At 45.2% G+C, this 71,403-nt stretch overlaps 3 protein-coding genes, 1 long non-coding RNA gene and 2 pseudogenes across 4 annotated transcripts; 1 reads left to right on the top strand and 5 right to left on the bottom strand.

The window, feature by feature from the left end:
- Positions 1-2,159: 2,159 nt before the first annotated feature.
- Positions 2,160-3,848, bottom strand: LOC6046385. The gene is made up of 2 exons (XR_005276983.1): positions 3,618-3,848; positions 2,160-2,247 (listed from the first exon to the last, which is right to left on the bottom strand). It is a non-coding gene; the product is annotated as an uncharacterized LOC6046385 (long non-coding RNA).
- Positions 3,849-4,768: 920 nt separating this feature from the next.
- Positions 4,769-9,343, bottom strand: LOC119766536. The gene is made up of 2 exons (XM_038251191.1): positions 8,588-9,343; positions 4,769-8,546 (listed from the first exon to the last, which is right to left on the bottom strand). The coding sequence occupies exon 2, from the start codon at positions 6,666-6,668 to the stop codon at positions 5,967-5,969; it is 702 nt and encodes a 233-aa protein (XP_038107119.1). The 5' UTR covers positions 6,669-8,546; positions 8,588-9,343; the 3' UTR covers positions 4,769-5,966.
- A 35,747-nt stretch (positions 9,344-45,090) lies between these two features.
- Positions 45,091-47,576, bottom strand: LOC119770106 (annotated as a pseudogene).
- A 3,492-nt stretch (positions 47,577-51,068) lies between these two features.
- LOC6040763 lies at positions 51,069-52,311 on the top strand (annotated as a pseudogene).
- Positions 52,312-57,719: 5,408 nt separating this feature from the next.
- On the bottom strand, positions 57,720-58,920 carry LOC119766539. The gene is made up of 2 exons (XM_038251234.1): positions 58,617-58,920; positions 57,720-58,577 (listed from the first exon to the last, which is right to left on the bottom strand). Exons 1-2 carry the CDS (start codon positions 58,829-58,831, stop codon positions 58,304-58,306), a joined length of 489 nt encoding a protein of 162 aa, XP_038107162.1. The 5' UTR covers positions 58,832-58,920; the 3' UTR covers positions 57,720-58,303.
- Positions 58,921-68,012: 9,092 nt separating this feature from the next.
- Positions 68,013-71,025, bottom strand: LOC119770105. The gene is made up of 4 exons (XM_038264346.1): positions 69,991-71,025; positions 69,545-69,892; positions 68,310-69,404; positions 68,013-68,168 (listed from the first exon to the last, which is right to left on the bottom strand). The coding sequence occupies exons 1-4, from the start codon at positions 71,023-71,025 to the stop codon at positions 68,013-68,015; spliced, it is 2,634 nt and encodes an 877-aa protein (XP_038120274.1).
- Positions 71,026-71,403: the final 378 nt, after the last annotated feature.

The raw sequence follows: 71,403 nt of genomic DNA, 5'->3' as shown, positions 1-71,403 counted from the left end.
GGGCTCTTCACTAATACTACTGTGTGGGCTCTGTGAGTGTAGCAGTATTTGTGTTGTCTGTTTGTTTACACCAAATTTTCAAGAAACATCTCTTTTGGGTGTGCAAATCTGTTACGAAAAAGATGAGAACTGTTGCTTCCGATTGACCGGGAAGATTTGCCGGGTAGTACTGGACCGGGGACTGGCCAAGTCCCGCTGTTGATCCTTCCGAACAACTCGCTGCAATCTCCGGCAGGGAGTAACCGACCAAGTGCAGAAACATCCGTGATTCCGGTGATTGTGGCGGAGCTGGTCTTTCCGAACATCCTTCGATAACCTTCTCCGAGGACTGGCCCACTCCCGCTGTCGACTCACACAGGAAATCGAAGGAAACGCGTGCATGTGTAGAATCCGACCTTTCGTGGACTCTCAAGAAGTTCATCGCGAAGTGGTCCGAACAAATCTGAACTTTGAACTTGCAAAACCGTCTTCATCGCCACTTCGCGGGGCATTTATCCATAGTCTCTGGCGGATAGGGTCCTTCGGGAACTTGCGTTTGGAAATCCGTCCCGTGTCCCGTGCCGTTATTTTTTCATGGAAATCATTTCAACATTATGAAATAGTGCCTTTTTTACCACGCGGTTTGTTTATTTTTAAATTTTGACAGCAAATGCGTTCTTCATCTTCTTTGCGTCTTCATGTTCGCGTCGAACATTTAGGTTTCATAAACATGGCCGTCGTGACAGAGGGCTGGGATGATCAGATTCGAGGTCTGTAGTGAAAGGTGAAAGGTGCAGAGCTGTGTTCATAATTTCTTTTCTTTTAGTTTTCCTATCATTTGAACATACTTGTTAGTTGATGAACAATTGAAGACTGCTCTCCTCCCACAGTGATTTGGCCAAAGTCAAACGAAACCGGCCGTTTTGCGACTCAACAAAGTAGTTTTCCATTTTAACTTGTTATTAAATTACATTTATGTCCGATTTACTCCTAAAGCACCGATAAAGCACACGTGTGTTGTAAACTGCTAAGGTTGAATTGACAGTCAAAAACACCGAAATTCTGTAAACTGCTGTATACTGTTGCTCAAAGTCTGTAATGTTTCTAGCGTACTTTTCTCTGTAACAGATGGCATGGTTTCCTCAAACAGAGGACATAACACAAAGTACAGTATGTTAGGCTTGAATTAAAATTTTCGCCAAATAAATTTTCAATTAAAAAAAAATATGTTTTAGCAATACAAAATTCCAATTTAATCAGGTAGATATATCTGCAGTTTAACTGCATAGAATAAAAAAAAATGACAGACTTGGCCAAAATTCGTCCACTGACTTTTCTGCGAGGCCTATTCAGCAAATCACTTTGGCGTCTGACTGCCATCGTTGACCGTTGACATTTCTGGGAGGCCCATGCAGCATAAAAACAGGATGACATTTTCTCAAGTGAATAACAATAAGAACAGAAGAGAGAACAAGAAGCAGACCACACCCTCCCAAAATCTATTTTAGCAAATCTTCACTTATATTCAAAGTAAAATCGCCAACTCCATGCCACCTCGCTAATATCACCACTAATCTTCCTTTACACACCCGAATGAATACCTATCACGACCAGTTTCGCACTCGTTGCGTTTGAAACGGAATTTGTATACGATTCTAATTAGATTCCGTTTCAGAATTTGGATTGATTTGACTGGGTACCAGCCTCTGTCATTTTTGCCGATTTACATGTATGTAACCCCTTAACGCGGCTAGGGTTTTTCAACTTGTCCGTGGTGTACACTAACCGTTTGTAGTGCTGTCCTTCCTCAGTCCGTAATATTAACTTTAAGTGATTTTAATCTGTGGTACGTCACTGTTTATCACTGTTTGATTTGTAAATTTTAATTAGGTTTTGGAATTGCACACGCGAACTTTAAAACCGGGTATTTTTTTTAATTGGAACTGTGGAAACACAGGTTACATGTCATAGAACAGACGCATAATCCTTTCATTAATCTTTGACGTTTCTTTTGTGAGAACGGAAAAAACACGTTTTGTTTGAACTATTCTTAGTACTTTTTATTAGTTCAACTTATTGTTGGAGTTAACAGAAGTTATTTACTCATCCCAGAGAGGCGTTGAATCTCCCAGTGTTGCAAGCTGTTGAGATGTCTCTGATCTTTTAATGATGCTGGTGGATTTTTCGCTGGCTTTTTGATCATTACTTGTGTTGCTACTAGCAAATGCATTTCTTGGTTGATGAATGCTTTCATTGCGACGTGAGGCCCTGTTTGGAAAGATATAATAAGATAATAGATAATACACATTACTACAGATGATTTTTAAAAGCGTAAAAAAAAGAATGACGCTTTTAAAAATGACCATGAAAACAGCACGATTTTTGCTTGGCTGTATTAAAAGCACGCAGAAAAATGTTTTGTAGAATCAGAATGTACGAGGTTTGAATCAACAAAATTTTTGTTGATTCAAATATGCCTGATTTTTCTGCGTGAGTAAATAAATCTGTCCATGTTCCTGCCCAGTCAAATCAATCCGAATTCTGAAACGGAATCTAATTAGAATCGTACACAAATTCCGTTTCAAACGCAACAACCGGTTCGAACACGGAACCGGTTGTTGCGTTTGAAACGGAATTTATATACGATTCTAAATAGATTCCGTTTCAAAATTCGGATTGAGTTAACTGGTGAAACACCCGTGAAGAGTATCGGCGCCGGCATTTACAAAGCGGATTCAGTGACAGTTTATGAATCAACTTAATGTTAACATGTTGAGGTTAATGTTAACATTCCATAGGTTGTCTTCTTAAGGTGTCTCATAAGGTCCAGTTTTTGACCGAGCCACGTAGCCCAGTGGTAACGCTTCCGCCTCGTAAGCGGTAGATCGGGGTTCAAATCCCGGCTCGGACCAACACAACTAGTGATCTTTTCCCTTCTGGATTCGATTGCTTAGTAAAGGGAAGGTAGTGTATCGTCACAAACTGGACCTTATCACGACACCTTAGGAAGGCGACCTATGGAATGTTAACATTAACCTAAACATGTTAACATTAGTTGAATGAAAAACTGCCACTGAATCCGCTTTGTAAATGCCGGCCCCGATACTCTTCACGGGTGTTCCCCTCAGGAACTGGGAAAGATTTACTATTTACTTACGTTGCTCGGTCTTTGGCTATATTAGAGTGGTATGAAAAATTGCCATTTTCGTATGATAACTTAAATTCTAGACTATTTTTTTATTAAGTCCTATAAACATATAAAACACAATAGCTTATAGGACCTTTAAAAAAAAAACTCTAGAAATGCTGTTTTGAAGGTCTTGGGACAAAATATCCTAAATATACCTATAGGAATTCGCTACAAAAAAAGTCGCCGATCGGGATCAAAAATTTTCTGGGGGTTGAAACGGAATCTAATTAGAATCGTATACAAATTCCGTTTCAAACGCAACAACCGGTTCGAACACGGAACCGGTTGTTGCGTTTGAAACGGAATTTGTATACGATTCTAATTAGATTCCGTTTCAGAATTCGGATTGATTTGACTGGGTACCAGCCTCTGTCATTTTTGCCGATTTACATGTATGTAACCCCTTAACGCGGCTAGGGTTTTCAACTTGTCCGTGGTGGCCACTAACCGTTTGTAGTGCTGTCCTTCCTCAGTCCGTACTATTAACTTTAAGTGATTTTAATCTGTGGTACGTCACTGTTTATCACTGTTTGATTTGTAAATTTTAATTAGGTTTTGAAATTGCACACGCGAACTTTAAAACCGGATATTTTTTAATTGGAACTGTGGAAACACAGGTTACATGTCATAGAACAGACGCATAATCCTTTCATTAATCTTTGACGTTTCTTTTGTGAGAACGGAAAAACACGTTTTGTTTGAACTATTCTTAGTACTTTTATTAGTTCAACTTATTGTTGGAGTTAACAGAAGTTATTTACTCATCCCAGAGAGGCGTTGAATCTCCCAGTGTTGCAAGCTGTTGAGATGTCTCTGATCTTTTAATGATGCTGGTGGATTTTTCGCTGGCTTTTTGATCATTACTTGTTTTGCTACTAGCAAATGCATTTCTTGGTTGATGAATGCTTTCATTGCGACGTGAGGCCCTGTTTGGAAAGATATAATAAGATAATAGATAATACACATTACTACAGATGATTTTTAAAAGCGTAAAAAAAAGAATGACGCTTTTAAAAATGACCATGAAAACAGCACGATTTTTGTTTGGCTGTATTAAAAGCACGCAGAAAAATGTTTTGTAGAATCAGAATGTACGAGGTTTGAATCAACAAAATTTTTGTTGATTCAAATATGCCTGATTTTTCTGCGTGAGTAAATAAATCTGTTCGAACACGGAACCGGTTGTTGCGTTTGAAACGGAATTTGTATACGATTCTAAATAGATTCCGTTTCAAAATTCGGATAGAGTTAACTGGGTGAGGGGAACACCCGTGAAGAGTATCGGCGCCGGCATTTACAAAGCGGATTCAGTGACAGTTTATGAATCAACTTATTGTTAACATGTTGAGGTTAATGTTAACATTCCATAGGTTGTCTTCCTAAGGTGTCTTATAAGGTCCAGTTTGTGACGATACACCACCTTCCCTTTACTAAGCAATCGAATCCAGAAGGGAAAAGATCACCAGTTGTGTTGGTCCGAGCCGGGATTTGAACCCCGATCTACAGCTTACGAGGCGGAAGCGTTACCACTGGGCTACGTGGCTCGGTCTTTGGCTATATTAGAGTGGTCTGAAAAATTGCCATTTTCGTATGATAACATAAATTCTAGACTATTTTTTTATTGAGTCCTATAAACATGTAAAACACAATAGCTTATAGGACCTTTAAAAAAAAACTCTAGAAATGCTGTTTTGAAGGTCTTGGGACAAAATATCCTATATATACCTACAGGAATTCCCTACAAAAAAGGGGGGTTCTTTGGCCAAAATAATAAGTACCGTATTTTTTTTTGTTTGGCCATTAGGGTGACCTACACATTGCTAGGGTGGTCCCATAAGTGTCAATTTTCGTAAATTTTCGCAAAACCACATTTTTTTCAAAAAAAAATAATAACTCCGCTCCATTTCAGCCGATTTTAAGTGTCTTAGATGCAAATGAAAGAGGGATAGTTGGCCTTTCAAGAACCAGATGAAAACTTAAAAAGGCGTTTTGACCGTGTCTTGACTATTCGTGGTCGACTGTATCGTACGTTGCCTTGAAATCGATGAAGATGAGATGTGTGGGCATGTTGTACTCACGGCATTTCTCGAGGATCTGCCGGAGCGAGAAAATTTGGTCCGTGGTGGCCCGAGCGCCAGTAAAACCCGCTTGATAGGGGCCCACGAACCTCCGCGCGTACGCCAACTGCTCTCTTCAATATTTTATGAGCTCACCGGGTAACCGATCTTCACCGGCGGCCCTGTTGTTCTTCAGCTGACTGATCTCCTTCTTCACCGTCTCCAGATCAGGTGCCGGGAACTGTTGGTCAGCGGTCCAAGTTGGGCTTCAAAGCCGTCTCCATGCGCTACATCGCCGTAAAGGTGGTCTTTGAAGAACTGCTGCCACCCGTACCCCTCGGGGACCCGACCAGTGTTGGCTTGCGGCGCATAGCCTTTTCAGGACTGGTTAACCTTCTCGTAGAACTTTCGCGTCTCGTTCTGTCGGAACAGCTTCTCCATTTCGGCGCGATCACGATCTTCCAGCTGGCGCTTCTTGAGCTTGATGACCGTTCTCTACTGTTTCAGCGCTTGTTTGTATCTGGCCACGTTCTCCTCAGTTGCGGCTCTCAGCTTCACAGCATAAGCTGCTACTTCGTCAAGTAGCCGCTGGCACTCCTCGTCGAACCAGCGCTGCTTTCCAACTCGGACCGTATTACCTAGCGCGGCTTCAGCGGCACTGCCGATGGCCGAGCATATTCTGCTCCATCCATCGTTGAGCGAGGCAGCGCCGAGTTCCTCCTCCATTGGCAGGCTCGCTTCTAGCTGCTGCACGTAGTGCTGAGCCACAGCCGTGTCCTGCAGCCGCTCGGTGTTGAACGGCGGTGGGAGCCTCCGACGTCGGTGGTACGTCGTCGACAGTTTTGAGTGCATGCTTGCACCCACCAGGTAGTGGTCTGAGTGGATGTCCGTACCACCGCGGTAGGGATGTTCCGTATGTCCGAGAAGAATGGGCTGTCGATGAAGACGTGGTCGATTTGTGTTTTTGTTTGTTGGTTAGGCGATGTCCAGGTGACTTTGTGGATGTCTTTCCGGGGGAAGAATGTGCTCCGTACCACCATACCGCGGGAGGCTGCGAAGTTGATGCACCGCTGGCCGTTGTCGTTCGTGACGATGTGCAGGCTGTTCGGACCGATCACCGGCTTGTTCATCTCCTCCCTTCCTTTGCAGGCGTTCATATCTCCGATGACGATCTTGACGTCCCTCTGCGGGCAGCTGTCAAACTTCTGCTCCAGCTTCGCGTAGAACGCTTCCTTCTCGGCATCGGATGATTCCTCATATGGGCAATGTACGTTGAATATGTGACAGCTGAAGAAACGGCCCTTAATCCTCAACCTAGACATCCGGTCGTCGATCGGCTCCCAATCTATCACACGACCCAACACTATGAAGCCGGTTCCCAGCTTGTTTTCGGCTCCACCGCTCTTATACATGGTGAGCTCCAAAGCATCATCCTCCCACATCTTCGCTCCCTTCCAGCACAGTGCTACAACATCGAATTTGCGGGGTTTGAGCTCGTTCAACAGAGCGTACCCATCGAAACGTAGCGATCTGCAGTTAAATGTTCCGAGTATACAATCGGTGTCCTTTTCGTGCCTAGGTCTATGCCGTTTGTTCCGGATCCTTATTCCTTCTTGATTGTTCGTAATGATGTGATTTTCGTTATGCAGCTGGATTGGAGCTGCGAATACCTAGTCTCGCGGTGGGGCTGCCACTCTGAAGCTACCGAGACCCAGCTCCGGTTTTCTTTCGACACCGAAACGGGGGCTTTTCTCACCAGGCCTAACGGCATAGCTACACTCTCCGAAGAGGATGGAGCTCCCCTTCCCTGTCAGCATACTACCAGAGTTCCCACCGGGGTTTGTTTACCCGATCTACGGAAACTAAACCGACTCAAAACAGCTGCTCTTCAAGAATTCAGCAATCACCGCTCGCCTTTCTTCAAATCCAAATTCAACCTTGCCAGCAAAAGATACCGGGGGTACAACCGCACCCTCTACAGGCGATACGTCATAAGGACGCAGTGTGATCTCCGGAGAAATCCTAAGAACTTTTGGTCATTCGTGAACTCAAAAAGAAAAGCGGACGGTCTGCCACCCACATTATACCTGGACGATGTTGCTGCTGCGACTTCAGAGGAGAAATGTGCCCTGTTTGCTGCCCACTTCAAGGACGCGTTCAATTCCAGGTTCGCTTCGGAGGCGGAAATTATCGAAGCCACAAGGAACACTCCCATCAATGCTATCGAGTGTTCCCTCATGGAAGTTGCGAATTGCCAAGTATCTGCTGCTATTAACAAGCTCAAACTCTCCTATTCGCCCGGTCCCGACGGAATTCCCTCTTCGGTTATCAAACGATGTTCTGGTGCACTCCTTTCCCCCTTGACCTGCCTGTTCAACCTATCTTTGCGGCAAAGCACCTTCCCGGATAAGTGGAAAGCCTCTTTTATGTTCCCTGTGCACAAGAAAGGTGACAAAAGCAGCGTCAAAAATTACCGTGGAATCACCTCTCTCTCGGCTTGTTCGAAGGTCTTCGAAATTCTGGTCAATAATGTTCTGTTTGACTCTTGCAAAAACTACATTTCCACGGATCAGCATGGCTTCTACCCTAAACGCTCTGTTGTCACGAATCTTGCTCAATTCGTGTCACATTGTCTTCAAGAAATGGATGCTGGAGCTCAAGTCGACGCAGTGTACACAGACTTGAAGGCGGCGTTCGATCGGGTTGACCACGGAGTTTTGCTAAAACGACTGGAAAGACTCGGAGTCTCCGCCAGTCTCGTTCGTTGGCTGAAGTCTTACCTCACCAACCGGATTCTGCGAGTCAAGATAGGGAACTCTGAGTCAGACATGTTCATAAGTCTCTCTGGCGTTCCTCAAGGCAGTAATTTAGGTCCGTTACTGTTCATACTTTTCGCCAACGAACTGTCGATGCTGCTAAGCGAAGGGTGCCGGTTGTTTTACGCTGATGATGTCAAAATCTTAACCGTTGTTAGAAGCGTTTTGAACTGCTCAGCTCTGCAAAGACAGTTAAACCACTTTAACGAATGGTGCGTGCGTAACTTCCTGACGATCAGCATAGAAAAGTGTAGCACAATCTCTTTCCACCGTAAACTCAAACCCGTGGTCTTCGACTATGCCATCGCCGGAAACACTCTTGCTCGGGTAACCCAAGTACGTGACCTGGGCGTTACCCTTGATAGCAAATTGTGTTTCACTATCCACCTCCATGACATCGTGTCCAGAGCCAATCGACAGCTTGGATGCATCTTTAGGTTCGCTGATGACTTCCGAGATGTCGCGTGCTTACGTTCATTATACTGCGCGCTGGTAAGATCCATCCTAGAGTTCTGCTCCGTAGTGTGGTGTCCGTACCAGAGCACTTGGACTGCTAAAATCGAATCAGTTCAGCGAAAATTCACCCGGCTTGCCCTTCGCCGTGCAAGGAATCCTGCCGGTTGGAACACGTACGAAAAACGTTGTCGTGTCTTGCAGCTAGAGACTCTAGAGCGGAGGCGGCACGTCTCACAAGCAACGTTTGTTGCCAAAGTACTGGCCAGTGAAGTTGACACTCCTTGGATTCGCGCTCAAATTCAAATCTACACACCTACTCGGCCACTTCGTCAACGCCAATATCTACAACTTGCTCACCGCAACACCAATTATGAACAGCACGAACCAGTTCGTTTCATGTGTAGCCGATTCAACGTATTTTCCCACCTGTACGATCCCAGCATCTCCACCCCGCAGTTTCAACAACGAGCCCGACTCTGGTACTCTCACCAGCTTTAATCTGTTTTTGTGTTTCATGTTGTTAGCATTTGTCTTTAGTTAAGTTAAGTTTTATCATTAAGACCACAAGTTGTCGGATGATTCAAATAAACAAATAAACAAATAAACAAATCTCTCCAATGGTTACTAGTATCCCCGGCTAGCGCCGCGGGGGAGGCCAGGGTATCGGAGTTACTGGACAAGAAGCTAATGGACCGCTTGGTGGGTCTATTTTATTCCTGCGGTACTCGAAGTACCTATGGAGCAATTCCATCTCAAATCAGGAATTTTTCTGGTACTTTTGTACCCGACCCTCTCCGATTTCAATGAAACTTTGTAGACATGTTATCCTAGGCCTATAAAAGCCATTTTTGTGTATACGGAGCCAATTGAACTCGAAAATAACATTTGAGAAGGGCGTAAGTTATTTAGATATTTTTGTACTCTGTAATTTAAAAATGACTGTAACTCGAAGGCGTTGCATCGTACCAAAATGTGGTCAAAGACAAACTTGTAGGAAATTGGACGCGCTTTCTGAAAAAAATGCACTGAAAGAAAAATACACGCCACTTCTATGGGATTTTTCAATTTTTATGTTTAAAAGTTAATTTTTAAGGTGAAGTCACGATTTTTTTTCGTTCAAAATTTTTGAGGAAATAGCCTAAAATGTGACAAAAAGACTCACGAAAAATGCAGGATGGTATGTCTCTCCTAAAAAACTACAAAAATCATTTACTAAAACTGTTTTTTTGAAAAGTGGTCTAAACGTCAAAATTTTCAAAAACCGATAGTGGGAATCGATTCTCCAGACAATTTTACATAAAAGTCTCCATATTGACCATTGTCCTAAGTCCAATCCTTGCGAAGTTACAGCGATTTTAAAAATAAAAATGTTGAAAAAACAGCTTTTTTGGTGTTTTTTTGCATTTTCTATGTGACAGACTTGATTTTCCAGTCTCTAAAATATTTTTACCGGAAAGCTCGTCCAATTTCCCATAAGTTTGCTTATTTAATTAAGCTTATATCTGTAAGCCCATGCATCCGAATCTATGACATTTCCCCGAAACCCATATTACCGAAGGGACATTTCCCCGAATGCCACTTCCCCGAAAAGACACTTCCCCTAATAGTCATTTCCCCGAATTCCATTTACCCGAATTTCCCATTTCCCCTAATCGTCCACATCCCCGAATGCCATTTTCCCGAATCGGCCATAATCCCGAATGCCACTTACCCGATTAGCCATATCCCTGAATAGTCATTTCCCTGAATGCCATTTCCCCGAACGCGGTCAAGCGGAAATGCCCGGTGCCCCGGAGCGCGCGCGCTCCTGGGCACCGGGCATTTCCGCTTGACCGCGTTCGGGGAAATAGCATTTTAAAAGAAAAAAAATTGATGACAATTTTTATCACATCAAACAACATATTTAAAGGTTCATATTAGCCTTGAATGATCAACTTTCTTTTTGGCTTCAATCACACAGTAAAAAATTGTGTAAATTTGGAAGGTGTAATTTTGGAAGGTTGAATATTACCTCTTTTATGATGTAATTTTACCTCAATTTAGACTGAAAATGTGGCATTACACCAGAATAGTGGTAAAATTATACATTTTTAGATGTAAAATTACATTTTTTCTGACATAAAAGATGTACCCCTTCCCAGATGTAATATTACCACAGACAAACAGACGGGACACTCGAGTTCGGAACCATTGTCCTTCAATAACCGAGCCAAAACGGTTATTTCAAATGCAATTTAGCTTCGGCATCCACTCAACCGGCGCTGATGGCGCTGCTGTCGTGACAGCTCGCCCGTCTTTCCTCAGTGTGTGTAATGTGTTTTTGTTGTTGTAAAGTTGAGCATGAGCACTTGGCATCAAATAAAAACAAAACAAAATATGATAGAATTCAGGATTTCTAACGGTGATCCACAATCCAGGCTTTGCGGGACAAGATTGGGGCAGTTTCGACCAGGGTCAGATAAGCGGCTGACTAGCGAGGACATACCCTTTGCCTCACTATTAACCCGGTAGCCCGGTAGGCCTACTCAACTGCCTGTCGATATCGAGGCTGCTGCTGAGGCGCCCGCTACTGCAGAGGAAGCCGGACCCTGTGGTAAAGTCATCTCTTTCGGAGCAACCTGCTTATCCTTCGTGAACTGATGCTCAGATTGCTGCTGCTGGTCGTACTTTTGGCTTTTTGGCGATGTTGCGTCGATCTATTTTGCGGCAGCGTTTTTTGGAATCTTTGCAACTTTTTTCATCTCATTTTGCTGTTTAACGCAACTTAACTGCGCCGTGGACACGTTTCCCGCGGATGTTTCGAAACGAAACGCGGATGTTTTTGAGAGCAACGGGAGGACCAGTGGTTTGGTCTCTGTCGTTGTGGTTGTGGTGCGTCGTTGCTGATGCTGCCGCATGGTTTGGCCGTCATCTTCGGCCGTCGGTGTTAATTTTTATTTTTATTTCATCGAGTACCTACTGACGATAAGCAACAACAACATTATTTAAATCAGCTGTTGATGTTTACAATCGTTGAGGCTTGATTGTCTCACGCATACACTGACATGACACATGACAGCAAGGGGTTTGTATTGGTATGTTTGGGCTGCGCTTCGGCATAAGCTCACCAGGTAGCGCTGGCGTCGCCGTGATTTGGTGGTTTGATGAAGGACGATGAATTTCAAAAATTATTTGTATGGAGAGCAATTCTCTACGAAATCGGTCTTTTTTCTTCAATTTTAATTTTTGTATTTTTTAATCCGACTGAAACTTTTTTGGTGCCTTCGGTATGCCCAAATTAGCCATTTTGCATCATTAGTTTGTCCATATAATTTTCCATACAAATTTGGCAGCTGTCCATACAAAAATGATATGTGAAAATTCAAAAATCTGTATCTTTTGAAGGAATTTTTTGATCGATTTGGTGTCTTCGGCAAAGTTGTAGGTATGGATACGGACTACACTGGAAAAAAATAATACACGGTAAAAAAAATTTGGTGATTTTTTTATTTAACTTTTTGTCACTAAAACTTGATTTACAAAAAAACACTATTTTTAATTTTTTTTATTTTTTGATATGTTTTAGAAGACATAAATGCCAACTTTTCAGAAATTTCCAGGTTGTGCAAAAAATCATTGACCGAGTTATGAATTTTTTAATCAATACTGATTTTTTCAAAAAATCGAAATTTTGGTCGTAAAAATTTTTCAACTTCATTTTTCGATGTAAAATTAAATTTGCAATCAAAAAGTACTTTAGTGAAATTTTGATAAAGTGCACCGTTTTCAAGTTATAGCCATATTTAAGTGACTTTTTGAAAATAGTCGCAGTTTTCATTTTTAAAATAAGTGCACATGTTTGCCCAGTTTTGAAAAAATATTTTGAAAAGCTGAGAAAATTCTCTATATTTTGCTTATTCGGACTTTGTTGATACGACCTTTAGTTGCTGAGATATTGCAATGCAAAGGTTTAAAAACAGGAAAATTGATGTTTTCTAAGTTTCACCCAAACAACCCACCATTTTCTATCGTCAATATCTCAGCAACTAATGGTCCGATTTTCAATGTTAATATATGAAACAATTGTGAAATTTTCCGATCTTTTCGAAAAAATATTTTCAAAATTTTCAAATCAAGACTAACATTTTAAAAGGGCGTAATATTGAATGTTTGGCCTTTTGAAATGTTAGTCTTGATTTGAAAATTCCGAAAATATTTTTTTCAAAAGATCGAAAAATTTCACAAATGTTTCATATATTAACATTGAAAATCGGACCATTAGTTGCTAAGATATTGACGATAGAAAATGGTGGGTTGTTTGGGTGAGACTTAGAAAACATCAATTTTCCTGTTTTTAAACCTTTGCATTGCAATATCTCAGCAACTAAAGGTCGTATCAACAAAGTCCGAATAAGCAAAATGTAGAGAATTTTCTCAGCTTTTCAAAAATATTTTTTTCAAAACTGGGCAAACATGTGCACTAATTTTAAAAAATGAAAAACTGCGACTATTTTCAAAAAAGTCACTTAAATATGGCTATAACTTGAAAACGGTGCACTTTATCAAAATTTCTCTAAAGTACTTTTTGATTGCAAATTTAATTTTACATCGAAAAATGAAGTTGAAAAATTTTTACGACCAAAATTTCGAATTTTTGAAAAAATCAGTATTGATTAAAAAATTCATAACTCAGTCAATGATTTTTTGCACAACCTGGAAATTTCTGAAAAGTTGGCATTTTATGTCTTCTAAAACATATCAAAAAATAAAAAAAATTAAAAATAGTGTTTTTTTGTAAATCAAGTTTTAGTGACAAAAAGTTAAATAAAAAAATCACCAAATTTTTTTTACCTTGTATTATTTTTTTCCAGTGTAGTCCGTATCCATACCTACAACTTTGCTGAAAACACCAAATCGATCAAAAAATTCCTTCAAAAGATACAGATTTTTGAATTTTCATACATCATTTTTGTATGGCGGCTGCCAAATTTGTATGGAAAATTATATGGACAAACTAATGATGCAAAATGGCTTCCTTGGGCATACCGAAGGCACCAAAAAATTTTCAGTCGGATTAAAAAATACAAAAAAAATCGAATGACCGAAATCCTAGAGAACTGCTCTGGAGAGTCACGTCTGTTTGTCTGTGATATTACCATGATTTTTTTTTTCTGTGCAGAACAGACGTAGCATTTTAGGGGGGATTCAATACAAATTCAAATACAATGAACATTGTTACAGACTTTTTTTATAAATATATTCTCAAAACAAATACTTTTTTCTTATAGACATGATAATAATAATGCAATAGAAGTTTTGTTATTTTTTATGATTCAAAAAACATACCGTGCGATTTTCGTAGTACAGAACCCCGTACACACTGATCATTTTATTCACATTGCTGGTTTGGGATTTGGCGAAAAGTATAATCAACAAAAACTTTAAATAAAATTTGTACCAGCCTTATGTACCTATTTGTTCGATTTTGGGTTTTGAACAAAATTCGAAAAAAGACAAATTTCCTTGCAAATTTCTCAAAACAACATCTAATTATGCGGTTGAATACAAATGTTAATTGAACAAAAAAAATCTACTGCAGTCCAGACTTGATTATCCGAAGGCTTCGGAAAAATTTCACTTCGGATAATCGAATCACTAAAAAAAAAATTTTTTTTGATGCCTAATTTTTTTATTGTCGAGCGTATGTCCCCTAAACTACGTTAAAGTGATTTAGAACTTTTAAATCCAAGGCCAATATGGCGGTGTTGAAATATTGAAAAAAAGCATTTTATTATTTAATAGGCAATCAAATTTTCAAATTTGAATAAAATGGGGTTGCAGTACTCAAATTTGATGTTTAAAACAAGAAAAAGAAAAAAAAACTAAAAAAAAATTTGTTCTTGATTCGATTATTCGAAGTCCCATACAAACCATCGGATAATCGAACTTCGGATAATCGAAACTTCGGATAATCGAGGCTTCAGATAATCGAGTCTGGACTGTAATTGGGTCCTAAAATTAAGCTTAAATTTGTGATATTATTGTTCACAACGATAAGGCTTATTTTTCTAAGTACAATGACCCTTTGAACGACCGCAAAGGATTTAAAATGGATTTTTAATTCAATTTTTAAAAATTCACTTCACGGCCCTTCTTGGCAGAAAAGCTTCTACTTGACAGCTCGTTCCAAGGGGACCATAGTTGATCCATCGGAAAAATGTTGTCTTGTCAATTACTTTTTTTTTGCATAAAAATGAAAAAAACGTTATCAGAAATGGTTTTTAATCATGTTCATAAAAATTGACAAAGGGCTTTACTACCCAATTTACAACATTTAATCAACAGCATACCCGAAAAAGCTGTTTGTTCGGTAACATTGGGAAATGGCATTCGGGAAAATGGCCGATTAGGGGAAATGGCATTCGGGGATATAGCCGATTCGGGGAAATGATATTCGGGGAAATGGCATTCGGGGATGTGGCTGATTAGGGGAAGTTGTATTCGGGGATGTGGCCAATTAGGGGAAATGATTTTCGGGGAAATGGCATTCGGGGAAATGTCATTCGGGGAAATGAGCTAGACCCCCGGCCATCGATTAAGCCCTGAGACTACGCCAAAGTGGGTTCTCGCAGCATGAAGTGGTGTCCATGTGTAAAAATGGAAGCTTCAGCAATATACTGAACACTTCGATTTTATTTCCACATCGAATCAAACCATACTCTTTGCCAAACAAGCATCAAACCTATGACACTCATTATGACAAAGCCCAGGGGGAACGCAGTAATCAAAATATTCTAAAAATAAAAAAAAATAAAAAAAATCTAAAATTAAGAATTTCTTAGATTTTAAAATTATGTTTTTCAAATTGATAGATTTTTTACCTGTTTTAATTTGTTGATGATTAATTTTGTCTCCTTTTAAATTTTGGTTTTTTCGTTTTTATTTAAAAAATATTTCTAATTTTTTTTTTTTATAAAATTTAGGATTTTTTTTTATTATTTAAAATAAAAAAATAGATTTTTTTTAAATAAAAACGTAGAAACCAAAACAAAATTAAAAATAAATCTTCAACAGATAAAGATAGAAAATCCATCAATTTGAAAAACATAATTATGAAATCTAAAAATCTCAATTTTTTGAATATTTTTGAATATTGTTTTTTTTTTTAGTTTTTTAGTCTTTATTTTTTTAAATTTCTTTTTAAGTTTTTTAAAGGTTTTCCCTTTTTTTATTTGAGAACCTTTTAGTTTTTTTAAACTTTTTCTTTTTTTGTATTTTTTTTTCCATTTTTTCCGTGCCTAATTCCGTTTGATGCGGTAGCTAACAGGCTGAATACCGGTTATCAAAGTGAAATCCCGAAGAACTGAGAGCAAATTTGCTATCGCGACAAGTACCGCGGTGGGGTTGACGTCGGGTGCAAATTTGATTTGCTTCGATGTTTGCCTGGAGATGCACTTAGTGCTAGCGCTCGCGCTCATTTTTGCTCATTGAGCAAAATGATCGGTATTTTTTACATGTACGGGACCATCCACAAACCACGTGGACACTTTTTGAGAATCTGTTACAATTGTCTACACAAAAAAAACTTTATTACATCTGGGAAGGGGTACATCTATTATGTTAGAAAATGCGTAAATTTACTTATGAAAATGTGTAATTTTACCACTTTTCTGGTGCAATGCCACTTTTTCAGTCTAAATCGAGGTAAAATTATAACATTCAAGAGGTAACATTCAACCTTACAAAATTACACCTTCCAAATGTACCCTTTTTTAACTGTGTGGAAATAATTCCATTAAAAAAAAAATATAGTTAATAATAGAGTAACACGTTAAAGTGAACTATTTAATAAAGCTGAAAAGTATCTTTTAAGGAACACAAAAATGTTTTCTTGATAATACGTTTCGTCATGTTTTAATTCCCGGGCACCTTATCTTGTTTAGTCAATTATCTGTAAATAATTTTGCATAATAAATGTCAAATCTGTGTCTTAGATAATTTTCACATCAATTATCTTATTTATATGCTGGAGCCGATCCAAATAAATAAATTTAAAATGAGCGTGCTCACAAGTAAAAACATGTATTAATAAAAAAACGATTGCCATCCTATTTACAGCTTATTTAAGACTTAAAAATTCCGTTCCATGACAGTTTACTCTAAATTTGAAAGATAAAAAAGCTAAAAAGAGTGTCTGGGATTCTAAGCAAATTAAGACACCTTAATTGCGAATCAGCAATTTTTCATCAATCGGGAATTTAATCAAAACTAGTTTTCTTAATTATCAAACTCTGAAAAAAATTATAGGCTTACAACATTAGAGTTACATTGTTAATTTGATTTTGGTTAACCGTGGTAAATTTTCTTGAAATATTTCGAATTAAAAAAACACTAAAGCATTTACCATCACCACATTGATCACACAAAAAACTATGGTAAAAAAGTATCCCCCGCAATCCACCGCGATCAATTTTTGACAGTTCGACGCCAACGAATTATGTCATGAAAATTGCTCGTAATAAAAAAATATAAAAATTGAAATTATGAGCCATGGTTTCAACATTCTAATGAAGAGTGTTTTAAAATGCATTATACACCTGTTCATATGTTTTGCCATCATTCGTTCCCAAAATATCTAAGTATTGACGAAAATTTTATTTGAAAAAAAAAATGAAAAAAAAACAATTTATATTTTTTTTGTTTTTTTTTTCATAATTATAAAACAAGTTTAATTTAAAAAAAACCTAAAATGTTTGGAATTTGGATTTTTGAATTTATAAATTTTTGAATTTCAGATTCTTGAATTTTTTATTTTGAGAATTTTTGAATTCTTGAATTTTTGAATCATACATCATATCATACATAGAGCAGACATACAAAAATCACAGAAACACGCATTCTAAATTTTGCTCCGGCTTGCCGGGTATCAGAAAATGAGTACCCGACAGGTACCGACACATATTTTCCTTCAACAGATGAACTTGAGATCAAATTTGATACCTGATTTGCTACGCGCGGTGGGAGACTCGAGAGCAAATTTGGTGGGAATCAAATCGGGTAGCAAATGGTTTAACTTTCGACATTTTCGAAAATTGAAATTCTTTGAAATTTTCAATAGGATTAAAAAGTTTAATAAACTTTTAGCATTTCTAGGCATGAATCAATACATAATTATTGATATTGAAGGAAAACAAGAGCAAAAAATTATAAAAAAAAACATATTTGCCCCCCCGCGGTGGGCTTGTTTCGGTGGCAAATTTGCTACCCTAGCGGTGGGGATGACGGAGTTTTTTCAATGTGGCAAATTTGATCTTGGTATTCATGAGCCGGGTGCAAATTTGATTTGCACCCCAGCGCTGGAGATGCCCATAGGTACTTTAACAACGGATAATATATCCGTACAGGGCTGTACGGACAATTTTTTGATACACTGTAGATCATTAATTTCTTTTCCATGTTGTGCTTATTTATTTTTGATTTACTTACCCTTTTGAAAAGGTGTCAGCAGAGCGTTTATCAAAACCTCCTTTTGATGACCATGAATTTGTTGCTTTCTCCCAGCTAGAATCTTCATTTTGCGATGTGTCTCTTCGGCCATAACTACTTTCCGACGAATATGGCGAAATTGTACCGCGATTCGATGGAGATGGAGCACTGTTTTGGTAACCAGATCTGTTTCGTGACACGTTTACAGATGCGGGATGTACGAACGAACTCGAATGTGATGGTGTTGAAGACCCATATCTAGGCGTTTGATTGGACAGAGGTGTTTGTTGATAAGGTGTCATGTACGGTGTTTGTCCACTTGGGGTGTAGGGCTGGCGAAAAAAGGAAAAAAAAACATAATTCACTACTAACACAGTTACTAACAGCTTTTAATAAGACAATAGACGAATCAACGCAAACTGTTCAAATAGCCAATGTACAGTGTTCGGAATGGCAAAATTAAGTGGAACAAATTGATAACTCCTCTATATGACGTCCTAGCCAAATGGTGCCTTCGGAAGAGTTGTTGTACTTGATAAGGGCTATCTTGTAAAGTTATTGACATACAAGGTGACCTTCCAGGCAGTGTTGAAAATCCGACGACTATGATTAAATTAGCGATTAATCGCTGCTTGTAACACCTGACGAATAAGACTGCTGAGAATAGTCTTGATTCTCAAATTGCCACGACTAGCTGTCATTCGTCAAGTGTACAATCGTTGATTGTAACAACCCATGACTGCTGGCGGTAAAGGGGCAAGATTGTATTTTGATCGCAGCAAGTTGGCGACTAAACCCAATCATTGATTTTTTAATCTTCCCTGTCACGCTCAAAGATCATGTTACAGTCAGGAAATACGAGATCAAAGCTATTCAGAGGGCCTTTCTTCAGGCAATCATATTCGCTAGAATAGATTTTCTTTCAACCTTGCTTCCAGGGTCTTTTTCTTTGGAGGGTGATCCAACCGCACATCGTTGATGTCGAAACCTCTAAACTGGGCCCTCGTCCTGTCACGTCCGTCAGTAGTCTTGTCGTACATTACAACTAGAACAAGATCTGCCAATGAATTAGTACACTTCGACCAAATAAACACTGACGCTGTATGGATCTGACTCTAGAATAAATGCACATTTGTGTATTATTCATAAGTCCAAAATGTTCAATTATTCATATAAGTCCAAATATTCATTTGCGGATAACTACCTAACTGGAATTAAATACAAGATTTAAAGTAACCTATCCGAAAGCTACTCTTATCTCAAATCCCCGACATTTTAATTAAAAGCCAAAAAATCTAGAACGTTTCTGTTCGGAGCGGACTGTAGATTTGCACTTAACTGCCGGCGGACTTGGGGAACCAGTTTTGGAGGGTCACTAACACTAGAAGTTTCTCTTAATAATCTAATTTACTAAACTAATTTAAAGAATTCTAGCTGTTTCTTCCGACGATCGCGACGCGCTCGACTTGACGTCCGACCGGTTCGGCTGCTTGCGATGAACTTGTTCCGACGCGCAGGTTTCTCGTTGTCCTCTTTCGTTGCGCGCCAAAATCCTTCACGAACGTCTTCGTGCGCCGTTCGTTCTCCCTCTCTTTCTCTCTCTCTCTCGCTAAGGCCGTCGTCAACGGCGCGCTGTTGCCGCGCAAGTCGTTTTGCGCGCTCTTTTCTTCTCTTCGGGCGTCGTCGTCGACGCGCTGTTGCTAGCCGCGCACGTCGTTGCGCGCGTTTTTCTTGTTGTTGGCAACGACGCAGACTGGGTTGCCAACTTCTTTCCGATTGTCATCGCAGCAAGCGCTGTGCTGCCAAAACATCAAAATTTTCTTCGAGCTGATGCTGTCAGGTTCGAACATCCTCCACCTACGAAGAACTGCCGTTGATATCCAGGCGATCCAGAGGTCACTCTTTCGCCTCCCATGTGTGGCCGTACTTTGACCAGGTATGTGTTCTCTAAATTCTTCGCCGGGCGCTCTTAGGATCCGCAAGTCGATGCGGTCCCCTTTCACCCTGTTGTCCAAAACCGGGCTAATCTTCGTTACGTTCTTACAGGATGCGCCGGTCAGCGCAGTTGACAGTCGCAGGGGCTGCCAAAAGGCCTTGCCGACTCGTGGAATGTACTCCAGGGATTGTTGGTGCTACCCGATTGTCGGAAACCGACATCTTGTTGTGCTTCTCCATGGACTTTCTCCTATTCCGTCTGGTGTCACTCGCTGTAGTGGATCGGCGTACACCGACCGCTCGTGTGAGTGGGATCTTCCAGTGCCACTCTTCTTCTTCCATGCCGGTGCTGCAGTTGCTGGATATTTCGAACGCTCATCGCTCAGATGTGTGTCAACTGCAGCAGCCTTGTGCGGCGCCGAGGCCGCCCTTGTGCGCGTCATCTGCTCCACGAGCCACGATGCGTTTGTTGTTCTTCTCATGTACACTGATTGCATCAGAGCGCTGCGTCTTCGGACCTTGAACCTTGTGTCGTTGGCCAGGAATCGCTCGGCTTGAAAAGCCAGCGTCGTCTTCGAATATTGTACAATCGTGTGGAACGGAAGGTACGTCTTCTTAAAATCCATTGGATCACTCACCTCACTTGAATCCTTGTAGGTTCGATCTTCTCGTGCACAGGCTTCGGTGTGCTGCTCCAGATTGGGTCGATCTTCCAACCCCGTGCCTTGAATCAGGACCGCTTCTTCGTGTGCTGCGCCACTTCCAATCGTGCCGTCCAAGACCTGGCTGAAGCTCGTCTCGCGCAGAGCCACCAAGTTGACTCTGACGGCGAGTTGGACTCCAGCAGGAATCATCGATGTGTCGGAACGTGGCTGCATCTGCTCGACGCCAGCCATCTCGTTCGCGTTGTGTCCATCCAGAGTGTTCTTCGTCAAGTGTGTGTCGAACTTACTTGTGATCAATAAACCACGGCAGCTGCAGGGTTCGTCTCAAAAGTCCGCGACGGCTGACAGCGCGTCCGGCGCTAGATGTCCAGAGGAGCTGGCCTCTGGCGTCCCTTGACTCGCTTTGGCTTGTTGTGGAGCACCAGGTTACTTCACCTTCGTTTGTGTTGTCGGTTGCTTGGGGTTTCTCCGGCACTCGGCGTGCAGCAGGGTGTGGTGCCGCTTCTTGCATGTCGCGCACGCTCCGGTGGACACACACTGCGCCGAGGTATGTCCCGTCCGGAGGCAGTTGAAGCAGAGGCGCTTCTCTTTTGCCTTGAACAGCCGCTCGGGGACTGTCTTCTCCAGGAATTGCGGACATTCCCAGCTCTTATGCTGGCCAAGTCCGCACATGTTGCACGTTTGTGCCGGATCGCTCCCGGTGGTCTGCTGACCCAAGTCGTCCGTTGCGGTCTTTCCGGGTGTCTTGTTGTCTTGTGACGTGTCATCCACGTCAGCGATCTTGTTCGTCTCGATGACGGTCTTGGTGTTGTTCTCGGAACGTTCACCATGCTGGATGGTAAACTCGGTCGTACCCGATCTTCCGTGTCCAGCTGCTCTTCCAGCTGCTTCCAGGAGCGCTTCGGGGTTTCGTCGATGGCCGTTTCATTGGCACATCCGATGATCTTAGCGTTTGTTGGGTTCGTCGTCTCGCTAAGGCCGTCGTCAACGGCGCGCTGTTGCCGCGCAAGTCGTTTTGCGCGCTCTTTTCTTCTCTTCGGGCGTCGTCGTCGACGCGCTGTTGCTAGCCGCGCGCACGTCGTTGCGCGCATTTTTCTCGTTGTTGGCAACGACGCAGACTGGGTTGCCAACTTCTTTCCGATTGTCATCGCAGCAAGCGCTGTGCTGCCAAAACATCAAAATTTTCTTCGAGCTGATGCTGTCAGGCTCGAACAGTTTCATTTAAAACCTGTCTGGCTTCTTTAAAAAAAAAAAAAAAAAAAAAAAAAAAACAAAAAAAAACAAATAAAATAGATTACCGGTTCACATTTTACAAGTCGTGAACTGGAAAAGGGACGACCATTTGATTGTCAAAATTCATGTAGATCCTCGATTCGCAACAATGGTCGATACAATCATAATCCGACAACCGTTAGTTCAACAGATCAACGAATTTGGTCCGATATCATTTCACTATTGATTGATCGAGACTCTATGGAAATTTTGGTTTTGCTACTTGAATGAAAATCACCGATTCTGATAGAATTACTAAATTCACTATTACTAATTTTGTCCCTAAATAACTGAACCTAAATACACCCCTTTGGCACTATGCACATATTGTGATGAAACATCTAAACAATTTAATGTTGACAGAAACCTAGTACTACGTTTTGTTCAGAAACTCATGCCAAACATTTTGCTACAAAAAGCTCATGAAAAGATGATTTCTATAAAAAGTTATATAACAAATACTATTACAAAAATAAAAAAAAGGTGCAAAAAAAGTTTGTACGAAATGAAGCTGACTTTATAGCTGTCGGCCACCATTGCTAGTACCAACCACTAGTGTCTTTCTTTTTATCTACAAGGACTTCGCCGCCCTGGCCTCCTAAGTGTATGAAAGTATGGCACGGAGCGACGGCGTCAAATACCCAAATTTAAACAAAGAATTTTAGAGCGCCCGCCGCGTGATTCGAACCGGCGACCTCTGGATTGTGAGTCCAGTGCGCGGTCCGATTGATCCACACGGGCGGGACATTAGTAAGTGTAAGTGCAAGTTTGTACACCTTTCGAAAAATTAACATAAGGGTCATTCCCTTGTGGAACACCAATCAGTGAGGTACTCCTGGATATTAGCTCCTGAAAAGTTCCAAATGCTGCAAAAACTCAACTTATTATTTTCCCTCACAAACCAAGGGCTGATTTTCTTAAACCAAAAAGTCATCACATTATAAAGATGAATGAGGTAAATTTAAAGTGGGAGGATCAAGTGAAATATCTTGGACTTGCTTTTGACAAAAACCTTACTTACAAGGATCACATTGAAAGTATCCAGGTTAAATGTAACAAATATATTAAATGTTTGTATCCACTTATAAACAGGAATTCTAGACTTTGTCTCAAGAATAAACTGTTAATTTATAAACAAATTTTCAGACCTGCCATGCTTTATGCTGTGCCGATCTGGACAAGCTATTGCTTAACCAGGAAGAAACAACTTCAGAGGATTCAGAACAAAATTCTGAAAATGATTCTGAAACTTCCTCCCTGGTTCAGCACCAGTGAACTTCATCAATTAGCCGAAGTTGACACTTTGGATGTTATGTCCAATAAGATAATTGATGCATTTCGACAAAAATCATTGCAGTCTTCAGCTGCATTGATCCGCTCTTTATATAGTTTATAAGTTAGTTTTAAGGTATCCCTTTTCCCTTTTGTACATGTAGGACCTCCTACATTTGAAATCACTGAATAGCGAAAGCTACAATATTTCATGAATAAATGAAAGTTGCTAGTATTTAAAATTGAGGTGAAAAGTCATCGTTTGTGATTGGACACTCAATAATATTTTAACTGAATGAATGTACATGGAAAAGAAATTTGAATAAATATAAATTTAAAAAAAAAAAGCTCCTGAAAAGTGCTTAAAAAGTACAAAAATGCTGAAAGAAGAGCTCAAAACTGTTAAGTTGAACGTGATCGAAGTCTTCAAGATGACAAGACACAACAAGGACATCAAGTATCGTGATCAACTGTACCTGGTTCATCTCGAGAGAGGATCGACAACGCCGTCTGAGCTGAAAGCAGTTCGGGCAATTTTCAACATCATCGTGACTTGGGAACGTTATCGTCCAGTGCACCGTGACGTGACACAATGTTCGAACTGCTTGCAGTTTGGACATGGTGGAAGGAACTGTTTCATCAAGAGTCGTTGTGCACCCTGTGGATGTGAGCACAAAACTCAAGCTTGCGAAACAATCAACGAGAACATCGAAGCGAAATGTTTCAATTGCGGCGGCGACCATTCGACCAAGAATCGAAGCTGCCCAAAACGAGCTGAGTTTGTAAAAATTCGGCAGCAAGCGACGACGAGGCACCAACCAAATCGTCGCAAAACACCACCAGCATACACGGACGTGGATTTTCCTGCTTTGACGTCACCAGGAGCAGTATCTACTCGAGTGGTTCCAAATCTGCAGCCATTGCCGTTGAATCAGCGGCAAAGAGTTGCAGAGAATGCAATACCTCCAGGCTTCAGTCAGCAACCGAGGAAAACCAACCAACATCAACGGGTGAAGGCAGTAGTGACCTGTTTTCACCACAAGAACTTTTGAACATTTTCATCGAGATGACAACAACACTGCGAGGTTGCAAAACTCGTCAGGAACAAGTAAGAACTCTTGGAGCATTCATCTTAAAATACAGTTCATAGTTTACTCGTTCTAGTGATTTTGAATATTTCATTGAATTTATTTTTTTAGTTTTAAGTTAGAATTAGTTGTTAAAGTGATTTTTTTCTTTTTACCCAAATGTATTCGATTTAATGCAATAATGTAAAACAATTTGAAGTAAATAAAATAAATGTGATCAGTTAATAATAAAACGAAAAATACAACAAAGATGAAGAGCATTAGGCCATATCACTTAGCATGTAAAAGAAATGTAATTATTATAAGAATATTCAATAAAGACATGTTTAATTTCAAAATTTTCAAATCAAGACTATCATTTTAAAAGGGCGTAATATTGAATGTTTGGCCCATTTGAAATGTTAGTCTTGATTTAAAATTCTTGAAAATATTTTTTTCGAAAAGATCGGAAAATTTCACGAATGTTTTATGTTTTAACATCGTAAATCGGACCTATAGTTGCTGAGATATCGACATTAGAAAATGGTTGGTTGTTTGGGTGAGACTTAGAAAACATCAATTTTCCTGTTTTTTAACCTTTGCGTGGCAATATCTCAGCAACTAAGGGTCGTATCAACAAAGTCCGAAAAAGCAAAATATTGAGAATTTTCTCAGCTTTTCAAAAATATTTTTTTCAACGGTGGGCAAACATGGGCACTATTTTAAAAAAATGAAAAACTGCGACTATTTTCAAAAAAGTTACCTAAAAAAGGTTATAACTTGAAAACGGTGCACTTTATCAAAAATTCACTAATGTACTTTTTGATTGCAAATTCGATTTTACATCGAAAAATGAATTTGAAAATTTTTGCGACCAATATTTCGATTTTTGAAAAAATCTATATTGATTCAAAAATCATAACTCGGTCAAAGATTTTTTGCCCATTCTGGAAATTTCTGAAAAGTTGGCATTTTATATCCTATAAAATATATCAAAAAATAAAAATAGTGTTTTTTTGCAAATCAAGTTTTAGTGACAAAAAGTTAAATTAAAAATCACAAATTTTTTTTACCGTGTATCATTTTTTTTTCAGTGTAGTCCATATCCATACCTACAACTTTGCCGAAGACACCAAATCGATCCAAAAATTCCTTCAAAACATACAGATTTTTGAATTTTCACATACCATTTTTGTATGGACAGCTGCCAAATTTGTATGGAAAATTATATGGACAAACTAATGATGCAAAATGGCTTCTTTGGGCATACCGAAGGCACCAAAAAAGTTTCAGCCGGATTAAAAAATACAAAAAAAAATCGAATGACCAAAATCTCAGAGAATTGCTCAGCTCTTGGCCACATGTATCAGAAGTATATGGTTTTGTTTTTGAAATTAAATGTACCAGAATTGAAAAAAATCATCAATTATTCAGATGAAACTGGCTCACAATATAAAAATCGGTTTAATATGATCAATCTTTCAAACCGTTAGGCAGATTTTGGGGTTATTGCTGAATGGCATATGCTTTAGCGAACTCTGCGAACCGTACTACTGACCAGTTCAGACACAATCAGACGCTGATTAGCTAAGATTAAGTGTTTACAGTCCACTTTTAGTCCGTCCAATTACTGACCGCGAAATATAACCTGACGAATAACGAATAAATGTTTTCTGTACAACCCGTGAGTTCTGATTGATTTAGAAAGATACGATTTTGCATGGCACCGGGAATCTGACGCTAGTATGTGCGCAAACACATGGCAAAAGTTCTAGAACCCATGAGAATTATTTCATCTACTACAAACCAGCTCTACATTTGTTCTCGCTTCAAATAAAAGAAGAAATAAAAGAAATAATTTGATAAAGTGGGTAGGAATGAGGAAAATATGAAAACAATAGAAAAATGATAATTTTTTAAACATATACTGTATAAACGTTGTAGCATTTGCAAATGAGCAATTCTCTACCAAAACCGGAAATGGATTTTATTTGTATTTTTTGATTTGGCTCAAACTTTGTGGGGGCCGTCCCTATGACCAAACATGCTATTTTGTGTCATTGGTTCACCCATACAAGTCTCCATACAATTTTGGCTGCTGTCCATACAAAAATGGTATGTAAATATTCAAACAGCTGTAACTTTTGAGTGAATTTTCTGATCAATTTGATGTCTTCGGCAAAGTTGTAGGTATTGTTGAGGACTTTTGAGAAAAAATAGGTACACGGAAAATTTTTTTGCAGATTTTTTATCAACTTTTTTTTCACTAAAACTCAATTTCCCAAAATACGTATTTTTTGATTTTCGAGATTTTTTGATATGTTTTAGGGGATAAAAATCCGCAACTTTTGAGCCATAGAGAAACATGGTCAAAAAATCTGCCGTCGAGTTATGAATTTTTGAAAAAATAGTGATTTTTGGAAAAAATCGAAGTTTCATTCAAAAATAAGTTTGACATTACTTTTTATTGCAAAATTGAATTTGCAATCGAAAAGTACTTTTTTGATTTTTGATTTTTTGATAAAGGGCTCCGTTTTCAAGATAATCTTAATAAAAAAAATTAAATCAACGGTGAGAGATCAACAAGTAGAAATGCCATTTTTTGCAAAAAATACTCGTTTTTACGTTCATTTTTCACTATGAAGGTGCGTATTTCAATTTTATTGTACAGTCTGATAAAAAATCTTAAAAGTAATGGGGTTAATCGTTGAATCAACGTCATCGATGTCGTTTAATGTTGATTTAAACGTAATCGTAATCGCAGCCATCGTTGATTAAATCGTCAACGTCAACGGAGTCGTTGATTTAAACGGTGTTGATCAACGCGTTGATTATCGATAATCGACGCGTTGATCAAAGGCGTTCTTTATAGTTATCTAGAGTTTTATGAGGAAAGAACGATTTTTCTTAAATGTATTTATTCGGAAACATTTTCAAATAGATGTGATATGGTTGTTCGGGGATCCGGGTGTACCAAGAGGACCGAAGTGACTGGATTTTAAACGTAATTTAAGCCCTAGCTGATTGCGATCGTGTTTGGCCTGCGTCGTTGTTTCGCGCGGAAGAAAAAGAAGAAAAAAAAAAAGATTTTGAAAGAAGCTGGCCGGTCTCACCGTTGCTCTTTTCGAGGCAAGGCCTGCTTCGATCGTGTTTGGCCTGCGTCGTTGTTTCGCGAAGGAGAAAAAGAAGAAAAAAAGTGATTTTGGAAGAAGCTGGCCAGTCTCGCCGTTGCTCTTTGCGAGGCAATGGCATGTGCTTTAGCGAACTTTTAGCCATGTGCTCTGCGAAAAAATAAATGTTTTCTGTACAACCCGCGAGTTCTGATTGATTTAGAAAGATACGATTTTGCATGGCACCGGGAATCTGACGCTAGCATGTGCGCAAACACATGGCAAAGTTCTAGAACCCATGAGAATTATTTCATCTACTACACCCAAAGGAAAAATATATCTCAAAATCTGCAACAGTGGATTTGCTGCAGAAAATGTCATATTTTATAACATTTTTTGCAGCAAGCCCTTAGATCATTTTTGCCCGCGTGTAAACATTTCAGCGATCTGCAGTTTTCACCAACACATATAAAGCTGGCCCGTCCCCGAGCAACACTCCAAAGAGAAGCATATGTTGGTGCTCTTTCACTCACTTTTCATCAAGCGTCCATGGCGCGGTGGTAGCGTGTCGGATAAATAACCAAGAAGTTAGTGGTTCAATCCTTGTTCTGTTACGGGTTTTTTTTGTGAAATACAACCAAAAAGCCGTCGGTAATGTCGATAATTGTCGGTAACGGGCAAAAATGTCATACCCCTATATCGCAAAAAATGCATGAGGACAGTTTTCATGCAGATTCTGATATACTTTCATGCAGCCATGCATCACAATCATGCGACCGCCGTTTGGGTGTACAGCCAGCTCTACATTTGTTCTCGCTTCAAATAAAAGAAGAAATAAAAGAAATAATTTGATAAAGTGGGTAGGAATGAGGAATTAGGAAAAATATGAAAACAATAGAAAAATGATAATTTTTTAAACATATACTGTATAAAACGTTGTAGCATTTGCAAATAAATATTAAAAGTTCAAATTTTACTTAAGATGGTTCATCATTCCCCAGCTTCAATGACCTCGGAATTGGGCCGCTAGGTTCTCTGCCATTCTGAAAAGGGTCATTGGAAGCAGCGCGAGGGCTGTCACCACCTAATACCCGAGAATAAGATAAGCTCTGCCGTTTTACGGCGATATGATGTATACGCCATTTTGGACATTTTCAATTTTATTGTACAGTCTGATAAAGAATCTTAAAAGCTACCTCCTGACGAAAGAATTTTTCAAAAAACTGCTCTGGGGCTAATTTTATTAAGCAAACAAACTATGATGTATACGCCAATTTTACTCATCATGATGTATGTATACATTGAGAATTGATAGAAGTCAAATTCAATACTGTTTGAATGTTGATTTGAGGTTTGGGACCAAATCAAGACTGGGCAATATTTTATTACATTATTTCGATTTAATTCTTAAGGGGACGTCCATTAGGCATCATCCATAAAGTACGTCACGATCTGAGGAAGAGGGTTTTGAGCAAGCGTGACGTTGCGTGTTAAAAGCATAAGGAAATCGTGACAAAGGGAGTAAATTTTGGCTGTTTTTAATGTGACGTACTTAATGGATGACACCTTATCCACATCCACGTAGACACTTTTTTGAAAATTCTAGACCCTCCCACCTCCCTTGCGGACAATTGTACATCCAAAAAATGTGTTTATAGAGCGTAGACAATCGCTAAGGGAGCGTTCTTTTATTACGTAACGCAAAAAATCGGATTTTAGACCCCCCCCCCTTCGTAAAAAAATTTCCATACAAGTTTAAAAAAAAATGTATGGAGCGTAACACGGCCTCCGACCCCCTTCCCCCAACTGCGTTACGTAATAAAAGAACGCTCCCTAATACCCCCTTAAGTATCCACGTGGACAATGCATTACGGGATCCGCTCAGCTTTCAAAATAGCTGGCACAAAAAATAAAGCCAGCTTTGATCGAGCAATGTATACATACATCATTGGGCAGTAAAAGTAGTGATTTTTTATTGCTATTTTTTCGGCCAAATGATGTTTGTGGTTTAAAATCGTAGAGAATAGGAAAAAACAAGAAATTTTGTAGGGGCCACATTTTTATTGTACTTTTTAACTGTTTCTACAGAGCAGACCTTAAATTGATCATTTTAAATTGAAAAAATGAACAAAAACAGAAAATCGTGTCTACAGCAAAATCACCTCAATGGCGTATACATCATATCGCCGTAAAACGGCAGAGCTGTATCAGCATAACCCATGTCTGATACAAATAATACTTTCCCATAATTTCGCTGCCAGCCAGCGGGTAAGCGATTGGACCACACACACACACACACACACACACACACACACACACACACACACACACACACACACACACACACACACACACACACACACACACACACACACACACACACACACACACACACACACACACACACACACACACACACACACACACACACACACACACACACGAGGAGGGTCAACGAACTCTTTGATTTCATCAAGGACAAAAACAACGTCCACACCAGAATCAAGCAGATGGTGAATGGAGTCAAGGCAGCCATGAATGCCGCAGAGCGCGAAAACAACTCACTGGTGGTGACGCGGAATTCACTGAAGCTCAGAGCTGAAAGAGCCGAAGAAACGCTGAATGCAAAACTGGAGGAGGAAGCGCTACGGGAGAAAGAACCGAAAACGCCGCCCGGCCCAAGCTCTAAAAGGGACAGGGAAACGCCTGGAGAGGAGGAGGACGCAAAGAAGCAGAAGCAGGGGAATGGAGACAGTCCGGACCCGGCGAAGGAACCAGAACCAACCCCAGGGAAGGAGAAGGAATGGGAGAAGGTCAAGAAAAAGAAGCGGAAGAAAAAGGAAGCAGAACGAGGACACCCAAAACCCAAGTTTCGCAGGAGCGTAACAAAGGCGAGGCTTTGGTGGTCGAGGTGAAGGAAGGTGTTTCGTACGCAGACCTCCTCCGGAAAGTACGAACCGATCCGGAACTCAAGGAGCTTGGCGAGAACGTGGTTAAAACCAGGCGCACCCAAACCGGAGCGATGCTTTTTGAGCTGAAGAAGGATCCCGAGGTCAAGAGCTCAGCTTTTAAGTCCCTCGTCGAGAAAGCCGTAGGCTACGAGTCGAAGGTAAGAGCGCTATCGCCGGAGACAACGATCGAGTGCAGAAACCTGGACGAGATCACGACGGAGGAAGAGCTAGAAGATGCGCTGATCGTTCTTCTGGATGACCGTACGACACCGATGGCAATCCGGTTGAGGAAAGCCTACGGCGGCACGCAAATTGCGTCGATCCAACTATCGACGCCTTCGGCGTCTAAGCTGCTGGAAACCGGCAAGGTCAAAGTAGGGTGGTCGGTGTGCCCACTGAGGCCTGTTCCTCGAGTGACCCAGCAGATGACGAGGTGTTTCCGCTGTATGGGTTTCGGCCACCAGGCGAGAAATTGCGACGGTCCCGATCGAACCAACAGTTGCAGAAGGTGTGGTAGAGAAGGCCACATGGCAAGAGACTGCAAAAATCAGCCGAAGTGCGTGCTCTGTAAAGAAGGCGACGGCAATAGCCATGCGACGGGTGGCTTTAATTGCCCGGTGTACAAGAAGCTGGCCTCGGGCAAAAGTAATGGAGGTGTCCCAGGTGAACCTCAATCACTGCGACACTGCACAGCAACTGCTGTGGCAGTCGACCGCGGAGACGGGGTGTGACGTGGCAATTATTGCAGAACCGTACCGAGTTCCACACGACAACGGAAACTGGGCCGCGGATACAGCAAGAATGGCGGCGATACACGTGATGGGGCGGTACCCCATACAGGAAGTGGTCTCGAGGGCGTTTGAAGGATTCGTGATCGCCAAAGTAAACGGGACCTTCTTCTGTAGCTGCTATGCTCCCCCAAGATGGACCTTGGAGCAGTTTCAGCAGATGCTGGATAGTCTGACCGATGAACTGATCGGACGAAGCCCGATCGTTATCGGAGGTGACTTCAACGCGTGGGCGGTCGAGTGGGGTAGCAGATGCACCAATGCTAGGGGCATAGCCTAATGGAAGCTCTGGCAAAGCTAGACGTTAGGCTGGCGAATCGCGGAACCAGCAGTACCTTCCGCAAAGACGGTCGTGAGTCCATTATCGACGTTACGTTCTGTAGCCCGCGACTGGCGGCCGACATGAACTGGAGGGTGAGTGAGGACTATACCCATAGCGATCACCAAGCGATCCGGTACAGCATCGGGAGACGAGCCCTGTACCAGATAGGAGCAGCCGGTCCTACGGAAGGAAATGGAAGCTGCAGTACTTCGACGAGGGTCTCTTCGTGGAAGCGCTCCATTGGTGTGATGGTCCCCAAGACTTGAGTGCCGACGTGCTAACAGCACAACTGGTGACAGCATGCGACACAACCATGCCGCGGAGACTGGAGCCAAGGAACTGTCGTCGTCCAGCCTACTGGTGGAATGAAGAACTCGGTACCCTTCGGGCAAGTTGCCTCAGCGCCAGAAGACGAGTCCAGAGAGCAAGATCCGAAGCAACTAGAGAGGAGTGCAGAGAGGAGTACCGGTCTGCAAAGGCCGCGCTCAAGAAAGCGATCAAATGCAGCAAGACAAACTGCTTAAAGGAGTTATGCCAAGACGCTGATGCAAACCCTTGGGGGAACGCATATCGTGTGGCGATGGCGAAGATCAGAGGCCCATCGATGGTGGCTGAAACGTGTCCCGACAAGCTGAAGGTCATTGTGGAAGGGCTCTTCCCAAGACATGACCCAACGACATGGCCTCCTACACCGTACAACGACGAAGGGGGTAGCAACGCCGAAGGTCATCTGATCACCAACGAAGAACTTGTGGCAGTAGCGAAGAGATTGAAGGTGAAGAAAGCTCCCGGCCCGGATGGAATCCCGAATTTCGCCCTGAAATCGGCGGTTCTAGCATTCCCGGACAGGTTTCGAACAGTCCTGCAGAAATGCCTGGACGAAGGACACTTCCCCGACCCGTGGAAGATTCAAAAGCTCGTGTTGCTGCCGAAGCCAGGCAAACCACCGGGGGACCCATCATCGTATAGGCCTATATGTTTGCTGGACACCCTCGGAAAGCTTCTGGAACGGATCATCCTTAACCGGCTGACCAAGTACACGGAGAGCGAGCATGGCTTAGCAGCGAGGCAGTTCGGCTTCCGTAAAGGGAGATCCACCGTGGACGCCATCCGGAAAGTGGTCGAGAAAGCCGACGAAGCGCGGAGGAAAAAACGCAGGGGGAACCGTTGCTGCGCAATAGTCACGATTGACGTCAAGAACGCGTTCAACATTGCGAGCTGGGCGGCCATAGCAGCAGCGCTGCAAAAAATGAAGGTGCCTGACTATTTGTGCAGGATCTTGAACAGCTACTTCGAGAACCGCGTGCTGGTCTACGACACTGCCGATGGACAAGAAACCGTTGTTGTTACCGCGGGAGTTCCGCAGGGATCCATTCTGGGTTCAGCACTGTGGAACGGAATGTATGACGGAGTGTTGACACTGGGACTACCCAACGGCGTAGAGATTGTTGGCTTTGCAGACGACATAGTGCTGACGGTAACCGGCGAAAATGTCGAGGAGGTCGAAGTGCTGGCTATGGAGGCAATCGCAATGATCGAGAACTGGATGCTCGAGGTGAAGCTGCGGATCGCTCACCACAAGACGGAGATGGTGCTGGTTAGTAACCACAAGAAGGTGCAGCAGGCCCAGATACACGTTGGAGAACACGTCGTGCACTCGAAGAGAGCGCTCAAGTACCTCGGGGTGATGGTGGATGACCGGCTGAACTTCAACAGCCACGTCGATTACGCCTGCGAGAAGGCGGCTAAGGCGATCATGGCACTGTCGAGGATGATGCCGAACAACGCTGGACCCAGGAGCAGTAGGCGCCGCCTCTTGGCAAGTGTCGCGACGTCCATACTTAGGTACGGCGGACCGGTATGGTGGACGGCGCTGGGGACGAAGCGAAATCGAGCGCTGCTCGACAGAACGCAGAGACTGATGGCCATGCGGGTTGCAAGCGCGTACAGGACCATTTCGTCGGAAGCAGTTGGCGTCATAGCCGGAATGATCCCCATCGGCATCACACTGGAGGAGGACACCGTGCGCTACACCGGAGAGGCACGAGAGGTATCCGGGAAGCTGCGAGAGCCGAATCGCTGGCAAGGTGGCAACGTGAGTGGGACACCACGGAGAAAGGCAGATGGACGCATCGGCTTATCCCGTCCGTATCCACGTGGGTGAGCAGAAGGCATGGAGAGGTCACCTTCCACCTCACACAGTTCCTGTCGGGCCATGGCTGCTTCAGGAAGTACCTGCACAGGTTTGGACATGCAGAGTCTCCTCTCTGTCCGGACTGCGTCGATTGCGAGGAAACACCGGAGCACGTGGTGTTCGCCTGCCCTCGCTTCGAGGCAGCGCGAAGCGAAATGCTGGCCATTATCGGAGCGGACACCAGCCCGGATAATGTGGTGCGAAGAATGTGCAGCGACATCGCCAAGTGGAATGCGGTCGTCGGAGCGGTGACGCAGATCACTTCGGCTCTCCAGCGGAAATGGAGAGACGATCAGAGGAGGAACGACTAGGAGCCTAGTCGAAAACCCACGAGTGTGGCTGTGAAGGAGAGCACGTTATGATGGTCGGCTCTACCAAATCGGTACACGTCTCGATGGTCACAGGAGTCGAGAACCCACGAGTGTGGCTGTGAAGGAGAGCACGTTATGACGGTTGGCTCTACCAAATCGGTACACGTCTCGATGGTCCAAGGAGAGGGCTGCATATGACTAGCCGATCAAAAGCAACGCGATTCTTGGGCGCGGTTAAACCCTCGCATGGACTCATATGTATGTAGAACAGGAAATGGTTCTAGCACCCGGCATGGATCCTGTAAGTAGACTAGTGCAGAAAATGCAACGCCTCCCCCCGAAGTTATACCGAAAGGTGGTCCCGGGGGGACAAGGGCAAAAAAAAAAAAAAAAAACACACACACACACACACACACACACACACACACACACACACACACGCGCGCGCGCCCGTGAACCGTAGGGACAGGTGAGGGTCCCTGCGGAGCTTAGCTGCCAGCTACCGGGCGGGTTGCAGTAGGCGGATAGCTGTCGGCGATTGCATACATTCTTTGCATCGCCCCCGGACCAGCAGCGGGAGGATGTCTAGGACGTGGCGGAATTGATCAAGGGCTCTGTTTAATTTCTTCGAAAAAAAAACCACATGGGCGCACCCCACACGTTATTTGCCCTTACTGCGTCACGGCAGGGCACTGGCGCAGCGGATCGTATTTCCCTAGCGACTCGCGGGATTCAAAATGGAGACAAGTGAAACAAACCAACAAAAGGGTCCCGATGCGCCCCAAGCATCGGAAAACACGGAGGTAGAAGAGGACACAAACGTCGAAATGGCAGGAGGCGAGTCAAACGGCGGCGACACAGCAGGCGGAGGGGCGAGCGCGTTCCGTGGAAGCGGGAAGGTGATGAGATCCCCAGTGTTGAACCAGGCGGCTGCTTCGAGTCAGCAGATAGGAGTCATTGGAGGGGAAACTCCCAAGTCATCCGTATTGAACTTCGCCGGCGGTACCCCTCAGGATGGAGTCCTGCTCGGAAGGACCGCGTTGCAGGAGGTCAGGAGGAGGGTCAACGAACTCTTTGATTTCATCAAGGACAAAAACAACGTCCACACCAGAATCAAACAGATGGTGAATGGAGTCAAGGCAGCCATGATTGCTGCAGAGCGCGAAAACAGTTCGCTGGTGGTGACGAGAACTTCACTGAAGCTCAGAGCTGAAAGAGCCGAAGAAACGCTGGAGGCAAAACTGGAGGAGGAAGCGCTACGGGAGAAAGAACTGAAAACGCCGCCCGGCCCAAGCACAAAAGGGACAGGGAAACGCCTGGAGAGGAGGAGGACGCAAAGAAGCAGAAGCAGGGGAATGGAGACAGTCCGGACCCAGCGAAGGAGCCAGAACCAGACCCAGGGAAGGAGAAGAAATGGGAGAAGGTCAAGAAAAAGAAGCGGAAGAAAAAAGGGAAGCAGAACGAGGACACCCAAAAACCCAAGTTTCGCAGGGAGCGTAACAAAGGCGAGGCTTTGGTGGTCGAGGTGAAGGAAGGTGTTTCGTACGCAGACCTCCTCCGGAAAGTACGAACCGATCCGGAACTCAAGGAGCTTGGCGAGAACGTGGTTAAAACCAGGCGCACCCAGACCGGCGCGATGCTTTTTGAGCTGAAAAATGATCCCGCGGTCAAGAGCTCAGCTTTTAAGTCCCTCGTCGAGAAAGCCGTAGGCTACGAGTCGAAGGTGAAGGCGCTATCGCCGGAGACAACGATCGAGTGCAGGAACCTGGACGAGATCACGACGGAGGAAGAGCTAGAAGATGCGCTGATCGTTCTTCTGGATGACCGTACGACACCGATGGCAATCCGGTTGAGGAAAGCCTACGGCGGCACGCAAATTACGTCGATCCGACTATCAGCGTCTAAGCTGCTGGAAGCCGGCAAGGTCAAAGTAGGGTGGTCGGTGTGCCCACTGAGGCCTGTTCCTCGTGTGACCCAGCAGATGACGAGGTGTTTCCGCTGTATGGGTTTCGGCCACCAGGCGAGAAATTGCGACGGTCCCGATCGAACCAACAGTTGCAGAAGGTGTGGTAGAGAAGGCCACATGACAAGAGATTGCAAAAATAAGCCGAAGTGCATGCTCTGTAAAGAAGGAGATGGCAATAGGCACACGACGGGTGGCTTTAATTGCCCGGTCTATCAGAAGCTGGCCTCGGGCAAAAAGTAATGGAGGTGTCCCAGATGAACCTCAACCACTGCGACACTGCACAGCAACTGCTGTGGCAGTCGACCGCGGAGACGGGTTGCGACGTGGCAATTATTGCAGAACCGTACCGAGTTCCCCACGACAATGGAAACTGGATCGCGGATACAGCAAGAATGGCGGCGATACACGTAATGGGGCGGTACCCCATACAGGAAGTGGTCTCGAGAGCATTTGAAGGATTCGTGATCGCCAAAGTAAACGGAACCTTCTTCTGTAGCTACTATGCTCCCCCAAGATGGACCTTGGAGCAGTTTCAGCAGATGCTGGATAGTCTGACCGACGAACTGATCGGACGAAACCCGATCGTCATCGGAGGTGACTTCAACGCGTGGGCAGTCGAGTGGGGTAGCAGATGCACCAATGCTAGGGGGCATAGCCTAATGGAAGCTCTGGCAAAGCTGGACGTTAGGCTGGCGAATCGCGGAACCAGCAGTACCTTCCGCAAAGACGGTCGTGAGTCCATTATCGACGTTACGTTCTGTAGCCCGCGGCTGGCGGCCGACATGAACTGGAGGGTAAGTGAAGACTATACCCATAGTGATCACCAAGCGATCCGGTACAGCATCGGGAGACGAGCCCTGTACCAGATAGGAGCAGCCGGTCCTACGGAAGGAAATAGAAGCTGCAGTACTTCGACGAGGGTCTCTTCGTGGAAGCGCTCCATTGGTGTGATGGTCCCCAAGACTTGAGTGCCGACGTGCTAACAGCACAACTGGTGACAGCATGCGACACAACCATGCCGCGGAGACTGAAGCCAAGCAACTGTCGTCGTCCAGTCTACTGGTGGAATGAAGAACTCGGTACCCTTCGGGCAAGTTGCCTCAGCGCCAAAAGACGAGTCCAGAGAGCAAGATCCGAAGCAACTAGAGAGGAGTGCAGAGAGGAGTACCGGTCTGCAAAGGCCGCACTCAAGAAAGCGATCAAATGCAGCAAGACAAACTGCTTCAAGGAGTTATGCCAAGACGCTGATGCAAACCCTTGGGGGAGCGCATATCGTGTCGCGATGGCGAAGATCAGAGGCCCATCGATGGTGGCTGAAACGTGTCCCGACAAGCTGAAGGTCATTATGGAAGGGCTCTTCCCAAGACATGACCCAACGACATGGCCTCCTACACCGTACAACGACGAAGGGGTAGCAACGCCGAAGGTCATCTGATCACCAACGAAGAACTTGTGGCAGTAGCGAAGAGATTGAAGGTGAAGAAAGCTCCCGGCCCGGATGGAATCCCGAATTTCGCCCTGAAATCGGCGGTTCTAGCATTCCCGGACAGGTTTCGAACAGTCCTGCAGAAATGCATGGACGAAGGACACTTCCCCGACCCGTGGAAGGTTCAAAAGCTCGTGTTGCTGCCGAAGCCAGGCGAACCACCGGGGAACCCATCAGCGTATAGGCCTATATGTTTGCTGGACACCCTCAGAAAGCTTCTGGAACGGATCATCCTTAACCGGCTGACCAAGTACACGGAGAGCGAGCATGGCTTAGCAGCGAGGCAGTTCGGCTTCCGTAAAGGGAGATCCACGGTGGACGCCATCCGGAAAGTGGTCGAGAAAGCCGACGAAGCACGGAGGAAAAAACGCAGGGGGAACCGTTGCTGCGCAACAGTCACGATTGACGTCAAGAACGCGTTCAACAGTGCGAGCTGGGCGGCCATAGCAGCAGCGCTGCACAAAATGAAGGTGCCCGACTATTTGTGCATGATCTTGAACAGCTACTTCGAGAACCGCGTGCTGGTCTACGACCGAGTCTACGACACTGCCGATGGACAAAAAACCGTTGTTGTTACCGCGGGAGTTCCGCAGGGATCCATTCTGGGTTCAGCACTGTGGAACGGAATGTATGACGGAGTGTTGACACTGGGGCTACCCAACGGCGTAGAGATTGTTGGCTTTGCAGACGACATAGTGCTGACGGTAACCGGCGAAAATGTCGAGGAGATCGAAATGCTGGCTATGGAGGCAATCGCAATGATCGAGAACTGGATGCTCGAGGTGAAGCTGCGGATCGCTCACCACAAGACGGAGATGATACTGGTTAGTAACCACAAAAAGGTGCAGCAGGCCCAGATACACGTTGGGGGAACACGTAGTGCACTCGAAGAGAGCGCTCAAGTACCTCGGAGTGATGGTGGATGACCGGCTGAACTTCAACAGTCACGTCGATTACGCCTGCGAGAAGGCGGCGAAGGCGATTATGGCACTGTCGAGGATGATACCGAACAACGCTGGACCCAGAAGCAGTAGGCGCCGTCTCTTGGCAAGTGTCGCGACGTCCATACTTAGGTACGGCGGACCGGTATGGTGGACGGCGCTGGGGACGAAGCGAAATCGAGCGCTGCTCGACAGAACGCAAAGACTGATGGCCATGCGGGTTGCAAGCGCGTACAGGACCATTTCGTCGGAAGCGGTTGACGTTATAGCCGGAATGATCCCCATCGGCATCACACTGGAGGAGGACACCGTGCGATACACCCGAAGAGGCACGAGAGGTATCCGGGAAGCTGCGAAAGCCGAATCGCTGGCAAGGTGGCAACGTGAGTGGGACACCACGGAGAAAGGCAGATGGACGCATCGGCTTATCCCGTCCGTATCCACGTGGGTGAGCAGAAGGCATGGAGAGGTCACCTTCCACCTCACACAGTTCCTGTCGGGCCATGGCTGCTTCAGGAAGTACCTGCACAGGTTCGGACATGCAGAGTCTCCTCTCTGTCCGGACTGCATCGATTGCGAGGAAACACCGGAGCACGTAGTGTTAGCCTGCCCTCGCTTCGAGGCAGCGCGAAGCGAAATGCTGGCCATTATCGGAGCGGACACCAGCCCGGATAATGTGGTGCGAAGAATGTGCAGCGACATCGCCAAGTGGAATACGGTCGTCGGAGCGGTGACGCAGATCATCTCGGCTCTCCAACGGAAATGGAGAGACGATCAGAGGAGGAACGACTAGGAGCCTAGTCGAAAACCCACGAGTGTGGCTGTGAAGGAGAGCACGTTATGATGGTCGGCTCTACCAAATCGGTACACGTCTCGATGGTCACAGGAGTCGAGAACCCACGAGTGTGGCTGTGAAGGAGAGCACGTTATGACGGTTGGCTCTACCAAATCGGTACACGTCTCGATGGTCCAAGGAGAGGGCTGCATATGACTAGCCGATCAAAAGCAACGCGATTCTTGGGCGCGGTTAAACCCTCGCATGGACTCATATGTATGTAGAACAGGAAATGGTTCTAGCACCCGGCATGGACCCTGTAAGTAGACTAGTGCAGAAAATGCAACGCCTCCCCCCCGAAGTTATACCGAAAGGTGGTCCCGGAGGAAAAGGGCACGGCGTTCAAGGACTGGTGGGTCGGGAAATTCATTGTTTCTCAACCCCACACTACCTGAGAAATTAATTCTCAGGTGTCTGCTAGCAGATTCCGACCTTGTAAAAAAAAAAACACACACACACACACCCACTGTGTGCCCACTGAGGCCTGTTCCTCGTGTGACCCAGCAGATGACGAGGTGTTTCCGCTGTATGGGTTTCGGCCACCAGGCGAGAAATTGCGACGGTCCCGATCGAACCAACAGTTGCAGAAGGTGTGGTAGAGAATGCCACATGGCAATAGACTGCAAAAATAAGCCGAAGTGCATGCTCTGTAAAGAAGGAGATGGCAATAGTCACACGACGGATGGCTTTAATTGTCCGGTCTATCAGAAGCTGGCCTCGGGCAAAAAGTAATGGAGGTGAACCTCAATCACTGCGACACTGCACAGCAACTGCTGTGGCAGTCGACCGCGGAGACGGGGTGCGACGTGGCAATTATTGCAGAACCGTACCGAGTTTCCCACGACAATGGAAACTGGATCGCGGATTCAGCAAGAATGGCGGCGATACACGTGATGGGGCGGTACCCCATACAGGAAGTGGTCTCGAGAGCATTTGAAGGATTCGTGATCGCCAAAGTAAACGGAACCTTCTTCTGTAGCTGCTATGCTCCCCCAAGATGGACCTTGAAGCAGTTTCAGCAGATGCTGGATAGTCTGACCGACGAACTGATCGGACGAAACCCGATCGTCATCGGAGGTGACTTCAACGCGTGGGCAGTCGAGTGGGGTAGCAGATGCACCAATGCTAGGGGGCATAGCCTGATGGAAGCTCTGGCAAAGCTGGACGTTAGGCTGGCGAATCGCGGAACCAGCAGTACCTTCCGCAAAGACGGTCGTGAGTCCATCATCGACGTTACGTTCTGTAGCCCGCGGCTGGCGGCCGACATGAACTGGAGGGTAAGTGAAGACTATACCCATAGTGATCACCAAGCGATCCGGTACAGCATCGGGAGACGAGCCCCTGTACCAGATAGGAGCAGCCGGTCCTACGGAAGGAAATGGAAGCTGCAATACTTCGACGAGGGTCTCTTCGTTGAAGCGCTCCATTGGTGTGATGATCCCCAAGACTTGAGTGCCGACGTGCTAACAGCACAACTAGTGACAGCATGCGATACAACCATGCCGCGGAGACTGGAGCGAAGGAACTGTCGTCGTCCAGCCTACTGGTGGAATGAAGAACTCGGTACCCTTCGGGCAAGTTGCCTCAGCGCCAGAAGACGAGTCCAGAGAGCAAGATCCGAAGCAACTAGAGAGGAGTGCAGAGAGGAGTACCGGTCTGCAAAGGCCGCACTCAAGAAAGCGATCAAATGCAGCAAGACAAACTGCTTCAAGGAGTTATGCCAAGACGCTGATGCAAACCCTTGGGGAGCGCATATCGTGTCGCGATGGCGAAGATCAGAGGCCCATCGATGGTGGCTGAAACGTGTCCCGACAAGCTGAAGGTCATTGTGGAAGGGCTCTTCCCAAGACATGATCCAACGACATGGCCTCCTACACCGTACAACGACGAAGGGGGTAGGAACGCCGAAGGTCATCTGATCACCAACGAAGAACTTGTGGCAGTAGCGAAGAGATTGAAGGTGAAGAAAGCTCCCGGCCCGGATGGAATCCCGAATTTCGCCCTGAAATCGGCAGTTCAAGCATTCCCGGACAGGTTTCGAACAGTCCTGCAGAAATGCCTGGACGAAGGACACTTCCCCGACCCGTGGAAAGTTCAAAAGCTCGTGTTGCTGCCGAAGCCAGGCAAATCACCTTTGCTGGACACCCTCGGAAAGCTTCTGGAACGGATCATCCTTAACCGGCTGACCAAGTACACGGCGAGCGAGCATGGCTTAGCAGCGAGGCAGTTCGGCTTCCGTAAAGGGAGATCCACGGTGGACGCCATCCGGAAAGTGGTCGAGAAAGCCGACGAAGCGCGGAAGAAAAACGCAGAGGGAACCGTTGCTGCGCAATAGTCACGATTGACGTCAAGAACGCGTTCAACAGTGCGAGCTGGGCGGCCATAGCAGCAGCGCTGCACAAAATGAAGGTGCTTGACTATTTGTGCATGATCTTGAAGAGCTACTTCGAGAACCGCGTGCTGGTCTACGACACTGCCGATGGACAAAAAACCGTTGTTGTTACCGCGGGAGTTCCGCAGGGATCCATTCTGGGTTCAGCACTGTGGAACGGAATGTATGACGGAGTGTTGACACTGGGGCTACCCAACGGAGTAGAGATTGTTGGCTTTGCAGACGACATAGTGCTGACGGTAACCGGCGAAAATGTCGAGGAGGTCGAAGTGCTGGCTATGGAGGCAATCGCAATGATCGAGAACTGGATGCTAGAGGTGAAGCTGCGGATTGCTCACCACAAAACGGAGATGATACTGGGAGCACGTAATGACGGTTGGCTCTACCAAATCGGTACACGTCTCGATGGTCCAAGGAGAGGGCTGCATATGACTAGCCGATCAAAAGCAACGCGATTCTTGAGCGCGGTTAAACCCTCGCATGGACTCATATGTATGTAGAACACGAAATGGTTTTAGTACCCGGCATGGATCCTGTAAGTAGACTAGTGCAGAAAATGCAACGCCTTTTCCCAACCCCAGAGTAATATGCCCGATCTACAAGAAGGGGACAAGTTGGAATGTGAGAACTATCGAGCCATCACTTTTCTCAACGCGGCCTACAAAGTGCTGTCTCAGATCATCTTCTGTCGTCTGTCGGAGCGAGCAAAGGATTTCGTTGGGCCGTACCAAGCCGGTTTTGTGGAGGGAAATCGACGACGGACCAAATCTTTTGCTACGCCAAATCCTCCAAAAATGTCGCGAGTACCAGATCCCGACGCACCACCTGTTCATCGATTTCAAAGCCGCGTACGACTCGGTCGATCGCGAAGAGCTATGGAAGATCATGTACGAGAACGGCTTTCCCGGGAAGCTGATCAGACTGGTGAAATCGACGATGGACGGGGCACGGTGCAGCGTGAAGATTTCGGGGGCGATGTCCGACCCGATCGAATCGCGCAAGGGACTGCGACAAGGCGACGGTATCTTTGGCCTCTGTTTCAACATTGGGTGTGAAGGTGTAATGAGGCGGGCGGGCTTCAACATGCGGGGCACGATTATCAACCGATCCAGCCAATTCATCTGCTATGCCGACAACATGGACATTGTCGGCAGGATGTTCGAGGAGGTAGGAGGAGGTGACCAGGCGGTACACCGAATTGAAGCGGGAAGCAGAAAAGGTTGGATTGAAGGTGAATGTGGCGAAGACGAAATATCTGCTGGCAGGAGGAACCGAGTCCCTTAGGGCTCGCATAGGACCGAGCGTGACGATCGACGGCGACGAGTTCGAGGTCGTGGAGGAGTTTGTGTACCTCGGTTCGTTGGTAACGTCTGACAACAACTGCAGCAGAGAAATTCGGAGGCGCATCATCACCGGTAGTCGTGCTTACTATGGACTCCACAAGACCCTACGGTCTGGTCATCTTTCCCAGCGTACAAAGTGCACCATGTACGAAACGCTGATAAGACCGGTCGTTCTCTACGGGCACGAGACGTGGACGATGCTCGAGGAGGACCTGCAAGCACTTGAAGTTTTCGAATGGCGAGTGCTTAGGACGATCTTTGGCGGCGTGCGTGAGAACACTGTGTGGCGGAGAAGGATGAACCACGAGCTGGCGCAACTCTACGGAAAGCCAATTATTCGGAAAGTCGCCAAGGCTGGCCGGATCAGGTGGGCCGGACACGTCGCGAGAATGCCGGACGCGCTGGATGCGCGTCAACCGAACCAGACTATCAATCCGGTGAAGTTGGTGTTCAATTCGGAGCCGTCTGGAACGCGGCGGAGGGGGGCGCAACGTGCAAGGTGGTTAGACCAAGTGGAGGAACATCTTCGAAGTGTGGGAGTTCCGAGTTGGAATTGGAGAGTAGCAGCCCAAGACCGAGTTCAGTGGCAGCGCATCTGGAGACAGCTCATGACCCGGGGGTTGTCTGAGCAGTAAAAGTAAAGTAAAGTAAGTATGGATCCTGTAAGTAGACTAGTGCAGAAAATGCAACGCCTTTTCCCAACCCCACACTACCTGAGAAATGAATTCTCAGGTGTTTGGTAGCAGATTCCGACCTTGCAAAAAAACACACACACACACACACACACACACACACACACACACACACACACAAGCTGCCCAGTCCCGTCGTTGCTCGTTGCGAGGCAAGGCCTCCTTCGATCGCATTCAAGCATTATCGACAAGCATTAAATAAGTGCAAATAAAAACTAACAATTAACAGAGAGACAAAAAACTATAGAAATTTAAGAGAAGAAACTTTTCACAACAGTTTTTTAGTTCTTTTTTGAATTGAGAAGTTGGAAGTCCTTTGATGTCCTCGGGAAGAGCATTGTACAGCATTGTTGCCTTATAGAGTTCTGCCCAAAAGTCGTTGTGTTGATCCGGCTAGCAGTAAGATTTCCCCTTCCTCTGGTGAAGTGTCCGTGTCTGTCCACACCTCGGCCCAGCACAGTGTTGGTATGGATGCCGCCATGCAGAACCTTGTGTATGTGGTTACATACGACCGCCGAGTACGTTCTACCGACGGTGAGGAGCTGGTTGCATGTGTGGATGAATGCAGTAGCTGTACGACGACGGTAGCCAAATAGGTTCTTGATCGCCTTGTTTTGTGTAGTTTGTAGTTGACTGACCGTTGATCTCCCAGCTTCTCCCCAAACTGCAATCCCGTAGACCATGTGGCTTTGGAACAGTGAGAAGTACAGCATCTTCTTCGTTTGATCTGGAACCACGGGCGAGATCTTCTTGAAGATCCCGGCAACCTGCGATAACTTGCTGTTCAGCTTCCCGATCTGGTACTCCCATTTCAGGTCACTGTCCAGCCAGACACCCAGGTACTTGAAATAGTCGACCCGTTCAATGCTTTCATCGCCGTAGCTGAGCGTCCACCGTATCCTGCTTGATTCATTGAACAACATGTAGGGGGAAAGTGGGGCAAGTGTAACAAGCTAAGGAAATGCTCGTTATAACCAATTAAAACGTTAGAAAATCTGCCGGATTTTTTATAATCATCTTATTCCAGGGGTTGACTAGGACTTTGTTAGAACAAGTTTTTGAAAAATCCTGTTTTTAGTGTAAAAAATTGATTTTAAAATTTTTAATTTTCCGTACGTTTTACTCAACTAGTGGGGCAAGACGAACAACCCGTTGGGACAAGAGGAACAATGCATGAAACAACATGTAAATTTGCTAAAAATTTAACTGTTATCACTTAGATACATCAGATTAAAATGTATTTGAACCGTTTCTTTTATTTTTAGATTAAATAATAATATTTTACTAAAAATTTGATCGTGTTTAGTAAAAAAAATTCTTAGATGATAAATAGTAACACTACTGATCTAGGAAAAAAGGCATTTTGATAAAATAAGCTTTAAAACGAACCCTAAGCCTTATTATGTACTTTCCAAATATTATAAGAAAACAAAGGTTTTGAAAAAAACTTCATTAAATCTTATGTCAAGTGTCGTTTACGTCGTTTTGGCGGTTATTTGGTAGTAGAATCAGCTAATTGCATTGCTAGCAACAATTCCTCATACTGGAAATAATCAAAATTGTAAAAATTACGGTCGTACGAGCGATTGTTCCTCTTGCCTCATATGGTCGTCTTGCCCCACCTTCCCCTATTTGGTTTTTGGATATTTACCGAGGTCCTCATTCATCTTGCCTTGGAGTTCTTCGGTAGTAGTGGCAGCGTACACCAACACAATATCATCGGCGTACATGAAGAGAGTTCCATTGAGCTGCAGGTCCTTCAAGTTGTTTACGTAGCAGTTGAACAGGGTGGGGCCGATGATGCTTCCTTGAACGACACCGTAATCGAGGACTTGTAGCTCGCTGTCAACACCATCATCATTCACGTACTGCTGCCGGCGATCCAGAAAACTGGCGAACCATTGGAGAGATTCCCCAATTACTCCGAGCTCACTAAGACGACGTAGTAAAACCCTCTTGTCGCAGGTGTCGAAGGCTTTGCTCAAGTCCAGAAAAACAGCTCATACCTTCTCTTTACGGTCGCAGTGTGTTTGGATTTCCACAACTACATCGAACAAGGCAGTTTGAGTGTTGGATCATGATCTAAAGCCGTATTGGTGCGGCGACAGCAGTGTGTGTTCTTCTAGATAGTCGATCAGCTGTTTGTTTACTACCTTTTGCAGAACTTTGTCAGTCACACTCGGGATATTGATCGGACGATAGTTGTTGAAGGTTTTAGCAGTGAGTGTCTTGTGGGATAGCGACCACCTTGGAGATTTTCAGAGCGTTTGGGACTTGGGACTGTCGGATTGAGGAGTTCACGACGTTGACAATACTATCGACTAGAATATCTGAACAAGCCTTAAGAACTCCGAGTTGACAACCATCGTAGCCAGCTGACTTCGTTGCAGTCATGTCAGTGATTGTCCGCAGGACCACCTCCCGGGTCACAGGTGTGATGGTGAATTGGTGGTTTGTTTGTGCATTGAGTGGTCGCAAGGCGGAGTACGGGATGCGTTCAGCCAGGTTCCTACCAGCTGTGGCAATGTACTTGTTTGCTTCACCAATATAGCGACGCTTGCTATCCGGACTACGTTGCTGGCTGGATAAAGGTTTTCTTGTGTGCTTGTTTTTGTCCAACACATCTTTGATCACATCCCATGTTCCAGCCACATTGTTTGCTGCCGTGCGAAACTGCTACCGTAGTGCTGATCGTTTCAAAGTGGTTTCCATGTTGACCTAGTGCGTGTATTTGTTCTTGATGATTCGTTGTGGACATTCTGCCGGTGTTTCGCATACCAATAATTTTTGGTCGGAATACACTGCTTCATCTCCAGGTCGAACCACGGTTTCGAGTGTGAGCGTTTGTTGTTCCTTACTCTCACACGGCTAGTAGCAGCATCGAGTCCTGAACGTAGTTGTGACAACCAAGGGTGCTGATTGCTCCAAAACGACTCATTCACTCGCTACCACCAATCGAAAGCGACAAAAGCCTGTTCTGACCGTTTCCTACCGTTTGTCGCTTCCAAAACAATCGCTACAGAATATTCTCTTTTTGCTCTCCCTCTCACTTCAATCGAGTAGTACAGCGAATGGTGCAGAGAGACCGATTGCGTTATGTCGCTCATTCGCTGAGTCGAAATCTTTGCGGTCGGCTTTGTTTTACTCATTTATAAAACTGGTTAAAATCTACGTTATCAAAAGTGTTTTGTAATTTTGTTGATAACACGACATCAAAGACACATTTACAAGCAATTTCCATCATGCCAAATACAAATTTACGGCAAACTGTGGTAGTGCAGGCCAAAAGAGCGCCGAGCTGATATGTTTTTAGATTCTCTCCTCTCTGAACGTATTCGTGTGTGACTCGGGTCAACGGACGGAGTGGGCAAAGAAATTCACGAAGTATTTGTGTCGCTGGGAGAAGCGATTGAGCAAATCGCAGGCAACATGAGCGTAGTGTTCACTTGCGAATGGTTGCGAGCTCCAGTCGGCAAAGATTCGCTCGGCGATGAGTGAGTGATTTCTGATCTTTGATCCGAAAATCAGAACCCTTGGTGACAACAAGGAATTATAGTTGTCTTCTACCGCGAGCAGTTCGTTGGTGTGGGTTGGGTTGTGCAGCAGGAACTCTCGAAACTTGCTAGTGTCGACCTTGAGGTAGAAGGCTTCTGTTGACGGTGATAGCTCAATCGGTCGATCTACTTCTATGAACATTGCGCCGTGATCGAAAAGGTTGTATTGCAGTTGCTGGACGGATATGAGCAGCTCGCTGTTGTTTGTCAGGACATGGTCCAGACAGGCTTCGTAACGTGTTGGTCGATTGCCGCAGAAGAAGAACCCGTTAGATAGCACGATGTTGGTGTACCTCTGAACGGCATGTGTTGTTGTCAGCAGATCCAGGTTGAAATCTCCGACTACTATGGTTGTGCGGTTACTTCGTGCAGTTAGAAATGTGTCCAGGAGCTCCATGAAGCTGTCCACCGTAGTGTTCAGCGGTGGGCGGTACACAGCCACCAGGACCGTTTTGTCTTGATCTCCAACCTCGACGGCAACGATGCTGTTGTGTTCGTCGCAGTAGCTGTAGATCATTTCACAGTGTATGCTGTTGTGAATGAAAATAGCTGTTCCACCGCCACGCCGTGTCGACCTTGAAGCAAAGTGGCATTGGTAGTTGCTAAGGGACATGGACTCTTCAGTTTCGGCTTTGGACCAGGTGTCGCTGATCAACAAGGCGTCGATTCGGGAACCAGCTTCGTCGAGGAGAAACTCCAGCTCGGTTTATGCTTCTGGCGTTGAAATAGAACAGCTTGAGACTGTTGTTGTTCTTGAACTCGAGGTGGTTGATTGTGCTGATAGTTGTTGAGCTTGGTTGGAAGGGCAGTTGGAGGTTAGGATCATTTCGTGTATTCATTCAGCGAGGAAGTCGTGGTGATCTCCTTCACCTTAGCCTTTTCTGTTTTCCTAACCAAGCCATCTTTGAACCAAGCAAATTTGATGTTGTTGCTTCGCCTCAAGTCTCTTGCCAGTTTGAACAGGTACCGATTTCGTTTGGTCAACACCTCGTTGATGTAGATGTTGGCCGGCTTGTCGGCCGCCATGTTCAGGATTGCCGTCGTGAGTTCCTTCTTCTCTCTCTTCTTCCTAAGCTTTTCATCTCTTTTCTCCTTACTGCTAAGTTTGACTTGGACAGGTGGATGAATTTGCGACTTCTGGGACTGGTATGTTGGAGCCCGGATGATTTCCTTCGCCTGAGACCTGTCCAGTGTGACGCTGATCCCTTGGCAGATCTGGGCGACTATTCCAAAGAGATCTTCTCCTTCGGTAACGGGAACGTTTGAGATCGTCAATGTCTTCCGCAGCGTCTCCTGCTTGAGCTTGTCGATTTCAATCTCGTTCAACTCCAGCTGCCTCCACTTCTCGCAGTTTTCTGGGCGAAGTTGTTGCTGTTCATCATATAGAGTTTCCGTGGTGTCCGCAGTTCGTCCAGCATGATTTGCATGCCACGGATCTCCGATACGACATCCTTTTGCCAACCGATGAGGTCAAGTTTGGACTCGATTCAGGCGATCATAGCTTCCATAGTCAGCCATGTTTATTGTGCTTCTCCTGCTACGGTTTCTACTTTCCTTGCAGGGAGCACAAAACCAGAATTTGTCAGGAACGGTTAGGATTTCCTGATATTCTGCATCGGAAACACTTGTACACGCTTTGTGCCACACTTGTCTACACTTTACGTCGCACTGTAATGGTTTTCCATGCCGTGAATTGATGTTTTTCTTGCACTTCGTGCACGGTTGAGTGGTTTCAGGCGCCATTATGATTTACATTTTGTATGGAGCGTAACACGGCCTCCGCCCCCCTACCCCCAACTGCGTTACGTAATAAAATAACGCTCCCTAATACTCCTCCCCCCTTAAAGTATCCACGTGGCAGGCCCGTAGCCAGGGGGTGGGCTTCGGGCTGAAGCCCGCCCCCTCCCACCGACATTTTTGGAAGACATATGGGAGAGAGGGAAGAAGAAGAAAAGAAGAAGAAAATTTCTTCACTCACTAGCTTCACAAATCACCTTTAATGCAACAATGGTGGATTTTTCGGTTGTTTTGTCGCTTGTTTGTAAAAATAGTGTCTTATTTCAACATATTAACACTATTTTCAAAAACATTTGTTTCGGTAAGTGACTATTTTTATAAAAGTGGTCTAACTTCATGGAAACTATGTTAGAAAGGTACCTTAATTCAATTGTTGGGGTTGGTTCTTCTCACCGTGAAATCCTCCTTCGATAGAACCTGAGCAGCGTTCACCAGACCCCAACACGAACCGGTAGGTGCGGCAGGTAGGGGGTGTACACGTCCAGTGCACACTCAGAGTCGGTTTCCCAGGAACAGCAGCGGCCAATTCTTCCCAGAGTCCACCGAGGACTCATTAGATCGCACCGGATGTCGCGCAGTAACAACTCGCGAGTTTAGAGTAAAATAACCGAGTAAAATCGTCACTTTATAAACATTTAATAACTAACAAAAGTACAAGTTAATTGCGCTCACAGCGCGGGCCAGAGGCCCTCCTGTTGGCAATCTCTTATCGGCTCAACTTGGTGTATTGGACTATGTGTGTTTAAACCTAAATCTCCTACAGATCATCTTCAACCCACAAGTCGATCCATATCACGCATATTAGCACCAAAATCAGGAGATAATGAGCTAACCCTAGGTGACGTCATTGATCTCTCCAGAGAGGATCAAAGGTATCAAAAGTGGTGAATATAACTTTGACCAGGGGTACATCCAAGGGTGGATGCTACTCCCAAACATCCTCACCCACCCTGAAATTTCTAAAATTTCTGAATAACCAAAATTCCTATGTACTGACTGTCATGATCGGGGACCACGACTAGCCAAGTACCCAAAACTCCCGCAACTGGTGTTTGCGAGGGGGACGTCACTCCGCGATAATTCACTAAAACGCACAAAAACGAGCTCGAAAATCATTAACGCTACTCATCGTGCCGAGTGTTCCCCTAACGCCACCAAAAAAAAATTTATCGCAAGTTAACGCGCGTTAAAGCGAGCTAAAGCGAATCAGCGTCTGCTCGACTTTTGAAACGAACGATTGAGCTTGCAACCTTGCCGTCCTAAATCGAGTAGTTTTTGATCGGGTTTGGCAACTCGTTCTTTGTTTTGATTATTTTCCTGCAGTTTTCGCGAAGAAAATAAACAAAGTAATCTGTGAGGTTTATTTTTGCTTACGCTCCGAAAAGTGTATTCCTGTGTAGCGACCCACATCTTTTTCACCTTAGATGAAATCCCCGACGCAATAATGTGCGATTGGACTTTGATCCATGATGAGGAGATTTCATCCAGTGGTGAAATTAAAGAGAACCGTGAAGTCGCTCAAATCATAATTAGTCTACAGCCAAATTACCCCCAGGGAACTTGGCCCAGTTAGCATAACTTCACAGTTCTCTTTTCAAGATCAAACGAAGGGCCGGCTGAGGCGATGTCGTTTGTGCGTTCGGGTTTTCACACGCGCCAAAAACAGATGGCCCATGCGTGAGCCGATAGGAGATCGAATCTAATTCATTTGCTTATGCCAGAGGGAGAGAGAGATAGAGAAAGGGAGAAGAAGGACAATATGCGACACTTCGGGTTTTGACTCGTTGACCAATCAATTAGGACATGGAGGGATAATTACCTCACCCGCTAATTGATTGGTCAGAAGGTCTCGGCAAGAAAATCCGAACCCAAAAGATTCCAGGAATTATGGGGATCTTCAAAGTCCTCAAATGAACGAAGAGGTCACTATAAAAGGCGATCGAAAATCTCGATCGGGGCTCAGTTTTTGTCCAGTCCGGTATGTTCAGTATGTAGTTCAGTTCGGTGTTCAGTTCGGAGTTGTTCAGTGTCAGTTTTGGTGTTTGACCTTTTGTAACTCGTTAAACTTCTCAATAAAAAGTTAGAAAAAGTGATCGTGCCCGCGTTTTTCACTCTAAATCAAAAAGAAATTCCAGTGTTTGAAAAATATCGGGTGGACGGCGCGATACACCTGTGCGAACGTCGGTTTCAGCAAACTCGGTGGTGTAATCGTTAGTGCATTGTGCCGCTCTGTTTGTGGTCCCCATGGGGCAGGTGGTGCGTACGACTCGCACGGGAAGAAGGCGTTTACTGGGCAAGTACCAGGATGAATAACTAGTGTCGAGTCCGAATAAGACCAAGCGAGCTGAGATCGAGGAGATGATGGCCAAGAAGCAGTGCCGGAACCGCGTGACCGAGGATACGGCGATCGAGGAGAAGTGCGTGGAAGACTTGGCAGATAATCACGGCCTATCGTTTCTGCATCCGCCGCACGACGTCGGGGTCAACATTGGTGCCCCCAATCGGTGTTTCCTGCCGCATCACATCCACACCTGGATCGTTCACAGCCAAGGCATTTCCGGCATCTGACGGTTTCCCCGGTTGCCGGTTGGCCCTTCTTCTGCTGTCCGGCAGCCCGGATCAAGATTTGGGAGATTTAAAACGAGCAGCGTGGCGAAACCACTCGGGCCACCGGCAGGCCGTGCGGAACGTGAGCTTTAAAAATTGCGGCGATTAGTTCGTGTCGGTCGGGTATGATCGCTACCTCAAGCCGTTGAACACCGAAACGGGCGACGTCGTGTCACGATTTAGCTCGCAGAAGATTCCGTTCGACCCGGATTACAACAAGCGTGAGTATTTTCTACTGAACATAATTGGATAAGAAACCTTAAATTTCCTTCTCTTACAGTGGGACACCCGAAGTGGCTACATTGTTCAGGAGTACGACCGCCATCTAGGCGCGGTCAAAATCCACCTTCGTCAACCAAAACCGACGCATCGTGACAACCTCCGACAACAAAAGCTTGCGCGTCTTGAAATGGGACATTTCGGTGGACTTCTTCGCCGATTCAACGATGCACTCAATGCCCGCAGTCACCCTTTCCCCGAATGGCAAGTGGCTCGCCAGAGCTTGGACAACAAGTGGTAATCTTCGGCGCAGTTAACCTTCACCGGATACATGGTCTCCGGTTATGCTTTAATTTGGACTTATCCCCCGACATCACCAACCACGTGTACGCCGATGCGACGGCAAAGTCTACACCTGTTTCACGACCTGTACGAGCAGCTAAGAGCCTACGTAAGTTAGTTTGGATCTACTTGCTGGAAGTTGAGGTGGTTTAATTCTGGTTCTTTTGCAGACTTACAGCAAACGCCTTGAGTTTCGGCTGGACCACGTTAGAGACGCCTGGATGTTGCACCAGCTGGCCGAGGTTGGCCACTTTCACAACAATCCGAAGCTGGACGCACTCAACTAGATGGGTAGTAGCAGTAGCAGAAGGGTGGTAACTGCAAGCTGGACGTTCCCGAGCCACTAGTCTAAATGAACCCATAAGAAGAAATCCCTCAACCCTGCTAGGATGTTATACGAGGATTTGAATAAAATTACGGAGCTTTTTTTTTTTGCTTGGACTTCAGTGGAAGATTTATTCATGTTACAACTTTACCGCACTAAAATTAACAATCGTTACATGATTACTATAACAGATGTGTGTATTCATTGAAACTTCATTTTAAACTCGATGCCTTAAACTGACCCGATGCGGTGATTGTCCTCCACCTATCAGCTTCGCGTATCAAACCGGATTAATCGAGAGTAAAGCTTTGGGAATGAGGACCAAGGAGCGATGCACAGCCTGATGATCCTCCTAGACAGCCGGAACATGATTCGGAAGGAGCGGGGTGCGGGGGGGAACTGTTTTTGCCGGCTGATTAAAATACAGCCGCTTGGACGATGTTTGACCCGAGCTTCACAATTCCAAGAGAAGGTTAGACAGCAGCGACGGATTAATCAAGTCCGCGTACAAATCCTTCTTCGTTTCTTGGAAAGATCTTGCGATTCTTGGGAATGGGGTACGAGGACACGTGCGGTTCGTACAGCAACAGTTGACTGCCAATCGCATCTATCTGGTTCGCTCCAGGAAGCTTTGACAGGACATCCGATCTTATTTTTGGGCACCTTGTGAATCGTCCAGAACCCACTAACATAATCTGTGGTTTCAACTACTTTCGTTCGACCGGTGGGCTGCAGGTTTTGCCCTCCGCAGGTTCATCGTCGTACATCACCGTAGGCAGGCTCTTAGAACCCAACACCTGCCCCATCGTGCGAAACAAAGCACGTCAGTTTTGATTAATGTTCCGTCGGGAAGTTGCAATCGCTGAAGCCGGGCCGCTGGTGTCCCTCTTGACCAGCACAATGCGGCGAGAATCTTGCTTCTTCCACTCCGGGCGCCATCGTTTTTTTCTGACCACCATCCTTCCGGAAACGGAGAAAAATTGAGCAAAACAAACTGCTCGACTGATTTGACAACGAGAACTGTCATTTGCTATTGACAGTTCTCGCTGTCAAAAAAATCGAGCAGTGTGATGCGAGAACGCAAGAAAAGGTAAGCCAAAAAGAAAGTTATCGCAGTTAACGCGCGTTAAAGCAAGTTAAAGCGGAAAGGTGAAAGTGAACGCTGCAAAGGTTTGAAAAGAAAGCTTTATCGCTCGGTTAGCGCGGAAGTGACGTCCCCCTCGGCTGTTTGCCTAATCATGTGTCCTTTGTGCAAATTTCATACCATGGCAGCTTAAGGGTTACCCCGAAACCAACACCAATTGTCGACCAAACCAAACCAAATGGTGATGTGCTGCCTGCTTGCCCGGGATGTTGTTGTTTCCTTGTACTGCTGATAAGCTCCAGCAGATCGTGTCCACGCTGAGTTGGTCTTCTTGGTTGAATTCGTGTCCTGCGTGAGTGTGTGAGTGTTTCCGAACCTCACCCACCGTTGACCATCGCCTAGTACTTCTGCATGTATCCTACACAGAAAAAAATATGTATATTTACACGCCATGTAAACAGTGTTTCACATGTAAAATGACGAGATGTAAATTCTAAAAATAATGTAAATGGCCAAAAATAATGTAATTGGCGCTAATGTAAAAAATAATTCTATGTAATTTACGAATCACATGTAAATGAATTTATTTTTTATTAGATCTGGCAGATCAACATCATGTAAAACATGAAACTAATATAAAACAAGTATAATGTAAATGTTTGTAGCATGTAAATTACAGCATTGATTGCTGTTTAATGACAGCTAGCCAAAACAAAACATTCAGGTTTGGTGGTTCGGAGCTGCGTTTGGCGGAGTCGCTTTTTAAGGTAAATTGGGGTAAAAGATTGGCTTTTTTCAATATGTACAGTGATTTTGCACCGTTTAAAATTTCAGCAAGACGTGTGCAGCTCTCGTGCATAAAAAATGCTGTGCGCTAAACTGTTTAGCAAGCGGACAATCAGTATCTGATGTAATTGCAAGGTTAGATGATTAACAAATTGGAGTCAATTCTTAAAGTACATAGTTTTTTTAAACGGCTAACTTTGTCCGCCGAACTTGAGGGACATTCGCGGAAGGACAGTAGATGGAAGGCTGGTATTATCCAATGCACCAAGTGATTTGTTGATGTTTTTTGGCTCCCTTCGCAACGTCAAACCATGCAAATTCGTTGCCGGATCTTTTCCGGAAGAGATCCGGCAGCAACTTTGCACTGGTCTACGTTTGCGGAGGGTGCAGAGGTTGGGTTATGTTACTGCTTGCAAAAAACATCTTCAAATGACCAATTGGCCTTCGGTTTCACTTCCCCGGAAGTTTCCAACATACACAGGTTCAGACGGATTGATGAGGGGAAGTCCCAGTTTGTTGAGGCAATTTACATCAGCTTCCGCTTGCGTGAGTACTTCTTCGACTCAATTAGGTTCCGTCGTGACTTTTACTTTTTCCTCTAGAAAAAAAACAATAAAATTCTATAATTTTTTATACGATAGATGCACAACAACGCAAACTGATCCCTGATCATGCAAATTTCAATTTTTAGCAGAAAATCAGTGGATAAACATTGTAGTAAAATTTTAGGGATTTTGGTTAGACTAAAAAAAAAATTGAATGGCAAATTGACAGATCAAGCATGTCACGGCGTCTTTTTCAGGGGGGTAGTATTTTTTGAGAAATAGCAAGAAAACTGTAATAAACATATGAAAGTGTGGAACATCCCCGTTCATTTGCGGGGCGAACGATAATCTTTGGTCGGGAAAAATCATAGTTATCCTCATTTGAAGTTTTTGTACTTTTTTCCTATGGGGCGAAATTTCGTCTATTTCAATTTAGTATTGTTATAAGTGTACATAGACATGATTTATGATTCAATTCATATCATTTCTTATGGGAAATGATGCAAGGAACATTTTTCCTGAAGCACGCAAAGTGATTGAAAATAAGGGAAAAAAGTTATAAAGGTTTTATTGGAAATTTGGGAGATTTTCTGATAAAATTGCACACCCCTTTCCCAAAAACCAAAATGTTTTTGATATTCATATCATTATTTTGATGATTTTTTTTTAGAAATGTTTCTGGGCCCATTGAGTATACAAATCACTACAGAAAAGTGTAATTGGTTGGGTTTATGCTCAACTGTAAGTAACTTTTATGAACTTTGGATTTCAACCGAATCAACATATTTTGGTGTGTTTTTGTTATAAAATGTACCGTTTTCATTAGATTTTCAAATTTGTATTAGTCTTATTAAAACTCACAAGAGATCTCGTACTTATTTTGAGGTCAGGTGATAATATTGTAAATCAAAATCGAATCAAACCATCCACATTAACGACCCCCGGGTCTTTTGTGGTCTCTATTGCAAGTTTCTGCTCGAACCTAGGAGTCCGAAGGCTTGAATGGGGAGAGCACCCATACCTCTTTCTACTCCAAGGAACCTTCCACCTCAGTGTTTGAAGGTCCAAAGGTCGTCATTTGGATTGCGAGTCCAACCGCCGCCAGCGATTCCACCGGAATAGGCTTGGTTTGGTGTGTTGTTTGTACACCTGGAATGACTTAACGGCCTAACAACCAAGGCCGGAACCGACATTTTACTTCCTCATCCGATGGAAAGTTGGAGCAGATGGGAATCGAACCCAGAATCATCCGCTTACAAAGCGGACAGCGTAACCATTCGGCCACGCACTGCCACTGTAAATAAAAAGATCAATTATTTGTGTGTTTTTTAGCAAAACAATTGATTTGTTGTATTGTTCGTTGTTTCAAATTTGAATGCCATACTTGTTTAGTATGTTAAGCTCAATTATTTGAGATAAAATTATTAGATTTACATATATTTAAACTTTTAATGATTTTTACGCAATATTTATGTTATTACCAATATTTGCAAGTTCAACTCTGTAGTTTCAATACAAATAATATAGCCCAAATGGAAACACAAATTAACAAAAGGCATAGCAATAGAAACCCTGTAATTGTATTTACACTGCATGTCTCAATTTAATAAAAAATATCATGTGGACCATGTACTCACAAAAAGTGAGATTTTAATGTAAACGGTACATTTTATAACCAAAACACACAAAAATATGTTGATTCGGATGAAATCCAAAATTCATAAATTGAGCGAAACCCCAACCAATTACACTTTTCTGTAGTGATTTATATACTCAATGGGCCCAGAAACATTTCTCAAAAATGAATTAATCAAAATAATGATCTGAATATCAAAAACATTGCGGTTTTTGGGAAAGGGGTGTGCAATTTTATCAGAAAATCTCCCAAATTTTAAATAAAACCTTTGTAACTTTTTTCCCTAATTTTCAATCACTTTGCGTGCTTCAGGAAAAATGTTCCTTGCATCATTTCCCAAAAGAAATTATATGATCTGAACCATAAATCATGCCCATGTAGACTTATAACAATACTAAATTGAAATAGAAGAAATTTCGCCCCATAGGAAAAAAGTTCAAAAACTTCAAATGAGGATAACCTTGATTTTTCCCGACCAAAGATTTTCGTTCGCCCCGCAAATGAACGGGGATGTTCCACACTTTCATATGTATATGACAGTTTTCTTACTATTTCTCAAAAAATACTACCCCCCTGAAAAAGACCCCGTGATGTATACGTCGAAATAAAATGCAGTAAAAATGCATAGAATGGTGACTACCAAAAGTCATCGCACTACATACACTGTAGATCAAATTTAGTCTTTTAGTGGTACATTTCTTGAGTTTTTTTTTTTTTAAGGTCCTATAAACTATTGTCTTTAATATTTTTATAGGACCTAATAAAAAAAGTCAAGATTTGGAAAATGTCTCTGTCCACGCACTGGACACAAGTTTCGGCCGTCCCGGATCACCGACGGCCTGTGTCCCCAAACAATTCACTTCCCCCAGAATCTTCCTTTTCCTTGCACGCACTTCCTTCACTCCTGCTGCATGTTCCTTCCACTCCTTTTCCTTTATTCCGCTCTTCTTGCATGGATCCTCCTCCCACTAATCACTCCCGCGCGTTAGTATTTCGGACTTGGTTCAAGTAAAATTACCGCTTTTACTGTGACGCGAACTGAACTCCGCGACGGTTCGTTGTAGACTTAAGTTTTATTGCAATTATGTTTTGTGTTTTCATCTGTTATGCTGCGCCGAGATGACAGATCTCGCGTAGCAGTGGTGCTGGTTTTGGGGTTTGTGTATGTCTGTACAATTTGTGTCGTTTTGTCTGTAGGTATTTACATGTTTGGTGTAGGGTTTACAAGTTGGTATGTTGTGTGTTTGCATGTAATTTATGTGTGTTTTACAGGTGTGTTAGGTAACTAGGGTAAGTACACTTATTCTTGTCTAGGTTAGTTGTCAGGGTTGCAAAACATCAAATTTCATTACAAAACTAGACACATAGTATTAAACATTCCGGCCGCCAATGAAATTAGGGTTTTCACGGACGCAACCGCGAATCGACACATATGGACGAGACATGTGGTGGTCAAGTAGATGACGATCACTTGTGGTAGTCAGGTTGAAGCATCTTCTTCGTTGTTTTCCCGCTACAGCTTCCAGTGGCCGACGTCGAGCCGGCGGTAGATGTCCAAGTGGTGGCAAACTGTAACGAGAAGAGGTGAGCGCAGGGGCTGCTGGTACGGTAAGCGAGTACTTAACTTGGGTTAAGTCTCAGTCACGGGGTCCAGTTTGTCTCCCAGACCCACGTGACGAGGCTTTTTGCTGACTACAGATGCTCCTCGTACAACTGCTGGGTTGGATTGACGGTTCTGGCGATCTGGTGGATTGTCGGGCGGCATTCTTCAGCTGGTGTGGTTGTTGCTGGAAAGAATGGGCGACTGAGGGTCTGGTAAGAGAGGAACACAATGGGTACTTGCCTGTAATCATGTCCCAGCCGCGGGGTTCCACGAACCCACACGGCGAGGCCTTGTTCCTCTTTACAGATGCTCCAGGAACGCGCTCGATTCCCCCGAGCTTGGGCCAGGAGTCCACTCGACTGGCGACTCTTCTAAAGAGTGAAGACTGGATCTCACGCCGGCGGCTCGTTCCCCGTGCGAGGCCAGGAGTCCACTCGACTGACGTGCAGATGCGTGAGGCTCCACCGTGACCGGTAGAGTGCGAGGACAGCTCGCTGGGTCGTTTCGGTTCTCGTGATGACCGCTGTAACCCGAACAACGCTGCTTGTGTTTGGACGACGATGTGACGTCTCCGGAGTTGCTGGATGTCGTTGTGCCAGCGCGACGTATACCGTGGCGAGAGTTGCTGGAATCCGCTCCAGCGGGTTGGTGTTCGTGGTGAGTGTAGCCGGCCGCCATCGCAACTCGTGCCGTACAGCAACGGCGGTTGGTGATAATGTCGCTTCGTCCGGTGGCGAAAGCGTCGTGCGATGTGCTGGCTACCTTGCAGCTTGGCGCGCTGCTTCTTGGTTTATTGGGTGTGTTGGCCGGCCGCCATGGAAGAACCATGCTTGCGGGGCCGGTACGCTTGGCGTGGATGGCTCTCGCTGAGCCGAGGTGGTCCGATCCTGCCCAGGTGGCGAAAACGACGATTCCGGATGATCTGCCCGAGCTGTGCGCGCTCGGCAATGTGCTTGTGGGGAAGCTTGATTGTGTAAGAGTGCGTAGCGTAGTGTAGGTTGTCCGTCAGCTGCAAGAGCAGCTCTTCGCGTTTGGGGAAAGCCCGAGTCAGGACTCGAGGCGCATTGTCCAACAAGCAGCGAGCGTAACGCTCTTGATGGACGTGAGGACACGAAGCGGACCGAGAATGCCGAGAAACTTGGCACTGTTTCTGGCCGGACATAGTGGGAATGGCTTGCGATTGGTTCGCGTGGGACAGAGAGTCGTGCTTCTCGCTGCACGATCGGCAGTGCGTGCCGGAACATTCGTAGGAGGATTGGTTGGGCGATCGCAAGTAGCTTGGGTTTGAACTGGTTCGACTTACCGGATCCGTCCCATGGGAAAGTGGCTTACGGATGTCCGGACTCAGGCGGAGATGGTTGCTGCCGCGCTTGGCGCACGGCTTCGTCAGCTTCCCGTCGCGTGGGATGGCTGCCGACAAACTGCTTGCTGGCTTCGCTTCTGCTGTCACTGTAGGAGCGACAGGCTTCATTGATGGCTTGGAGCGGGAACTTGCTTGAGCTGGAACTGTCTGCTTTGGCGCAGCAGGTGTCGAATAATTGGGCTTCCGGTGTCGCCTGGTTGACTTCCGGGTTTGCAAAGCGGTTGAGGGACCACTTGTTGGCTGCGCTTCCGGTTTTGGCGCAACAGGAATCGACGAGGTTGGCATAGATTCGGAGGAGGAACTGTGCTGTGCTGACAGCGGCGACAAAACGGCTTGAGAAGCGGCGGCTGAGGAACCGCCGTGGGGTTGCGCAAAAGGTTGCGCTGCAGCATTACAAGGCAACGTGGGCAGCGGCGGAAGTACCAACGAGTTCAAAATGTGGGCAGAAAGAGCGTAGTACTTGCCGTCGAACTCCATCCGTTCCAGCTTCAGGTTGGCTGACGTCATCACCTCAAGCCTGGCCACGATGTCGAAGTACCGGTTGTACACCTCTTCCAGCTGCTTCTCCCACACTTCCGGTTGCTCCGTCAGGATCACTTCCGGTCCGCAAACTGCAGAACGCTCCAGTATGACAAGAGAGTCAAGCAAGATCGACTTCCGCTGCACCAATTCTTCTGCCATTTTGCCTTCGTGACGTCACTTCCGGTCACACACGCGCACGCAAACTTCCGGTAAATGTGTCCAGAAATTTTGCTAAATGTTTCGCGAAAACTTTTTTTGCACTTTTATTTTTTCACAAAACTGCCGATTTGACCCACCGTGGGCTATGCTTCTTGCGTGTGTGGAACGTAAACAGACCGAGCAAGTGTTGGTGAACGCACTGCTGTTTGTCGTCGTCACTACGAACACTTTCACTCGATGCACTTTGCTGGTGATGGTGGAGAAATCTTGTCCCGATTCCCACCATTTTCATTCGGGCACAAAATGGTCACTGGGGACGCTCGTTCCGCGCACTTTTGGCCATTTTGTTCTGGGGCACTTTGTTCTTCGGGGACACTTTTGTTACCCGTGCGACGACGGGGTTTTCACACTCCGGCGGACTTGGTTCCACACCGGCACTGGTAGTCTCTTCGATCCGGCTCGAAGGACCAAATTATGTCCACGCACTGGACACAAGTTTCGGCCGTCCCGGATCACCGACGGCCTGTGTCCCCAAACAATTCACTTCCCCCAGAATCTTCCTTTTCCTTGCACGCACTTCCTTCACTCCTGCTGCATGTTCCTTCCACTCCTTTTCCTTTATTCCGCTCTTCTTGCATGGATCCTCCTCCCACTAATCACTCCCGCGCGTTAGTATTTCGGACTTGGTTCAAGTAAAATTACCGCTTTTACTGTGACGCGAACTGAACTCCGCGACGGTTCGTTGTAGACTTAAGTTTTATTGCAATTATGTTTTGTGTTTTCATCTGTTATGCTGCGCCGAGATGACAGATCTCGCGTAGCAGTGGTGCTGGTTTTGGGGTTTGTGTATGTCTGTACAATTTGTGTCGTTTTGTCTGTAGGTATTTACATGTTTGGTGTAGGGTTTACAAGTTGGTATGTTGTGTGTTTGCATGTAATTTATGTGTGTTTTACAGGTGTGTTAGGTAACTAGGGTAAGTACACTTATTCTTGTCTAGGGTTAGTTGTCAGGGTTGCAAAACATCAAATTTCATTACAAAACTAGACACATAGTATTAAACAGTCTCATTTCAAAAACATATGTTAACGCAAGTTGAGGTTGCGGAATATATATTTTACTGCGTTAATTGGGTCCTAAAATGATGCTTAGATTGTTGATATTATTGTTTACAGCGATAAAGCTTATTTTACTGAGTACAATGACCCTTTGTACGACCACAAAGGGTTTAAAATTGATTTTTAAATCAATTTTGAAAAATTAACCTCGCTGTCCTTCTTGACAAAAAGTTCCTACTTGACAGCTCGTTCCAAGGGGACCATAGTTTATCCATCTAAAAATGTTGTCTCGTAATTTTTTTAAGTGAAAAAATGATTAGAAATGGTTTTTAATCGTGTTTTTACCGTTGTACATACAAATTTGCATAGGGCTTTAGTACACAATTATTGCAGTATTCCATACGAATACTTCGGTTCGGTTGGCATTTTTTTGGAGAGTCAGAAAAAGCACGCCACTTTGGTTTGATTCAACGGTTTACGTAAAAATAATTATTTTGGCTAATTTCGTAGCTCAGTGTAAAAACATCGCAAAACTCTATCTTGTTGTGTAGCTGGCATCACAGTAGAAACATCGCGCCATTGTTTACATTGTTATCCTGGTACGAGTTTCAAGAGTGAAAGATCGTATCAGTGGAAATTCCTAGGAAAACTCGAGTTTGGCAATTAATTGGTAAAAAATATCCCTTTTTCTAAATTCTAGATACTAATCCTACCATTTTTCGTTTTAGAGCTTGTTTGGCCAAAATTCATTTGTAATCTGGAACCGTAGTGCTATTTCTGTTCCAATGACAGCACTGGACGGATTTATTTCTCCATTTTTCGCATCAGCTTAGAAAAAAATGCAAAATGAACCTTTTTGGAGTGGTTTTGTTGGCGCTGGTCGGCTTCACGGTACTGTCGTGATCGTCCTGGTACCTGACGCCTTATAAAATAACTCAAAGATCGTGATAGTAAAGTTAAATTACGAGGGACAACAAGAGCCACATCATACTTCAGGAGGAGGACATTTGCATACAGCAAATGGAATCGGTAAGAAAATCTGTAATCTCTGACCCGGCCGCTGTCCGATTCTTCATTAATTTACTTAAAATAATCTAATTAAACTTTTTTCGACAGTCCTGCTGTACAGTCTAGTAGCTGCTGCGGATAAATGTGACCAGAACGGCCGTTTTCGACATCAGTTACAAGTCTGGCGCAGGCGCGGCCACTGTCACCAAATCCGAGGTTAGGTCCCCTGAACTGCTTCGTCAATGCGCTGCTCTCTGTCAGCGGGTTCATTTTCGGCCACGACAACTTCAAGCCAGCGGAAGGCTCGATTTCCTTACACCGTTGCCTACATTCGTCTTCGGGAGCTCCGGTCACTTCCATCGACAAACACAAAGTGTTACCGCTTCAGTAGATTGGATGGTCTCGACCGACGTGGCGCGGATTTGTGCACTTCTCGAACGATATCCCTGAAGGCACTGGAATGGCCGATTCGACAGGAAAATCAGACCGTGCACATACACCTTATGTCGACCGATGACGTCAATAATCATGTGAGTTTTCTTATTCATTTTTTTTAGCACAACACATACCTACTTTCGAAATGGTAAACTTTGGTTAATCTATTATCACTATTATCAAAACAACTTCTAATCTGAAACAACAAATGAAATTGGCAGTGTAACATTGCTCTTATGGACTTTTGTTATTGTAAAAGTCGGTAAGAGTTGCTTTCCGCCCTTTTGAAATGTTGGTACAGTTTTTGCATATTGTACACATCGAGAAATTAAAAAGAGAGATGTGAGCCGGTAACATGGAGTGAAACTTTCGCAAGTGTCATGGAAAACTTCACAACAGCTTGACAGAAAGTTTAACTCCATGTTGCACTTTTAATTTCTCGATTGGATTGCTTCGTTGAATCATGAATCGAAAATTCTTTTAGATTCTAGATTCAACGGAGCAAAAAACAATTTTTGGTTCGTGTAGGTTTACATCGTTTTTTATTGGAAATTTACACGATTTCGAACTGATTTGGTCAAGGCTCATTTCAACAAAAATCATGTAAATTTCCGATAAATTCGATGTAAATATACATCATTTATCATGATACCTTTGGTACATGATAAGTAATGTAAATTTACAGAAATATTTTTCTGTGTACACACAGAAGTGCAGTACGCCGTACTCGATCCTGGATGTGAGCGTGCCCATGGCGAACCCCAACTGCAAACAGCAGTCGCGCAAACTGTCATGTTGATCGTTGCGATCGTGTCCAAACCGTCCCTGTAGTGTGCATTCCAGCTCACCCACCATCGACAAACCGCTGTCGATGTCGTTGTAATTCGATCCTATGTGGTTGTGAGATGCATAGTTGAAGTGGTCTTACCGATCGTTTGTGCTTGCCACGCAACTATTGTGACCGAAATCATAATTGGGAGCAGACCGTCCTGGAATTGTACACCTGTACACCTGCACATCTGCCGCGATACCTGCGTGACCTTGCCACGTCGAACTTGGAGTGATGGCGTCCTGCTGTCCATACCCAACCTTGCCTGATCGTCCGCCTGGAAGATCTTGGTGTTCAGCTTCCCGAGTGGATCAAAAATAAAAACCAATTGTGTTGACTCAAAGTGAGTGCTTGTGACGATTTGCATCGTCCGCTAGGTGTGAGACTGTGCACAATCTCTGCACCTCCGTGTGACCGCCCGTGGGTCCCTTGTGAAGCCCTGCTTCAGCTTTCAGGTTGTGTGTACACAGAAAAAAATATGTAAATTTACACAGCACGTAATTACTGTTTCTTATGTAAACTCACTCAATGTAATGTTGAAATATGTTGTAAAGAGTAAAAAGTCATGGAAATTACTCCAATGTAAATCTAAATCTAATGTAAATCATGAATCCAATGGAAACGTTGAGCATGGAAACTCAAATCTGATGAATTTCTACCCGTGTTCGGCTTCCTGTAAATTCCTATTTAATGTAAATCATATATCCAATGTATTTCTGCCAAACGTTGACTTCAAAACTACCCGAACTAAAAATAGTTATATTTGGTTCTCTTTCTATTGCTCTCATATTTCGCTGGCCCACTGCCTGAACCTCGACCTGAGCAAGTTGATGCTTTAGCCGCTCGTTTATAGAATGCGAAGATGGCTCAGTCGGCAGCGGGTAGCAGCAGTAACACCAAACATCCTACCCGTCGTCTGTTTGATTCCAGGTCAGCGTCATTCCAATTGGCCGTCGACGAGAAAGCGCGTCCCCTACCTGTGGAACAACTTTTTAAAATCATAATTTCCTTTTGCTGCCCGCTTCACTCATTTTAAAATAGAACATAGGCCACACCCTTTTCCTACTGCAATCCAAGTCGAGCTTCTCATTCCCATTGGCCAATCAGAATTAGTTGATTTGAACTAATGTAAATTCCAAAAGTAATGTAAATTCCAAAACTAATGTAAATTTTCAAAACTGATGTAAATTTCCAATGAATCTAATGTAAATTTCCAATGAACCCAATGTAAATATACATCATTTATCATGATACCTTTTGGTACATGATAAATAATGTAAATTCACATGAATATTTTTTTCTGTGTACGTGGAGCCCGTTGCCCCGACCTTGGTTGGAAATGTGGAAACCTTCTCCAGCTGGTGAATTCCTTCGGTGTTGACCGTGGGAGGAGCCCGATGCTCCGACCTTGGGTTGACGTGGAAGAAGCCCGATGCTTCGACCTTGGATAGTCCATGTGGAGCTCTGCTCCGGCTTGGCCGTAGGTGGAGCCCTATGCTCCGGCTTTGGGTTGCGATGTGTGGAGGTTTGCTTCAGCTTGGCCGTGGGTGGAGCCCGTTGTTCCGGCCTTGGGTGGGAATGTGAAGCTCTGCTCCAGCTTGACCATGATTGAAGCCCTATGCTTCGGTCCCGGTGATTCCTTGGAGCCCTGCTCCGGATAGGCCGTGGATGGAGCCCATTGCTCCGGCCTTGGAGTGGTTTTTTTGTTTCAGTAGGTCGAAAAATCTGTCTGCAGACATCGTGTGAGGTTGGAGTTGAGTCCGACTCACTAAAAAACGCCACTTTATCACGGTAGGCCTTCAAGCCTCCCCGGAACTGTCTTTCGACATTACTTCAGGGAGGGGCAGCGCTAAATAAGCGCAAACGTGACAGAACGGTTGGGCCCGTAGCCCTTTGTTCCGGGACACCCGCTGGTACGTACGTTTGTACGTGCGCGTGCCTTCTTTATGAGATGGAGTTGAATCCTTCTCATCCCGTACCCTCTCGAACGGAACTACTGGGTGAAGACCCTTCGTTCCGGGACGCACGCTGGTCCGTACGCCACTTCCTCTGTAATTTGAGCATAATCTGAGTTATGGCTCTGGAAGCTGCACCCACGCTTCCTCACTAAGACACATTCTGTCTATCAAGTTGTCTGGCGTTGTGTCCATCCCACAACCCAGCAACAAGATCTCTCGACTCATCTGGAACCGTGGGCAGTCAAATACCACGTGTTCCACCGTTTCAACGGTACCCGTACAGTTCGGACAGTTGGGTGAGGTTGCATGTCCGAATCTGTGCAGGTACTGTCTGAAACACCCGTGCCCTGATAGGACTTGGGTCAGGTAGAAATTAATTTCCCCATGCGTCCTATTTACCCACCTCGCCAGGTTGGGTATCATGCGATATGTCCATCGCCCTTTGGTCGAGTCATCCCAGCTTCTTTGCCATTCAGCCATAGTGGCTATCCTGGCCGAAGCACGGTGACCCTCAACCCTTATTAGCTCGTAGCATCGCATGTCTTCTCGGACAAGCAGTCCAATCGGTACCATGCTAGCTAGAACGCAGGCCGCCTCTGCTGATGCGGTGCGGTACGCGCTGCATACCCTAAGGCAAAGCAGCCTGTAGACGCTCGTGACTTTCTGGAGGTTAGTCTTTGCATCTAGGGCGGCGCCCCATGCCGGCGCTCCATAGCGGAGAACGGAGGTAACTACGCTCGCCAGCAGACGCCTTTTACTACTCTTGACCGCCGAGCTATTCCCCATCATGCGAGATAGGGATGCTATCGCTTTCATTGCTTTTTCGCAGACATATGCAATATGGCTGTTAAAGCTCAATTTATCATCCACCCGGATACCCAGGTATACTGCCGTTTTACGGCGATATGATGTATACGCCATTTTGGACATTTTCAATTTTATTGTACAGTCTGATAAAGAATCTTAAAAGCTACCTCCTGACGAAAGAATTTTTCAAAAAACTGCTCTGGGGCTAATTTTATTAAGCAAACAAACTATGATGTATACGCCAATTTTACTCATCATGATGTATGTATACATTGAGAATTGATAGAAGTCAAATTCAATACTGTTTGAATGTTGATTTGAGGTTTTGGGACCAAATCAAGACTGGGCAATATTTTATTACATTATTTCGATTTAATTCTTAAGGGGACGTCCATTAGGCATCATCCATAAAGTACGTCACGATCTGAGGGAAGAGGGGGGTTTTGAGCAAGCGTGACGTTGCGTGTTAAAAGCATAAGGAAATCGTGACAAAGGGGGGAGTAAATTTTGGCTGTTTTTAATGTGACGTACTTAATGGATGACACCTTATCCACATCCACGTAGACACTTTTTTGAAAATTCTAGACCCTCCCACCTCCCTTGCGGACAATTGTACATCCAAAAAATGTGTTTATAGAGCGTAGACAATCGCTAAGGGAGCGTTCTTTTATTACGTAACGCAAAAAATCGGATTTTAGACCCCCCCCCCTTCGTAAAAAAATTTCCATACAAGTTTAAAAAATGTATGGAGCGTAACACGGCCTCCGACCCCCTTCCCCCAACTGCGTTACGTAATAAAAGAACGCTCCTAATACCCCTTAAGTATCCACGTGGACAATGCATTACGGGATCCGCTCAGCTTTCAAAATAGCTGGCACAAAAATAAAGCCAGCTTTGATCGAGCAATGTATACATACATCATTGGGCAGTAAAAGTAGTGATTTTTATTGCTATTTTTCGGCCAAATGATGTTTGTGGTTTAAAATCGTAGAGAATAGGAAAAACAAGAAATTTTGTAGGGGCCACATTTTTATTGTACTTTTTAACTGTTTCTACAGAGCAGACCTTAAATTGATCATTTTAAATTGAAAAAATGAACAAAAACAGAAAATCGTGTCTACAGCAAAATCACCTCAATGGCGTATACATCATATCGCCGTAAAACGGCAGTATAGTAGTGACCTCTTGGAGTCGATTGTACAGTTTCCTGCCCTGACGTTAATGCACTGTGCAGACTTGAAGTTGTTCACGGCAACCACCTCAGTCTTTTGATGCGCCAGCCCTAAATGGTGTAGACCCATCCATTCTTCGATTGTCCGTATTGCTTCGGTTGCTCGTACCTCGACTTGGAGCTGCGACTCACCCAGCACCATCAGGACGATGTCGTCGGCAAAGCCAACTATGCTAACGCCCGTCGGAAGCTGTAGAGTCAGCACCCCGTCGTACATACCATTCCACAACCCAGGACCGATCAAGGAGCCTTGTGGGACCCCCGCCGTGATGATCAGTTCGCGAAGACCCTCGTCCGTCTCGTAGAGAAGGACTCGGTTTTCGAAGTAGCTTTGGAGCAACTTGCACAGGTAGTTGGGGACGCGGAATCTATGGAGAGATCTCGCAATGGCTTCCCAACTAGCGCTATTGAAAGCATTCTTGACATCTAGAGTGATGATGGCACAGAAGCGCATCCCTCGACGCTTTGGTTCAACGGCAATCTTGATTTTCTCGAGGACAGCTCTGATCGCGTCGACCGTGGACCTCCCTTTCCTAAAGCCAAATTGTTGGTCCGAAAGACCCCTCTCTAAGTAGATCGTTAGTCTGTTCAGAATAACTCTCTCAAGCAACTTGCCAGCGGTGTCTATGAGACAAATGGGCCTATACGCGGATGGGTCGCCGGGTGGCTTCCCCCGGCTTCGGCAACAGGACTAGCCTTTGTCGCTTCCACCGATCCGGAAAGATCCCCGAGTCCATGCACTTCTGGAGAGCCGACCTGAACATGTCCGGGTTTTCCTCTATCGCCAGTTTAAGGACCTGGTTGGGGATCCCATCGGGCCCGGTGCCTTATTCGCTTTGAGGGCTGATGCGGCTTTGATAAGTTCCTCATTCGTGATGCTGGATTCATCTTCCGTCAACCCCGCATGGTAATAGGGGGGTCGTTGGCCAGGGCTGAACCTCGTGGTGAGGAAACAGCCCGTCAATGATTCGTGACATCATTTCAAGAGAACGATCAATGGCAGCCGCGCCACTCTTTAGCTTAGCCATAACAATCCGATAGGCGTTACCCCATGGTGCATTGTTGGCTTCCTGGCAGAGGTTGCCGAAGCAGTTCCTCTTGCTCTCCTTTATCGCCTTGCATAAGGTAGCTTTAGCGATTTTGTAGATCATCCGCCTGGCTTCCCTCTGCTCGTCAAAGCGAGCTCGTTGGAGTTTCCTCCGGGCCCTCAGACAGGCCGCACGTATGGCCGCTATATCGTCGTTCCACCAGTAAACTTGTGTCCGCGCGTTTCGTGGCTTTGCTTGCCTCGGCATTGCTGCATCACAGGCGCCCACTAGGATGGTCATTAGTCCATCGCAGTCGAGTTCTAGAATGTCCCGAGTGGCACTTTCTCTTCTTAGCGCTTCGACAAAGACCTCACTTGTCAGGGTCGATGTCTTCCACCGGCACACTTGGTGCGGTGCCGGTTGTGCAGGACGTGGGGCCACACGGCAGATCTGAAACGTTACCGCTTGATGATCGCTGTGAGTGTAGCCCTCGTCCACTTTCCAGTCCATGCTTGCCAGAAGGCTGGGACTACAGAAAGTAACGTCAACAATCGACGAGACTCCGTTCCTACGGAACGTGCTCGCAGATCCCTCGTTGGCTAGATCAACGTTTAGCCTGGCTAGTGCCTCGAGTAGGTCCTGGCCTCTGCGGTTTGACTCGCGGCTACCCCACTGTGTGGACCACGCGTTGAAGTCGCCGGCCACCACTGCAGGGCTTTTACCTGTAAGCGCATCCGTCAGTCTATCCAGCATTCTGTCGAACCTGTCTATAGACCACCTCGGAGGAGCATAGCAGCTGCAGTAGAAGACTTCATTAACCTTAGCGATCACGAAGCCCTCCTCTGCTGCTACTAGCTCCTGAATTGGGAACTGACCCGTCACCCAGATTGCCGCAGCCTTGGGTGGGTCGCTCAACCAATTCCTGTTCCCCTCAGGAATCCGATAAGGTTCCGATAGAAGCGCTACATCACACTTCTTCTCGGCCACCGTCTGGAAGAGCAGCTGCTGAGCCGTTTCGCAGTGATTTAGGTTTAACTGTATCACTTGCACGGTCTTAGCTTATCGAACGCGCTTCTGAAGCTAGGACAGGTATAGCTTCCCGTAGTATGGTTGCTCCCGTCCCCCGTGCATATTAGACACTTCGCCTTAGCTGTACAGCCCTTCGACTGATGGCCTTCGGCTCCGCATCGTCTACACAGCTTACTGCGGTCGGGGCCCTTGCAGGCCCACGACTTGTGGCCGTACTCAAGACATCTGAAGCATACGGTTGGCCGCTCGATCGCAGACACCGGACATACTGACCAGTTAACTTTGATCTTGCCCACCTTAAGCACCATGGCCGCGATTTTCGCTGGTAACTTAAAGGTAGCCGTCTGCGTGCCTTGATTGTACTTCCTCAGTTGGACGGGTGCCGAGAGGGTACCCGTGAGGCACTGTGCTGTTATGGCGTCAAGGAGGTCTTCAGCTGTCACCGTCTCATCCAAGTTCTTACACTGGAGAGTGGTTTCGGGACAGAGAGACCGGACCTTGATTTCGTCACTTCCAACACTCTCGGCAACCAGTCGGGCGTACTCGGAACTGGGCTTCACACCCTTTTTGAGGATGAGGAGAAGCTCGTTCCGGCGAGTTCGCCGTACCGACTTGGTAGCCTCCCCAGGTCCTTAAAGTCGTCATTCGAGCGCATGTTCCGCAACAGGCTCGCGTAACTTTGCTCGTCAGCCTTAATCGCAATAGCCTCGTTCCTCAACCGAGGCTTATGCTTGGCCCTGGGTTTCCTTCGATTCACAACCGTGAAGTCGTCATTAGCATTTCCTTCGACGCTCCCGTCGCCCGGAGAGCCACCTTGGGACGCCCCTTCGGGGCTGGTGACATCCTCCTGGCTACCCGGGGGCATTTTTGGAACTGCAGGTTTGGGATTTGCGTTTTTGGCGCCACCCTTCGCCCGCTTTGGCTTCTGTCTTCCTTGGTTTTTGCTCTTGTTCTTTCCAGACTTCGATTCCAATTCCCTCTTGGCCGCTTCCTCCTTCAGGCTCTTCAGGTCTTCGCGCAGGGAGAGGATTTCCTGCTGTGCCTTCGCAAGCTCTAACGAAAGGGTCGCTTCGGCCTCTGATTGAGACTCACTCGGAGGTTGTGTGACGGCCGTCTCTCTCAGAGCTGCAACCTCGGCGGTGAGCGCCAGGTTCTGCTCGCGGAGTGCGGACACTTCGCTGTTGAGCGCAGCTTGTTCGGATGCAGACTTAGCAGATGCGAGCTCCGTGATGGTTTTGGATAATTCCTCCACCGTGGCTTGGAGCGCCGCATTCTGCTCCCGTAGCGCTTGGAATTCGCTATGGGTTACCTGATCCTCTACTTCAATGGAAGGGTGAGAGTCGTTATGGACTTCCAGGGCCATCACCCTTTGCTCCAACAACAACCTCGCCGCTTTCTCTGCACTAGCCTCCTCAACGAGGGCATTGTACTTCGATCGCAGCTCCTTCCAGAGCTCCTCCGCATGACGCGCCAGCACCGAGAGCGACAACCCTGATCTTGTGATGTCGTTCCGGATGTTGCCGGCGTTTTGTATGAAATCGTTTAGCCTATCGACTTCCTCAATGGTGTAGTGGACGTTAGTCTTACTGTTTACCATGAGTAGGTCGCTTAGCTCAACATGCGCTCGCGCGCGTATTTCAACACTGTCTACGGTGGTAGGAACTCTCCTCCTCTTACGCTCCGTTTTGGTCAAATCTTTGACCCCCCATCTAACACGCTTGGGAATCTCCTCGATTGACTCTCTAGCGAGTTTTCTCTTGGAGGACTCCTTAGCGGATTCATCGTTGTATTCCCGCGGCGTTCCAAAAGAGAACGCGGGAACTACAGGTCCGATCGGCTGGCTCTGTTTTGATTTCTCAAGCCAGAGTGCCATCGCGACGGCCGGTTCTACTAAGGCGGGCTGGGAGGAGGTCACCCCCGGCTCTGCGTTTTCCACCGGACTTTCTTCAGCAACCAATGCATCAAGTGCCTCGGA

Source organism: Culex quinquefasciatus, chromosome 1 (assembly GCF_015732765.1).
Source record: "Culex quinquefasciatus strain JHB chromosome 1, VPISU_Cqui_1.0_pri_paternal, whole genome shotgun sequence".
Taxonomy (NCBI): domain Eukaryota; kingdom Metazoa; phylum Arthropoda; class Insecta; order Diptera; family Culicidae; genus Culex; species Culex quinquefasciatus.
The sequence above is the reverse complement of the archived record's forward strand: the minus strand, read 5'-3'. Positions and strand labels throughout refer to the sequence as shown.

Excerpts from the sequence above, each read along its gene's own strand:
- LOC119766539 (XM_038251234.1), bottom strand. The coding sequence starts at position 58,831 with ATGGTTCTTCCATGGCGGCCGGCCAACACACCCAATAAACCAAGAAGC. Across the intron at positions 58,578-58,616 it reads GATTCCAGCAACTCTCGCCA|CGGAGACGTCACATCGTCGT; the intron begins CGGTATACGTCG and ends ATCCAGCAACTC.
- LOC119766536 (XM_038251191.1), bottom strand. The coding sequence starts at position 6,668 with ATGTGGGAGGATGATGCTTTGGAGCTCACCATGTATAAGAGCGGTGGA.
- LOC119770105 (XM_038264346.1), bottom strand. The coding sequence starts at position 71,025 with ATGGTAAACAGTAAGACTAACGTCCACTACACCATTGAGGAAGTCGAT. Across the intron at positions 69,893-69,990 it reads TCTCCTCATCCTCAAAAAGG|TGTAAGAACTTGGATGAGAC; the intron begins GTGTGAAGCCCA and ends ACCACTCTCCAG. Across the intron at positions 69,405-69,544 it reads CGAAGGGCTGTACAGCTAAG|CAGCTGCTCTTCCAGACGGT; the intron begins GCGAAGTGTCTA and ends GAAACGGCTCAG.